Source organism: Durotheca rogersii (genome assembly GCF_024521655.1).
Source record: "Durotheca rogersii strain YMJ 92031201 chromosome Unknown GGS23scaffold_66, whole genome shotgun sequence".
NCBI classification, from domain to species: Eukaryota; Fungi; Ascomycota; class Sordariomycetes; order Xylariales; family Xylariaceae; genus Durotheca; species Durotheca rogersii.
This window is the reverse complement of record NW_026251297.1, coordinates 50,649-113,523: the sequence shown is the minus strand read 5'-3', so window position 1 is coordinate 113,523 and position 62,875 is coordinate 50,649. Positions and strand designations below refer to the sequence as shown.

General features: G+C 43.2%; 10 protein-coding genes across 10 annotated transcripts; 4 read left to right on the top strand and 6 right to left on the bottom strand.

Moving 5' to 3' along the window:
- Positions 1–4,106: 4,106 nt before the first annotated feature.
- GGS23DRAFT_590703 (uncharacterized protein) lies at positions 4,107–5,299 on the bottom strand. Its single transcript, XM_051517717.1, has 2 exons — positions 5,128–5,299; positions 4,107–5,022 (listed from the first exon to the last, which is right to left on the bottom strand). Exon 2 carries the CDS (start codon positions 4,988–4,990, stop codon positions 4,328–4,330), a length of 663 nt encoding a protein of 220 aa, XP_051367054.1. The 5' UTR covers positions 4,991–5,022; positions 5,128–5,299; the 3' UTR covers positions 4,107–4,327.
- A 1,993-nt stretch (positions 5,300–7,292) lies between these two features.
- GGS23DRAFT_475234 (ubiquitin carboxyl-terminal hydrolase) lies at positions 7,293–9,925 on the top strand. The gene is made up of 6 exons (XM_051514257.1): positions 7,293–7,752; positions 7,827–8,063; positions 8,125–8,235; positions 8,362–9,164; positions 9,237–9,435; positions 9,497–9,925. The coding sequence occupies exons 1-6, from the start codon at positions 7,668–7,670 to the stop codon at positions 9,538–9,540; spliced, it is 1,479 nt and encodes a 492-aa protein (XP_051367053.1). The 5' UTR covers positions 7,293–7,667; the 3' UTR covers positions 9,541–9,925.
- A 1,910-nt stretch (positions 9,926–11,835) lies between these two features.
- On the bottom strand, positions 11,836–14,366 carry GGS23DRAFT_590680 (aminotransferase class I and II). The gene is made up of 4 exons (XM_051517716.1): positions 13,665–14,366; positions 13,064–13,577; positions 12,464–12,955; positions 11,836–12,399 (listed from the first exon to the last, which is right to left on the bottom strand). The coding sequence occupies exons 1-4, from the start codon at positions 13,994–13,996 to the stop codon at positions 12,184–12,186; spliced, it is 1,554 nt and encodes a 517-aa protein (XP_051367052.1). The 5' UTR covers positions 13,997–14,366; the 3' UTR covers positions 11,836–12,183.
- A 349-nt stretch (positions 14,367–14,715) lies between these two features.
- GGS23DRAFT_590678 (putative actin-binding protein Fragmin) lies at positions 14,716–16,688 on the bottom strand. The gene is made up of 2 exons (XM_051517715.1): positions 15,005–16,688; positions 14,716–14,950 (listed from the first exon to the last, which is right to left on the bottom strand). Exon 1 carries the CDS (start codon positions 16,217–16,219, stop codon positions 15,032–15,034), a length of 1,188 nt encoding a protein of 395 aa, XP_051367051.1. The 5' UTR covers positions 16,220–16,688; the 3' UTR covers positions 14,716–14,950; positions 15,005–15,031.
- A 4,802-nt stretch (positions 16,689–21,490) lies between these two features.
- GGS23DRAFT_590676 (ribosome-assembly protein 3-domain-containing protein) lies at positions 21,491–21,964 on the top strand. The gene has a single exon (XM_051517714.1). The coding sequence runs from the start codon at positions 21,700–21,702 to the stop codon at positions 21,931–21,933; it is 234 nt and encodes a 77-aa protein (XP_051367050.1). The 5' UTR covers positions 21,491–21,699; the 3' UTR covers positions 21,934–21,964.
- Positions 21,965–22,691: 727 nt separating this feature from the next.
- On the bottom strand, positions 22,692–28,626 carry GGS23DRAFT_601619 (glycosyltransferase family 48 protein; the record flags this gene model as incomplete). Its single annotated transcript, XM_051519216.1, has 3 exons — positions 22,692–23,049; positions 23,125–28,383; positions 28,454–28,626. The coding sequence occupies 3 exons, from the start codon at positions 28,624–28,626 to the stop codon at positions 22,692–22,694; spliced, it is 5,790 nt and encodes a 1,929-aa protein (XP_051367049.1).
- A 231-nt stretch (positions 28,627–28,857) lies between these two features.
- On the bottom strand, positions 28,858–29,870 carry GGS23DRAFT_475085 (uncharacterized protein). The gene is made up of 3 exons (XM_051514256.1): positions 29,562–29,870; positions 29,156–29,386; positions 28,858–29,002 (listed from the first exon to the last, which is right to left on the bottom strand). The coding sequence occupies exons 1-2, from the start codon at positions 29,818–29,820 to the stop codon at positions 29,172–29,174; spliced, it is 474 nt and encodes a 157-aa protein (XP_051367048.1). The 5' UTR covers positions 29,821–29,870; the 3' UTR covers positions 28,858–29,002; positions 29,156–29,171.
- A 4,396-nt stretch (positions 29,871–34,266) lies between these two features.
- On the top strand, positions 34,267–36,483 carry GGS23DRAFT_608313 (SprT-like family-domain-containing protein; the record flags this gene model as incomplete). The annotated part of the gene is made up of 2 exons (XM_051520186.1): positions 34,267–35,249; positions 35,358–36,483. 2 exons carry the CDS (start codon positions 34,267–34,269, stop codon positions 36,481–36,483), a joined length of 2,109 nt encoding a protein of 702 aa, XP_051367047.1.
- Positions 36,484–37,392: 909 nt separating this feature from the next.
- Positions 37,393–38,192, bottom strand: GGS23DRAFT_608312 (Mog1p/PsbP-like protein; the record flags this gene model as incomplete). The annotated part of the gene is made up of 3 exons (XM_051520185.1): positions 37,393–37,711; positions 37,806–38,021; positions 38,116–38,192. The coding sequence occupies 3 exons, from the start codon at positions 38,190–38,192 to the stop codon at positions 37,393–37,395; spliced, it is 612 nt and encodes a 203-aa protein (XP_051367046.1).
- A 1,161-nt stretch (positions 38,193–39,353) lies between these two features.
- Positions 39,354–41,203, top strand: GGS23DRAFT_474944 (uncharacterized protein). The gene is made up of 3 exons (XM_051514255.1): positions 39,354–39,872; positions 39,940–40,406; positions 40,470–41,203. Exons 1-3 carry the CDS (start codon positions 39,507–39,509, stop codon positions 41,104–41,106), a joined length of 1,470 nt encoding a protein of 489 aa, XP_051367045.1. The 5' UTR covers positions 39,354–39,506; the 3' UTR covers positions 41,107–41,203.
- Positions 41,204–62,875: the final 21,672 nt, after the last annotated feature.

Sequence of the window (62,875 nt, the reverse complement as noted above, 5' to 3'; positions counted from 1 at the left end):
TCGATATATTCGCCGTTAGGACCTTTAACTCGCTTAATTACGTTAACTTCGACTAAGTCCGTCTTAATAATACCTTTATAATAATAAATACCTTCGTCGTTAATAAAACCCTTGGTTTAATTATAACCTAAGATCTCCGTTTCGTATAATTCGTAGCTATATTTACGTTCGACTATCTAAATAACGTTAATCTCCGATATAGCTCTTAGTATTTCTTTTTACTTTAATACTACCTTCTCGTTCTTAAAGTATCGTAGGTTAAGGGATATAAGCTTTAGCTTTCCGGCTAGGTAATAATATACTATCCTACGTACCTACTCTAGGGATTCTTTACTTTAATATACGTAAAATAAAATATAATAAGCGATCGGTTTTCCTTTATACTTAGCTTAGGTAATAATCGATCCTAGGATTAATATTAACTCCGGCTTATCCGGGTTTCCGTTCTCGAAGTAGTATAGTCGTTTACTACTTCTATAGTAAAACCGATTCTAGGTTATATCCATTAATAGCGAGTAGCGGCTATAGTTATAAAGCCGATCGAAAGTATTATAAAACTAATATTCGAATTCCCTATAGTTATTCGTTTAGGTTAATAAAATCCTACTACGTATGTCTCGGTAGTCTAATATAATACTACGTCTAAAGCCTACTAGGATCCTTTCGTTAATTTATAGGTTATAAAGACTTAGGTTCCGAACCGCGTTTACTAGGAACGGATTTTCTTATTAATATTATTAATCGGCGCCGTACGTATCCCTAAAGCTATAAAAACTATTCTCTTAACGGTAGTTTTACGAAGTTATTTTTATCTCTAGAGCGTTAAGTCGGTCGTAGAAGGCCTATATATTAGCTTCCTAACTAATACTTAGGTAGCCGTAAGAAGGTCTAAGCTACGAGGAAGGCGGTAATAAAGGCATCTATAAGCTAGGAGTCGCTAATCGTTAAATTATTTACATTATAAGCTTCTCGGGTTCTTCGAAAGTTACCGTTTTTTATTATCGTCGTTCTTTAGCTTAAGCTCTATCGGTAATTTATATTACTATACGACGTTCCGCTTACTTATAAAGCTAGGTATAAAGAATCCGGTAATCGACATTTCCGATCCTATTATAGTTATAGTCTCCCGTTTTATAGAACTTTATAATTAGGGATATCCGGAATTTATCGGTTAGGTATCCTACTTTCTAAGGAAGCTTTCCGTTATCGTTTACGAGCTTAAAGAGGCGTTTATAGTTTATAAGATACGTAAAGATCGCCTTAGGATCGTTAATTACGTTACCTCGTTCTAGCTATACGAGTTTACGTTTAACGTTAACTTAACCTAGTCTATCGGTAATCCTAAAACGGTACTTTAGGGCTATAACGATAACTCTTTAGATCGTTTAATCCTTCGTAACGTCGTTAATACGCTTCCTAATAATTTTAATCGTAATTTATTCGCCGATTTCCTTAATCTTATTATCGTCGCTTATACGGTAACGATTAAATAATCGATCTATTCTTTCTAGCTACTAAGTTATATTATATTTATTAAACTTAAATCTAAAGTAATCGGTAGGGTTAGGAAATCTAATAACTAATATTACGATAGTCGGGGTAACTACCGGTATATTCTAACTACTAAAAGCCCCATTATTATTATTCTAAGATAATGCTATAAGGATTAGCGGAATAAGTATAAAGCCGCGGTTAAAGGGTAGCTAAGTAAGAGTTTTATCGTCGTTCTCTTCCTTTTCGGGCGGATATAAAAACGAAGAGCTAGTATCGACTCTTAAGGTCTTTATTAATAGTTTAGTCTTTACTACTTCGGGTCCTAACGGCGATTTACTTCGTTTCCTAGCTACGGATTTCGTTTAGTTTATCGATACGAAGTATAAAGTAAAAAGGGAAATAATAAGGATCTTATTATTTAATATAGGAATAAAGGTATAATAGCTATTATTTATATCCTAATACTTTTCCTTTAATATAGGTATATTATTATTTATTATATTATTCCGATCGATAAGGTCCGGGTATTATACGAGCTTCTTTAATCGGCTAACGCCTAATTAAAGTACGATACGTATTCCCTAGACTAATAGTTTAACTATTATAAATAAATCGACGATAATCCCTCTTATTAAGGTCTAGAACTCTTAACGTATAACCTTCGTTAAAGTAATACGTATAAGGGATAGATCCCGAGTAAAGGATCGTATTAAATACGATATCGGTTATAGCCATAAGCCGGTCTCGATTTAACGGGGGTTATTTAATAATATTAGCGGTATTACCGCTAGGCGTCGTTTTACGCCTATATTAATACTTCTCGCTATACTAGTTATTAGTTAGTAATATAAGGCTAGCTTATATATAGGTATACCTATTAACTCGACTCTAGTTCCGTTTCCCTAATCCTTTATATCTACGTAATTTTATTAATATTAATTCCTAGTTCTCTTTAAAACTATCGGTTATTAGTAGCTATTAATTTATTAATCCTATCTATATTATTAATATAAATATCTATATTATATCGTATATTATATCGTCGAGTCGCTACGCCTAGGTATCCTAAAATACCTCTAGCATAATAAGTTATTAGTATTTATATATTTAATTTATATCGATTAGTAGGTTTAGAGAGAAAAAGAAACTATCGTAAGGTCGGCTAAGGTATAATTACTATTAGCCTTTATTCGTACTTAGTATTAATAAGGAAGTAGCGGGTCGTATAGGTTATCGTAATTTATATTAAGGCGTTCGTACGTCCTTTATATAGTAAGTAGGTAATTATAAGGGGGCTATCTTAATCGTTAAAAGCGTTATTTACTTGCGTAAGATATACTATACTATTAGCGGTTTATAGGAGCGGTTAATATCAAAGGCTAAGTACTATCCCTAGTAGCGGTAGTATTACGACGATAGTTTCCTAGGCTTACGGGTTTTTCCGTATAGGTAGATAAATAACGATACGAGGGATATCTTAATCGGTATAAACGCGGTTTAGTCGTCGTATTATATCGTAGTATCGATAACTTAATAACGTTATAAGTATTAAGGACTAAGCGCTATCCTAGTAGCTATAGTATCGTTACAAAAGTTCCCGGGCTTATACGTACCTCCCTATAATAAATAAATAACCATAAAGCGGGATACTTTATTTAACGTAAAACGCGGGCTACTTCGCGGGTTAAATGGCGGCGCCGACGGCGATCGGTATCCTCTAAATCCTAGTAGCGTAATAGAAACTCCGTAAACTAAAGGTTAAGGAATCGAAAAAAAGTTATAAGGTAGTCGTTACTAAGGAGGAGTAAAGCGTACGCGATACTAAAGACCCGGATATATTTACTCGAAAGTATACTCTATCGAAGACTATAATACGTACGATAATCTAGGATAAATAAAACTAATATCGCTATATTAATCGAAAGGCAAGGAATCTAATATAGTTATCGTATCTTAGCTATGCCCCTTAGTCGTAAAGATATAGTAGTCGCTAGCCCGAAGGTATAAGAGGTAAGGAAAGAAAAGGAATAAAACGCAAAAGTTACTTATTCGGCTATAGCGGTACGACGAAGTAACTTAAGCGCCTATAACTAAAATAAATATACTAATCGGAAAACGACGAATCTAATAGCAAAAAAAACGAATCTTTAATTAAGGCAAAAATAGTAAAGATAGTAATCTAGCTAGGTAATAAACTAGATAATAAGTATAGCATATCCCGTACTTACGGGAGCTATGGTTACTCTATATAGGCATAAGGCCTATCGTAGCGTATTACGTAATATATCAAGAGGGTATGTCTTACCGCACCACTACATTATAGAAAGGGTTACTAACATAGTATCAATAGACCCCCCCCTCCCTATATGGTAGGTATTTACCTAGGTACCTAAGGTTCTACTTGGGAGCTTCCAACCTGTCACGATAGCACGCCCCTACTCTAGTACCCCATGGCAGGCCACGGGATAGCCCTGACGGGAGGTCCCACGGGCGTTAAATACCTACTAGGTATAGGTACTACTACATACCGGCGCGGTATCGCGCGGAGCATGAACGCTTCGACAACAGTCCTCTGTCTGGGGAGTCGGCCACCGTCACTGTCACCCTGAGCCTAAAATCGACGACGGTCACGCACAGCACATCACAGCAGAGTATAGTAGTTACTTGTTCACATCTTCAGAGAATTTCGCAACATCGCCTTTAGGTAGAATATTACAATGTTACGCGGGCATCGAAGGACGGATCGACGTCTCACCCCCTTTTCGCAGAGCTTGATCTCTCAATTCCCAGCCACTAAAGCCATCATTACCAGTGCGACTACGCTCCGCCGTTGTTAGAGCCCACACATGGCAAGGATAACAGCAAACGAGCCCTTCTCAGTGTTCACGTCACCAACATACCTAAGCTTCCCACGTCCAATACTCGCAAGCGCAACCGCTGTCTCTCCCGCGATGTTCGCATTCGTAGGAGCAAAGACCCGAGACTCGACGACGGAGTTTTCATCCGTGTGATACCATGCATCCGTAAACGCTACATTCTTCACAAATACTGCCTTTTGGCTATATTGCGGCGGAAGCTTTGTGGCCAAGTCGTTGGCCACCACCTCTCGGTTGAGCACAAGTGTCGTCCGGTGGTACGAGCCAACCTCCCACTGCAAGCCCGCCTTTGCAAAGAATGGCTTTATCGCCATCGGCTTGACGTAGGAAGCGAAAAGACCCATGATCACGGATGTTCCCCCTTGGCGCACATACTGTAGGACTGCCTCCCAGACGCGGGCGTTCTTGGCGTTGGTTAGTGCCTCGTCAGTTATGAGGGCAGCGTAGGGTTGCGGCTGTTCTGACAGCAGGCGGATGGCTGAGCCTGTCTTCTTTGCGCGTTGGAGGCTCGCCTTCGATCCGAGCTCCGTGAGCAGGGAGCCATACGCTTCATCGAAATATGGTTGCCAGTTGAGAGAGATCAGAACAATTCGGGGCCTCGTCACTTCTTCGGCGGCCATGATTATAGACCTTGATTCTTCATTCGCAGTTGCTAGCCGTCATAAGTATATGATGAGTCTTCTAAAACACCCTTCCAAAGCAACTGGGGAACTGAATAGAGGCTCGCCGACGGGCGTCCTTCGACAGAGGGAACAACCTTTCGAGAGTCCTGGAACCCGGTTATGATAACTTCAATTATCGCAGCGGCAAGGCCAGAATTCGGAGAACTCGAAGAATCAGCGTATTTTGATGTATCGGCGATATTTTTATCGCGGGCGGGCCGAATCGTGTACGGTGCCTTACGAGAAGCCTTTGGGCGACGATTTCCCTCCAAACGAGGAGTTAGGCAAGAGGAGTTAGGCAAGTAAAGGGAGGTCGCAAACCAGCCTAACCAATTAAATCCCTTATACCTTACCGTTGTTACAACCTGCTATTTCTGTTAGTACTCCTAGGAGTAGGTAACTTAGCTAGGTAGGTCTTGGTTTAAAGGTACCTAACAGTGAGAAGGAGAGTCTCTAATCGTGGGACTTCAGAGCCCACACTTCACATACCTACTTCTCTAGTCGCGGGTAGAGGTAGTTTCAAAGAGTAGGTAACCTGTGTATTAGATGAATAACCAAGGAACTGTGATAAGTGTCTAGATATAGGAAACTTTCTTCTCTTTTTATACTCTATTTCTTCTACCATGTTGGTAAACTCTCTCATAAATCGGTACGATTTACTTAGAATCGTTATGATTTGATTTAAGTTGTCACGATTTACTCTTTACTTAAGCAACTCGGTTACGTGCCGTTAAATAAGAATTAGTTTAAGGTAATGTCATTCGGGACGTTACCTCTTACAATAGATGTTTAGTATGTTAGAGAGTATTAGTTTCTAATATAAATATATAAAAATAAGTAAGAAATAAAATACGTCGAAGTACTCTGCTCTTTTTTACGTGTTGGTGCCAAAAACCTAAGACCTCTCTAAAGGCAAGAGGAAAAAGAGTAAGTAAAAATAGACGTTTAATTAAACTAAAATACGTCGAAGCGCAGAGCGCTTCTCTAGGTTTTCATGCCGAAAACCTAGAACCTCTCCGAAGGCTAGGGAAAAAGGGGTAAGTAGGAATCGACGCTTGATTCAACTGCGAAAAGAGATTGATTAGCAATCGACTCTTGATTAAATAGGGAGAAACTGACTTAGATTGAACAGGGAGAAACTGACCTCGATTAAATAGGATTGAAATAGGTAGGAAATAGGATTAAACGCGTAAGTAAATAGATAGACGCGTATGCTGCTGTTTTATTAGATGCATTCCTTTTAAGCGGGTCATACGAACTTTTAACTAATTAAAACGGCGTATACGAACTTTCAGCTAATAAAAACAGAGTTTTCCCTAAATGATACCCCTTTACAAAGGTATTTACAGGGGTATTTAACCCTGTAATTAATCAACATAACAGGAGGTTATGTGTATTATAACTATCCTCCAGATAGGATAAAAAGAGATTAACAATCGACTCTTAATTAAATAGTAAAAAACTAACTTTGATTAATTTATATATAAATATAATTAAAATAAGTAAAATGTTAATACATTAGGATATAAATAGTAATATATAGACCTCATCTCATATACTATAGTTTTATTAAATGTATCCCTTTTAAATAGATCGTACAAATTTTTAACTACTGAAAACATATATATGAACTTTTAGCTAATGAAAATAAAGTTTCTTTTAAATTTATAAAGGTATTTATGAAGTTATTTTTATAAAGCTTTTTACCTTTATAATTAATTAATATAATAAAGAGTTTAACGTATTGTAACTATTCTCTAGATGTGATAATTAAACTATAAATAATATATAAATAACTTAAAAGTAAAAGAAACATAACTAATTAGAATACGTTTTATATATAGTATGATAAAAAGCTTATTTAAAATATAAAAATTATATAGAGAACATAAAAATTAATAAAATACCTTGTATTTAATTTAATAAAAGTTAAATAAAAATGTTCAATAAATAATATATTAATATTTAAAATTTTCTTTTTAAATATATTTCTTACTATTATATAAAAGTATATTAAATTAATTTTTTAATAATAAATATTTACTCTTAAAGTATAAATTAAATAATTATAATAAATATAAATGATAGTAGTAATAGTAGTAATAGTAGTAATAGTAGTAATACAATAGTAGTAGTATAAATAACTCAGTAGTGATAGTAGCTTAAGTAATCAAATGAGCCTTACTTTAATCAGTTAGTAGAGTATCGTTGCTTTAGAAGGAGCTAATAGAATCTTTAGAAAGTCGTAACCCGCTTTGGGGTGAGGTATAGTGGACTAGTCCGTACCTATACTCTGCGCAGGGCTCTGATTGGTGGAACAAGGACTAGCTGGAGCGAGGCTGGCCACTTAGAAGCCGGAAGCCTCGACAGCAACACACCTACCTACCATCTCCCGTCGGCCGCCATCAGCAGAGAGCCTCGCCCGTCCTCTGCTACCCGTCCCTCTTACGTTGGACCGGAGCGCATCCTCGACCGCCGATACACATCCATCAGCGCGCACACACGCACACAGACACACACACCGACTGAGTGAGCCAGCCAGCCTGCCTGCAGAACATCGTTACGTTCTGCAACAGCAACGGCAACAGCAGCGGCAACAACAGCGACGACGACGACGACGGTATTGCTGGGAAGCATGGCTGCACGACCCACCACGCCGGCATCCCCAAAAAATGTCAGGATCAAGCCACCCACTCCTGGCACGCCTCTGTTCGGTTGCGGTCAATCACCCCTCCTCACGGTAGCTCCAAGAGCTTGTCTGTTCCCCTACGGCACGGCACTGACGCTCTCCCAGAACACGTCCAGCTCCTCTTCTCCAACAGCCAAGATGTCATGAACAGCTCCATCCAGTACTATAAGATGCTCCTGCGCGTCATCTTCGACAACACCTCCCTTGTGCCCCAGACCTCCAAAGGTCCAGACGGCCAGATCATCACCTCCTTAACCTCCAACTACCTATGCCTGCAGTGCTCCACCATCGTCCCCGAAGAAGAGCGAAACAAACATGGAAACAAGAAGAGCCATCGGTTCTGTAGGCTGTCCCCACGCGGCGTTGTCCGACACTCCCGGACCCATTAGCTGACGAATTGTAGACGTGGACTCGAGGAGTGGCGCGCTGTTTTGCCAGTTCTGCGAGGACTTTGTATGGGACCCGACTCTAGAGGAGCTCAGAGTAAGGAAGATAGGAACCGGATCGTTCTCGAGTATGTTCCCCGCACCTCTTTGGGCACATATATCTATTCTGCTGGTATCGACGGCAAGAAGAGGGGGAATTGTCGGGCGCCGGCCAAGGCGGTCATCGTGGCGAGGCTGACCGACTTACCTCCTAGGTCGTAAAAGGAAACACGAGGAAATGTTCTCCGACACGGTCAAGGACGCGCTGAAGGACACGCTGAAGGACGATCCTAGGTATATCTCGTCTAACACCACTATCGCCTCGTGCAGAGCCGATGGCCTTCGGGGCATTTACAATGCCGGCGCAACGTGCTACCAGAATGTCGTCCTCCAGAGTTTCCTCCACAATCCCCTCCTTAGAAACTTTTACCTGAGCGATGGGCACCAAAGCAGCGATTGCCAGGTCCCTCACTGTCTCAGCTGCGCCATGGACGATATGTTCCAGGACTTCTACGCCCTCGAGAGTACCACCGGCTATACGGCGGCTAATATCCTGTCCGGATTTTGGATTTCCGAGAAGAAGGCGTTCGAGAACCTGGTGACGACTAAAGAACAAGATGCGCACGAATTCTTTCAGTTCTTGGCCGAGGAGCTGCACGAGAGGAACGGCGATGGCAAAAGGCCGGAGACTGGAAGCGAGCACAGCTGCAATTGTATCATTCACCAGACCTTCTATGGAAAACTCCAAAGCCAGACGACTTGCCAGCACTGCGGCGGCGTCACAAATGCCGTCGAGTCGTTCCTTGACCTCAGTTTAGGACTAGAGAACCTATCCCAGAAGAGGGGCAAGAAGGCCCCGAAGAACGGCCCGACCCTAACGCTGCAAGAGTGCCTCGACGACGAGTACATCAAGTCGGACAAGTGCGAATATCGGTGCAGAAATTGCAATTCATCGCAGCAGGCACGGAGGGATCACAGCATCAAGCTTCTGCCAAACGTACTCTCCATACAGCTGAAGGTGAGTTTCCCGCTGTGTCAGCCAGTTCTCGTAGCCAACCCCCCCCAAATTACTTACGAAGGCGGTCGTCAGAGATTTGAATTCAAGCAAGGGAGCCGTGACCGTGCTGCCTCGAAGATCAGCACCAAGGTGCAGTTCCCGTTGCAGCTGAATATGCTCCCGTACACTACCCGTGGTAGAGTGTCGGACACCAGGGAGAGCCAAGAGCTCGGCCGGTCTTGCACGTACGACTTATTAAGCGTCGTGGAGCACGTCGGAGAGATCGATACGGGTAAATGATATCGCAGCATGCTAGAAAAATATTCTTCGACAACTGACCAGCCAAACTGTAGGGCATTATGTCACTTATTCACGGGTTGGGGATCAAGTGAGATGACCCTTTCAAAAGAAGATTTTGAACAGCACTGATGTGGATCTAGTGGTTTTCGTTCAATGACCATAGAGTCGAGATCGCCAGAAAGTCGGACGTTCTCGGCAGCCAGGCTTATCTACTATTTTACATCATCCGGTCATTGGCGTAAGCAGAAGGGGTTTGTCTCATGTATCGACATTGGGCGGCGAGATCCTAAAGCATTTACATCAGTTTAAGGGGTTAAGAGGTCGGGGGGCATAGTTGACTCCTCGTTGCGTGTTTTAAATGATTGAATAAAGGGGCACTCCATAGAGCGATTCTATGGCCTTTTTTGTGCTATTTCTCGCTTCTTTCTCCTTGGGTTATGTACGGGCACCGTCGACGATAAATTAGCCGCCGCCAAATTATACTCATATATATATAACTTGTGTGCCGTTACTAGTGAGATTGTTGTAATCGCCTCACGGTGGACCCTTTCGGTCATGATCCTCGCGCTTCCTCCTTGTCAGGTTAGCAACGCTATACGGAAAAGAAGAGGGGGTTGAGAGGCTGTGGACGAAACGAGCCGACGATGCCATCCACAATATCTCTCGTACAGCCTCGTCGCCCTCCACGCAACAACGACGGTCAACCATTGTAGTAAACCCCGCTCCTTAGTTACTCCATGTCATAACGGAGATCCTCGAGGGAGATGTCCTAGTCGCAAAACGGTTGGGAAGGATGTGCTTATAGCGTACCGAGGAAGAATATAACGTGGTCCAAAATATTGTCTACGCTGAACATAAAGTCGTCGATGCCACCATCGCCCCTGTTGCCCCCCTTTTCCTCATCCCGGCCCACCGACAAAGGCCCCCGCCGCCGTCGCCCCGTCGAAGAAAGGGTGCACGTTAACCGCGCAGTAGTCAGACCGCGCGCACAGCTCCGGGTGCGCGAGCACGGCGGCGAAGGTGTCGACGACGACGACGGGACCGCCGCCGAGCCGATGTCGAAGATGCCGAGGAACAGCCGGTTGCCGTGCCTCGCGGCCGCCGCGTAGGCCGTCGCCACCTGATCGCAGTCGACGCCGTACAGGCGCACGACGCCGTAGTCCGGCGCGAACAGCGCAAAGTCGGCGTCGACCTCGGCTGCCGACTTGCACGAGCCGTCGCCCTTGTACGGCGAGTAGGTGATGCCGGGCGAGCGGCCGGAGCCCGAGCCGGACGGAAACGGAGAGGGCGGCGAGGCGGCATAGGACGCGGCCGGCGAGGAGTCCTCGGCCGATACGGGGTCTTTTACCAGCTCCGGCTCCTCAACTGGCGCGGGTTCCTTCGCGCGCGGGAGGCTTGCTGCCGGCGCAGCTGGTGAAGGGGGCGGGACGATCTCGACCGTGGTCGTTTCTGACGTCTTCGGGCTCTTTGCCGAGACAGGAGAGCGAGAGAGACTAGAGGCGGCCACATGATACTATGCGCGTTGACGTGATAACGTATAAGCGCAAAATCTAGGGGGCCCCGAGGCCGTGGTAAACAGATCAGAGTTTCATGAGCCTATATTGTCATGGAGGAGACTAGTCACCTTGACGGACCCACGGGCGAACGAACGAGGGGACAATAAAAGTGACGTGCAACGAGGCGAGAAACAAAAGAGGACATGAATCCGGTAGGTGGCACGTAATGGCCTTGAAGGGCTGTCCATCAGATCGAAACGTTTGCAAGGGGAGCAAAATACAAGAAGCGGACAAAGGAATGGCGCGGGGGCTTAGATCGTCAAGGAAGGGGCATATACGTGTACATTAGGAGGACCGGGTTGCGAGGTCGAGATTTGATCAGGGCTTGGGTGGCTTAAGAAAGCAAGGTCGACGTTATACGCCTCTCCCTCCCTTTCTAGTGGTGGCGGGAGTTGTCCCCGAAGCAACAGGGAAAGGCAGGGAGGTAGGGGAGGGGGGCAAGAAGAGACGAAATGGAATGCCTGCCCCACAAGAGCGTGAGAGCGAGGGCATACTGAAAGAAAGGGTGCACCTCAGGGGGGAAGGGGGGTGGGCATTGAGTCCGTGTCTCAGCAAAGGGGAACGCGCTTCCGACGTATATTAGAGGCTCGGCAGGGGATGAGAGGGCGAGTCCTACGTAGGTCTACTACTGCTCCATGAATTTAAGGCAATGTGCTTGAGGCACCCGGGGCAGATAAGCTGGGCGGTCTCGGAAGATACTTAATCGCGCACCCGTCGATACCACGCCTGGAGAGGGTCATGGGGAGAGGGTACGAATTGGTCGTCCTGGAATGGGCGAGGTGGGCAAGGCATTATTTAGAGATGACATTACAGACCTCTCAGACTGGCCAAGTAGATTTGTTTCCCCCGAGCACGAGCGACGGAGAGCAAATTTGGGATGAATTAGCAATTAGTAGTGTCGTTTGTATGTCTATATAAACCATCTCCAGTTTTCATTGTCACGTATCGCCGGTCTTTTCTCCCATCTCTCCCACCGCATAGATCATGAGGACCTTGATAGGCACGAGCCCTGATGTACAATATCGGTATACCCCGAGTTACCGCTGGTTGTCGTTCCAATACGACCGTCGCACAATACAAATATCTCCCCACTCGAGTCATACGTCTTGTATCGTATATCAAACTCATCGTGATATGACGTTAAGCAGGTAACGTGCGTGCGCAGACGGAGCGGTGGAAGCCCCCTAAGCGGCCATTGTCGATTGTCTAGTAGGCTTTCGGGTCATGATCTTGGTGATAGCATGACGGATCGTGACTCCGGCCTTCTCGATTTCCTTTTTGGACAACCCCGACGTGATGCACACCTTGAGCGCCGGCCGGATGTTGATTTCCTTGGTGCCGATACTACCCAACAAGGGCACGCTCTTCAGCCGAGTAACGAGCACTCCGTTGGCGAGCGCCTATATCCTCTATTAGCATTCAGATACTCTCAACAGTCCCGGAACTTTCGCTGAGAACACCGACCTCGTCCGCGATATCCAGCAAGAGTCGCTCCTGCTCGTCACTGCTCAGCCGCCTCGATTGCACCACCTCGGGCTTAAAGGCCAGTAGCATGACGGGGTTCTCCGGGTCGCTTGTGCACTGGACCCAGTCGCTCCGTGGGTCGAGTTGCGCCCTCATCGCTCGGATGTTCTCACGGCATTGGAGCAGAATATCGGGGTTACATTGCAGGACATTCAACGTCTCGCTAGCCGTAACAGCAGCCATAGCTGGTAGGGCGGCCGAATAGGTGTACGATGCCGCATTGATACGTTGATGCCGCACGACATCCTTCGAGCCGGCACAGAAGCCACCAGCAGCACAGAGAGGCCCGGCCAGAGACCCGATAATCATGTCCACCGCCTCCGAGTCGACGTTCTGCGCCTCGGTGAGCCCTCGGCCGTTGCGGCCGAGCACGCCAAAGGACCATGTCTCGTCAAGGGCGATGCGGAACTTGTATTTCTCCTTCAACTCAACCTAGAGATTTCCACTTCGATCAGTCATGTGGCGTAACAGATGCGGTTTTCTTCCCCCGAGGGGAAGGGGAAGAGGAGGAAGGAAGCCTTGGTTGGTTGGCTTACTTACAAGCTTAGGGAGGTCGGAGCAGTCGCCAACCATTTCGAACAGGCCTTCCGTCACGATGAACCGCCTAGTTAGAATCTTCTTCTTCGCCTGCTCCTCGGCTACCTTCTTCATGACACGTTCCAGATCCTCCATGTCGTTGTGTTCGTACCAGCGGATGTTGCTTCGAGAAGCCTCTAGTCCCTTTCGGATTGAGTAGTTGACCATCCTGTCGGCGACGATAACGTCGCCTCTCTTGCAGAAGGTAGGAATAACGCTGGAAATAGTAGAGAAGGCGTGGGAGTAGACGATGCTGCTCTGGGTACCTAGGAAAGTAGCGATGTCGTGTTCCGTCTTCATATGGACGTCCTGGGTGCCGTAAAACTGCGGCGGGCCGCAGGGGCCGACTCCGTAGGTGCGCAGGGTCTGAATGGCCTTGTCCTTGATCGATTCGCTGGCGTTCAAGTTGTAGAAATTGTACGAGGCTAAGTTTATAACCGTCTTGCCATTGGAGAGCTTCACCTTCGGACCAGTCGGTCTATGCGGAAACAAAACAAAGCTCGACGTCAGCACAATCATCGCCCTTCCTAGCTTTCCAGTGAAGGGAGTACGTAGAGTTACTTACCCGACAATAACAGGCTGCCTCTCGGCTTCGGCTTCCTCGAGGGCGGTCTGAGGAGGGACCAGGGGCTCGGGCTCCCATTCCCTAACGAGTTCGTCGATCTCGTCTTCGCGGAGCTTCACGTAGTTGGGGCCGTGGGTGGGATAAGATGGCGACAGCAGGTAGCGGACGAAGAAGATGACGAGGATAAGCTCTATAGCAGATCGGATGGGGTCATTCTGGTAGCTCGACTGTATATAGCGTATCAAGACGGCACTTCCGGGGACCTTCTGAAAGGTGTGGAATATTTCATGTAACGAAGCCTGCAGATAGACTTGGGCCTCGTGGAGGTCCATCTCGAGCCAAACGATTAAGCGATCAATGAGGGAAGCTCGCAGAAGCCGTCAGATGCGAAGACATCGGATTTCCGGGGCGGATTCTCGGGGTCAGGTCAACCTGGAGCGGTGGAGGCGTTGGAGGGCACGGATGCAAAGGATCTTATCGGGTTCTCAGAAATAAGGGGGGAGAAGAGGAAAAGACGGGAGAGGGTAGCAGATGCGGGAGAGAGGAGCGGGAAAAGGAAGAGAAAAGACGGATTAAGGAGCAGGTAAACCCGACGAAACAATTGCCCTTCATTTCGACGTGTCTGTCATCAGGGGCAGGGACCGCTTCAGAACGCGGTTTAGACCCTGCCTACAACCAATTACAGACTCACCTATATTAAGCGAACAGCAACAGTAAACTAGATGAATGCTTAACTACTTAATGTACTACATTGTCTTTAAAGCTTTCTTTAATTACTTAGAATATTATTTCATATTATCTAATATATTTTATACTATATATTATTTTAATATTTTAATATAGAAATATTAATATATATATATATAGTTATATAATAATAAGTAATAAAATGATAGAAATTATTTTTATTTATTTATTTACTTAAATTTCACCTCTTTCCTTTAATAAACTACCTTATTTTATCTTATTTAATTTTGCTTTATATAGACAGAAAGTACTTACGAATGCTGTTTATACTAGAAAGTAACCTTTTATTTTTTATATAAAAAACCTCATTACTATTACTTTATTATTTCGCTAACGGCGGCTCGACGTTACCTTAGTCTCGTAGGTTATATAGGGTCTGGTTAATGATCACATTTATTCCTCCTCTTATGACTACCAATTACTATGGCGCCCACACATCTCACTATTCAAAAACAGGTACCTATTAATATGGTACCAACTGCATACCAATTTTCAGGTTGGCAAAATTCTACGATATCATCGAAATCCAACACCTGCAGGTGAGCAGACAAACCGCAGAGAACTGCCACTTCCAAAATCACACCCGGTGTTAGGTTCTTCTGTTTTGATTTTGGGCATCGTCATACCTCAAGAGCCTGGGTGAAGGCTCGGCTTTCGTTGCCCTCGACCACTCTAGAGATGGGACTAAGATATGCGCTTCCCTCCTCTTCCGATTCGTCCGCGAGCTGCCGGATGTAGGATTCGGCGACTCGGATCCACGCCGCTCTCTCCACACCGCTAGCCCCCGAGCCCTGCCAGACCCAGATGGCGTCGCCCGTGTCGAGAAGGAAGACATCGTTGCTATCTAGATCCGCGCTGCTCATGCCGGCGCCCTCCTTGACCGTGTAGAATCTTAGCTGGCCAGAGGCATCCGATAGTCGGAATAACTTGCGAGTACGACCGGCCGCGCCCTGGGTCCGAAACGAGAAAATGGGTCGGGGTGCCCGGAAAGGCCCCTCGACGTCCTCACCACCGAGCACGGCGACGATGGCCCGCGACCTCGATTCGTTCTGCGACAGTACCTCGACATTGAGGTGCTTGGCGAGAGTCATATCGTGCACGACCTGGGCGGCCTTGGCCTTCTCCATGGGACTGCAGTTCTTGCCCTGCCAGACCCAGATCTTGTCGTCGCGCTCCAGCACGAAGACGTCATTCTCATCGAGGCTTTGCCAGGCAGGCTCGACTTCGCAGACCATGACCGAGTCAACTCGCGTCGCAGCGGGGTGTTTGAAGATGCGGAGGAGCACGAGAGCTTTGTCCGGCTCCTCCGTTTCGACGTGCGTGAAGCCGGAGCGCACGCCGCCCGACAGGATTCGGATGCGGGGGAATAAGGCGACGAACTCGTCCGAGGGCTCTCTCTGCAGCTCGCGATGCTGCGTGGCCACGCCATGCAAGAACTCGTCAAGCTCGACCGTCTTATAAGCAGCTGTGCCAGCCTCGTCCTGCGTCGTCTGGCTCCCCAGCCAGAAGAAAATTTCGTGGGCTAGCTTGTCCTCGCCATCGCCGCCCCCTGCCTTATAAGAGTACAAGATTATGTAGCTGTCCCCCTCGTAGAAGTCGCCATATTGGTCCTTCGGCCACGGCACAACCTCAAAGTTCTCCACTCGCCAGACGTAGAGACCGGGTGCTAGCCCAACTTCCCGCCAAGCCGGCTCGCTCGCTGCCGAGTTGTACTTGACCTGGTGATCAAATTCCGTCCCGATGTTCTCGACATTGCTGTCCCTCCAGTCGTATTCTTTCAAATGTACCAATCCCTCTCGCGGCGCCATAGTAGCTCTAAGCTATGACTTGGCAGTTTCTCAGCAGTGGGTGCGATGAGGGCAAATGTCTAGATGCCCTATGCAAAGGCAGGGCCGCGAACGGTGCCAGTTATCCAATACTATGGCGAAAGCGGCTGAGAACAATTCCGTTCATAAACGTTTAAGAAAGGCCATGATGCGGCTCCCTCCTCTGACCCCTGAAATAGTGTACATAATGGGATGTGGGACGGGGAGGCGGGGAAGCTGAAGGAGAGGAGGTTAGGTACCTGGTAAAATACGTCGAAGTACTTTGCGCTTCTCCACGTTTTCGTACCAAAAACCTAGGGCCTCTCTAAAGGGTAAGGAAAAAGGGGTAAGCAGGAATCAACGTTTAATTAAACTACGAAAAGGGATTAATTAGTAACTAACTTTCGATTAAATAAAGAGAAACTAACTTTGATAAATTTATATATAAATAAAATTAGATTACGAAAAGGAATTAATTAATAATTAATTTATAATTAAATAAGAAGAAACTAACTTTAATTAATCTATATATAAATAAGATTAAAATAAGTAGGAAATAGAATTAAATACGTTAATGAGTAAATAATAATATATATATCTTATTATATATACTGTAGTGGTGCGGTGGATCTAGGCTACGTAGCCTTTTCGATGTATATTTATATGGGTCGCGTACTTATATTTTCATTAGTTAGACTTAGACATATAGATATTATAGCCTATAGCCATTTATTCGTTTCTTGCTATGCCTTTTTAGCTATCCTCGTTTTTGCCTTTCTAGCCCCCTTTCCTAGCTGCCGTTTTTAGCTAGCCGATTAACCGATTATAGCTATTTATAGCTATAATCTTAGGTTAATCGGCATTAGGCCAGTTATTAGTAGTTAGGTAGCCCTTTTCGTGCCTCCGTTAGCGTACTTACGCTACTCCTGTTTAGTAGCGACCACCTAGTAGCCCGAGCCGTAACCTTATCTTAGGAGTAACCTTTTACGACCGTTTTTATAGTCATTAGGTTCAGGATACGTCGATTAGGAGATCCCCAGAGTTTCGTTTAATTAGGAGCTGTTTTCGTAGCTCCAGAGCCGTTTTTTTCGTAGCTTTCGGATTAAGCCTTTTCAGGTCAGGATTAACGGGAGGGTAGACAACCATAGCGACCATTAATAACCTACGCCCTCCCATTAGCTTTTAATTAGCTTACCTAAAAGCTCGTCCGCCGATTAGTAGGAATCCCTGTTCTCGTTTCTTAGTTATCTCTTTTAAAGGAGTTATGCCTGTTTTACCCGGTTTCGCCTTCGTTTTTTACCAGTACCTAGATAGCAGTTTTTCGCCCTTAGTTAATCTAACTAAGTCACCGCTACTACCCCCTTTTTATAACACGCGCTTAAAGGCAGTTAGTCCTTTCCGATCGGTCTATTTTAATCGCAAGAGGCTTGCCATCTTAATCGCCCTTATTTTATCCCTGCTAGCTAGTTACGGCACCTGGGGAGGTTTCTCCCTAACCGATAAGGTACCACGATGCCCTCAATTGCCACACGAAGATACCGACATACCTTATACCTACGAACCTAATCGGGGAACCTACCGATCAACGCGATAGACCTATAAACGATACCGCGATATACGAATTAAATAGGATATTAAACAAGAAAGCCTAGAAAAAACAATCATAAGTTATAGTCGGAAATAGTCATAGGTTAATGCCCGGAGACCCCTCTTATCGCCTTTACCGATATATAGTTGGTAGGAAGAGCCTAGAGAGCCCCTAGAACCACGTACAGGGGAGGGATCGAGGGTCAAGGGAAGCCCGGTAGATGCTGCCGGACGAATAATAGTTAGATACGAGTTAGAAACGGAAACAGACGGGCATAAACAGGATATATTAGTTAGTTTATAAAATCAGGATCAATTAAAAGGATCGGTAAAAGATAGCCATGGACGAAAAGGACGGAGATTACGTTATATCGTATGGGGATTATTTCTTTCGTTTCTTACGGGAGTTACGCTTGTTTTACCTACCCGTTATAGTTCCTGTTTTCCTAACGGATTCCTATTATTTCTTAATAACCCTAATGGACCTGGCTCGCTCCCAGTTAATTAGGGTTAATTAGGAATAGGTTAATTAGGTTAGTTTATAGGTTATAGCTCCGCCAGCCTAGTTCTTATTATCAGGTCTTTCCTGTTTCCTATTAATCGTTAATTAAACTAGCTTAGCTCCCAGTTAGTAGCGATTAAATAGGTTCGGGATTAATCAGGATTAGGCATAGTTAGGCACGGTTACAGTCACCTACCCCACTACCTACTTATTATTATTATAATTATTCCCAGTTAACCCTGTTTCTTCCTAACTTATCCTATTGGTCTTTAATTAAACTAGCTAGCTCTCAGTTAATTAGGGTTAATCGGGATTAGGTTAATTAGGTTAAATAGGAACGAGAGCCACCGTACCTATTATTAGGAGTTTAATTACTCCTTACGGATTAATTAAACTAGGGAGGCTATAATAGTACGGTGGATCTAGGCCACGTAGCCTTTTCGATATATATTTATATAGGTCGCGTACTTATTTATATTTTCATTAGCTAGACTTAGATATATAGATATTATAGCCTATAGCCATTTACTCGTTTCTTACCATGCCTTTCTAGCTATCCTCGTCTTTGCCTTTCTAGCCCTCTTTCCTAGCTGCCGTTTTTAACTAGCCGATTAACCGATTATAGCTATTTATAGCTATAATCTTAGGTTGATCGGTACTGGGCCAGTTATTGGCAGTTGGGTAGCCCTTTTCGTGCCTCCGTTAGCGTGCCTACGCTGCTCCTGTTCAATACTATAGTTATATTAAATATATTTCTTTTAAGTAAGTTATATTAACTTTTAACTAATTAAAATACGCATATAAACTTTTAGTTAATAAAAATAAAGTTTTTTTTTCAAATTTATCGAGGTATATATTAAGAAGGAGCAGAGCGTACGCGATACTAGAGTCCCGAATAAGCTTACTCGAAAGTATACTCTATCGAAGACTATAATACGTACGATAGTTTAAGATAGATAAAATTAGTATCGCTATATTAATCGAGAAACGAGGAATCTAATATAGTTATCGTATTTTAAGTATGCCCCTTAGTCGTAGAGATGTAGTAGTTGCTAGCCCGAAGGTATAAGAAGTAAGGAGAGAAAAGAGGCTAAATGTAAAAGTTACTTATTCGGCTATAGCAGTACGACGAAGTAACTTAAGCGCTTATAACTAAGATAGATATATTAGTTAGAAAACGATAAATCTAATAATAAAAACGAATCCTTAATTAAAGTAATAATAATAAAGTTAGTAATTTAATTAAGTAATAAACTAAATAATAAATATAGTATAGCCCGTACTTACGGGAGCTATGGTTATTCTATATAGGTATAAAGCCTATCGTAACGTGTTATGTAATACATCAAGAGAGCATGTCTTACCATATCACTATAATATTATAATGGTATAGTAGGATATACCCTTTTGATATATTACGTAATACGCTACGATAGGCCTTATACCTATATAGAGTAACTATAGCTCTCATAAGTGTAGATTATACTATGATTATTTCTTAATAAGATTATCAACTTTATTATTTTTACCTTAATTTAAGATTTGTTTTTATTATTAGATTTATCGTCTTCTAATTAATATATCTGTCTTAGTTATAAACGCTTTAATCGCTTCGTTGTATTGTAATAATTAAATAGATAACTTTTACATTTAGCTACTTTTCCTTTTCTACTTCTTTTACCTTTAGGCTAGCAATTATGATATCTTTATAACCGAGAGGTAAACTTAAGATACGATAACTATATTAGATTTCTTATATCGTAATTAATAAAGTTATATTAATTTTATCTATCTTAGATTACCGATAAAGAATACTTTTAAATAAGCTATATAGTACTCTAGTATCGCGTACGCTCTGCTCCTTCTCAGTATAAGGTTATTTATAAAGCTATTTACCTTTATAATTAATTAGCCATTGTAATGATACAGTGAAACTAGGCTACGTAGCCTTTCGGATATGTATTTATATAGGTATCACACTTATATTTTCATCAATTAAACTTAAACTAGTAGATATTAGAACCTACAGCTATTTACTCGTTTCTTGCTATGCCTTCTTAGTCGTCCACGGCTATCTCTTATTCTCATTTTTCCCAGCTGCCGTTTTCAGCTAGCTGATCAACCAATTAAAGCTGTTTATAGCTATAAGCTAGTTCGATCGGCACTAGGTTAGCTGTTATATCACGTAGAGGTTACGTCTCTTTGTTACTTACCTCAGCAATAGGAGCTCCTATATATACGCTCCCGTTGCTTCTATTCCTTTAGCTCGTTCTTAGATAGATTAAAGACCTTTTCTCTCCTTTCGCTCCTCTTCCCGTTATTTGTAAGATAGCTCTCTACGCGCGCTCTCGCGTACGTAGCTCCAGCTACGTAACATGTTAGTAGTTGGATAGTCATTATACGAGCCTCCAATAGTATACCTACGCTGCTTCTATTAAATACGAGCAGCGTGGGCACGCTGTGATGGAGGTACGAGAAAAGGGCTACCTAACTGCCAACAACTGGCCCAGTGCTGATCACCCTAGATCACAGCTGTAAATAGCTGTAATCAGTTGATCGGCTAGCTGAAAACGGCAGCTGGGAAAGGGACTAGAAAAATAGAATGGCAAGAGGCTAGAAAGGCATAGTAAAAGGAGTAAATAGAGCTGTCAAGTCGTAATGCCTTTTTAGATTAAGTCTAACTGATAAAAATATAAGTGCGAGACCTATATAAATACATATCTAAAAGGCTACGTGGCCTAGTCCTACTGTACTATTATACTATTTACTATTTACTCTTATAATTAATTAGCATAATATAAGGTTAAACGTAATAAAACTATTCTTTAAATAGAATTAAGAGCACTATATATAGTTATATATAGGTAATTAAACTTGAAATATAATTTTTTAAAATTATAGTTATTAATATTAACTTTAATATTATATTAAAAGTATAATTAAAGTAATAATTTAATAATTAATAATTATCATAATATAATAATTTTAGAAATATTATTAATACTATATTATTATTATATTTAAGTTTTACTTTTATTTTTTTATAGTATCTAGAAACTTTAAAAACTTTAAAAATGTAGTAAATATAGATACTACGTACCTATAGGTGCCTGGGGAGGCTAATATAAGGGCTTAATATGAGAACTGGCGATAAGGTACCTACCTAGCAGGGAACTAACCTACCTAGGTAGGTAACTTCATGTCTGTCTTATATAAGAAATAAGAAAATAACAATCTAACCACACATACATCACCAACCCGCCACTGCACGCGCTATCACGCTGAGTGCAACACAAAACACAACACTAGAAGCCAAAAGACTCCCCTCTCTAGGTAGCTAAACAAAAGAGGAACGGAGCGAAGCGAGGCCTCGCATGAGCCTAGGAGGGGAAATATGTCAAACAACGACAGCACGTCCCAGGACTTCACATCCTACTATCTCCAGCAGAGCACCAAGGAGTTTGCCGAGGATCTCGACAAGATCCGGGGCGCCGCCGACTTCAACAGCGACACCTTAGCCATGCTCGTCAAGTCACTCCAGCAGGGCACATCTCTATTCTCCGCTGCCAATCAGAAGCGGTTCCTCGACGCGCAAAAGGCTAAAGGGGCAGCAGGGGAAAAGAGGTGATGGCAATAAGTGGGTGGGGAGGAAAAAGGGGGGGGGGAAAGGACCACGAACAGCAGGCAGGAACACGGACAAGATAGGGAGAAGCGTGAAGAATAAAAGGACAGCAAAGAGTCATTTAGCGACACATTCGTTTTACCCACGAGATACGCTAAATCACGCAATCGGATCCAGGTCTCACCCATTAACCACCCCAACCCCCGTAACATCAGGTATAAAACGGTGGTAACTATTAGATTATTTAAAGGGCGCGTGTCGCTAGTCGTTAAGCCTACTCTTAAGCGTACTATCTACGACTGAGCGGTGACATGTAACGCAAGTATCCAGAGATGATGGCAAAAGCTGCGAGGCCTAGAGAGCTCTATAGCGAAATCAGTACGACACACATACCCATTCACACCTAGAACACTGCTAAAAAAAAAACACGCTTGGGTTTCTACAACCCCATGATGGCTGTCAGTGCACGAGTAAGTGACAAGAGGCATCAGGTAAGTGTAACGGGAATCCTCATCATTATTGAACACCATCTCGTTCCGGTCTGGGACAAGACGGAATGAGAAAACTAGCAAATATTTATGGTCACGATTCTAAGGAGAATGGAAAATACCCTGTGCCATGCCATCCTATTTTGACCACCACGCAGCACTCCTAACAACCTTCAATATCACACCGGCCGCGCTCCCACCAATTTCCAATTGGTCGGGGGTGGGCTTGCAGAGAGCAATTCTAGAGTACACAGGTAGTCGCCGGCCACATGTCTATCAGACGAAACGGAATTTATCGCGAGTGTTGGACGCGGTCGTAGTTGCCGCTGCAGCCGCAGTGTTGGTCATGGATGCCAAGCCGGGACCCGTGTAGTTAGGACGGCCAGTACCCGTCTGCGTCCGGTTCCGCGTGTCGTTATGGTCCTGGTTCGCCGGTTGGGCCAACGGGAAAGGGAGCTGGGCGGATATCGACTTTGATATGTTAGGATCGATGTGCTTGCCCGCTACGGCCGGCCCAACGATGAGACCGAGGAATACCACAAGCAGAACGAAGTACAGGACGGCATAACGGATGACTCGTCTCCTCCTGAGTTTCGACTGCTTCATCGAATAGATGGGCGGGCGAATTTGACGACTAATTGCGCGCGAGTCAGTACGGAAAATGGGGGTGTCAAGACGGTTGAGAAACGGATTAGATCAGACGACATACCTTGGTCGCAGCCAAAAGAGCATCATCGAGTGGAGCTTGTCAACCTGAGGGATGATGATGACAGGAAGCATCATGAATAGGAGGAAATGGCCGAGAATGAAATCGGAGGCGAACATGGTCAACTCGGTAATCTTGCAGAGGAATTCACGCGCCGGCTGGGAAATCGAGTGCCAGCCCATAGAGTACCACTTGCCCGTCCAGAACGCGATGTTAGACTGATCCGTCTTCATCTCACGGGTGAGCGCGAACGTGATGATGATCTTCATGATAAACCGCTGCAGCGCCACGACAGCAATCATACCCAAAAGCGTCTTGGTGAAGTCGAAGCCCTCCAGAAAAAACATGACTTCGAAGAACACGAGAAGTCCGATGACGGCGATGGCGTGAGCAATGGCTGCGAGGACACTACCGAACTTCTTGCAGCACATGCTCAGCAGCGGGCCCATGCAGCAAGCCATGCCAAAGAAGGCGGCGAGTACGCCGGCATTGAGGGCAATGGGAGCGAAAGCAACGATGCCGACGCGAAGAAGCGAAGCGGTGGCTTTGGCAGATGGATCGAGACTCGGGACACCCGTCTGCGCGTTGATAAACAGGTAAGGCAGTAGAGTGCAGGCCACGAAAAGCAGAGGGGCGATGATCTCGCCAAAGAAGAGGTTGGTGATGGCCGCGCGAGGTACGTCAGCGGACAGCTTGCCAGAAGGGTCACCTAGAACCTTGCGCTTGTAGCCCGTGGTCCTCGTCCGCGAGAGACGACAGAAGGAGATCCACGACGACGCGTGACTAAGGGAGTTACCACGCGAGAGCCATCGGAGGTAATCACGATAGTCGATGAAGAAGTCATTCCAGGCAAATTGGTGAGGGTTGTAGAGGAACGGCGAGATGACTAACGCAAGCAGCGAGACCCAGAAATAGACCAGGGCGGCCTGCCAGATGGTCAGTGTAGCGAAAAGCAACATGATCAGGAGACGCGCTCCGAAATAGATCGAGGGACCGGCGAAACGCGAGAAGAGGACGCCGAACGGGATACGCGCAGTGGCAAAACCACGACCGGTTCCGATGTAGCGGGCGCCGCCGAAAGACAAATCCTGAGTCACAGAGTTGGCGTAGATCTGGCAGACGAAGACTTCGAAAAACGGAGAGAGCGAGCAGAACTGCTTGGCCAATCGGGTTGCGGCGCGGAGGAGACCACGTTCCGTGACTTCTTGGACAATCAGAGGGACGAAGGCCAAGAAGAACACGACGAAGATGGAAATGACGCATCGATAAATCCAGTCCATGAGGGCATCGGTGTTCTGGCATCCGGTAGGGAATAGGGGATCCGTGATCGGGACGTTGCGATTGTAATCGCATGCAATCGTCTGGTTTCGGAGGGCACCGACATTGATGAGGACGATCATGAACATCTCGACAGACAACATGATGAAGATGTTGTTCAAGTGGAAACCGGCGTGGGCGTAGTAGAAGGACAAGAAACGATCGAGGGGGAGCTGTGTACCCAGATAGTAGTACTCTCTCGAAAGCATCTGCTCGCCCATACCAGTGCCGATCTTCGTAGTGAAGTTGAGAATTGACCCGAACCCGAGATCACGACCCTTACCACACTGGTAATACTCGCAGTGCTTGATACGACCACCGCGGAGCAAAGCATTCATGCCGGCGTAGATATCTTCGTTCAGGTGAAGACCTTTCTGAGCCTTAGAGACACCGCCCCGCGTGTTCATAAAGATACCGTTGAGGAAATCCGGATGGCCGTAGTGAAGCTTGCCACCGATCTGGGACAATGTTCTGGCGAATAGGGTACCGAAGGTCTGTTCCTTACCGGCGGCGATATCACCGAGGATACCAATGTTCTCCGAGAAGATGTATTCACGAGCACCCAAGATGGCGACGGGTGCGACGGATTCGGTCTTCACACCCGGGGTATAGGGAGAAACGTTGTCGCTCGTCATCTCTTCAAATTCGGCTAGCACGGAGCGGATCTTTAGACACTCCTCGAGATAGTTATCCTGGTTAGCATCGATAAGCTGAATATACTCGCCGCGATAGAAGATGATGGCGTGATTTTGGTTGTCCGATTTGCCGTCACCGAGAACCGGGTTGCCGGAAAGCTGGATGCGGAACTTAGGTCGGCGCATGCCGTTCTCCATGATCTCAGAGTGCCCATCGATAAGGGCAGAGTAGATACGCGGCTCGCTGCCTTCGACCAACGGAGGCTCTTCGTCGAGGTAGGCAATCTGCAGGTCGGGGTATGCTCTGAGGAGAAATTCGGCGTTCTCCATCTCCTCCTTCTTAAATTTGGCATAGCGCTGCATGGATACGACGAGCTTGAACTTGCGACGAGCCATTCTCTCCAATTCGCGTTCTAGCTTGTCAGAGTTACCACCGAACATTTGGACGACTTCCGGGTTCTCAACACGATACAGCAACTTGATGGCGCGACTATAGTTCATGAAGCCCGAGATTGTACGATACAGAGTCTGCGACCGGAGGGATGCCCAGATACGTGTACGAAGCGTATACTCGGGGGCAGAAGACTTAAAACCGATGCAGTAGAAGGGTAGGTCGTCGATCTTGCTTTTCGCCGTGTCCTTCTCAGATTTTTCCTCATCGCCATTGAATTGCGAAGTCTCGTCGGCAAGAATCTTGGTGTCCTTGACGAAGCAGTCCCATTCGTGCGGGTGGAGTTGCTTGAGGTACTCGAGCTGCGTGACCCGGGAGTACGGCTCGTCTTCGCGGATAATCTCACGCAAGGTCAGAAGAATCTTCTCGCCGTAGTGGGGAATCAACACGGTAAACGTCGGCATATTGTCAACCGGCACAGGCTCGGGGATGGGGGTAGACAGAGATTGAGCGAAGAACGAAATGCGCCGCTCTGCTTCACTATGCGTGGGGAAGAACTCGGTCTTGAACGAGTGGTCTTCCTGAGACACAAAAAAGGTAGGGGCGCGTAACGTTCGCTTGCCTTCCTGCTCCGAGGGAACTTGGTGGTAGAGAAGTTTCTGAACGTGGTCAATGGCTAGCAGGTGCTCCCGATACATGGAGATGACGATAGCATTCCAGATTTGCGATATCAGAACTTTGGGCTTATACTTAATCTCCATGTCGGTAGTGGCGAGGACTTTGGAGTAGATTCGCTTGGGCAGCCGAGAGAAAATGTTACGCCACGGCGTCAAGATAGACGAACCGAGGTAAAACGATCTCGCGATCGAGATGACAGCGTTCAGCAGGACATACCACATGTAGGTGTCCAGGAAGAACAAGATCAAATCGGTAATGATCATGAGAATTAGAACGACTGTTGGCTGTTGCTGGCAGAGCATAGGTCCTATGTGGGTGTCTCCGAGGCAAGACGAGACATCCATGATCATGAGGTAGCGGATAGGGTCTCGGATGGACAGGGTTAGGTAAACATACGACTCTCCGAACTTCGCACCGAAGACAGTCGCCCACAGGAAGTATGACAGCGCCCTGTCGTTGCCTTTCAGATGCGGCCAGCTGGCGGTGAATGTCTGGCTAGCCACGTAACGGCGAGAGTTCTTCGTCAGATAGCTACCGAAGAGGCCACCGAGAGGCATGATCGCGAAGAACAGGAAGGTGATCAGGGCGATAAAAAACTGAACGATGCCCAGAATGAGGGCGGGCTGCTCTTCTTGCTTATCGGGGAAGCCGAAGATGTAGGCGCTAGGGCCGATGTTGAGGATAAGCATGAAGATGAGGAAGATGAGACGTTTCGTGAGATGCTGAGCTCCGGACCAGTGGCGAGGGACGTATGCCCACTCTGCGCAGGTCGCGATGATCTGAATTATGCAGGGAATGGCGCCGCCGACACCCACAATGGACCATTGCGCAGAGGCTGGTGGCTGCTGGTTGACTTGCTGCTCGTACGCAGCTCCAACCAGGAGAGTTGGGGCATTGTGGGCGGTGTAGAACCAGAACATGGTCAAATGAATAATCCAAATGCGGTTAAAATTGAGAATCATGTGGAACCACGACCGCGTTTCTCTGTAGGTCTTGAAGAAGCACTTCTTCCAGTTCACATCCTTCAGCTTCATGTAGCGTTCCGCAGGGGGGACATCGACCAGCTTGCTCTTGTCTTCGAGAACGATGCGTTCGATACCTTCGGGATACCAGAATAGCTGGTTGCAATCATCGTACCCGATAATTTGGTTGTGATCACGCTCACGTCGAATATACTTGCCATCCGAGATCTCGTAGCCTTGATCTCTACAGTACTGATAAAGTGGCGTGATCACATTGTTCAGGAACGTACCTTCCTCGACTGGTTCGACTAGGTTCTGGCACGCCGGTGAATTCAAGTAATCGTCGGCGCACTTAAAGATAAAACAGAGGCACTCGGGCATGAATCGGACCTGGTTTGCTTCGCCCCAGCAGAGAAGGAACAGTGCGACCTGGCGCACGCGATCGTGCTGGGACATGCGGTTCATGCGTGTCTTCCAGCGGTACTCGGCAGCTTCGAGGCTGTCATCGCCCTCCAAATCTTCTAGAACCTCGTCTTCGGTCTGATCGCCTTTCTTGCTCTTCGCCTTCTTCTTGGACTTGCGAGATTTCTTCCCCATGTTCGCGAAGCCAACAGCGTCGTCGAGATCAAGATGAGCGGCGAAATACCACTTCCGATAGTTGGCATTGTCGCCGCCAATGTAGTCCGCATGGAGCGACAGTAGGGCTTGGTTGGGAGTCATTCTGGAAGCTCTCGAATCCAACAGGACCATGAGATGGTCGTACATGTTCCGCATACTGTCGCGTTGGAAACCGAACTTGTTTGCGAGGTCCAAGAAGATATCCTCAATCTCTTCCTTCGACAAGGGTATCTGCGCGTCGGAGGTCCACGCCGGGTATGGCTCCCGGGATCTCTGAGTATTGGGCATATTGCCATAATCCATTCCATAGTTAGGCGTCGAAGCACCAGATGACCGGTTCCCGCCGTATGATACCTGCGAAGAAGGTGGTCGAAAGCCTCTAGCACCTTGGCCTTCGTTGTAGCCGCTATACCTCTCGTCGCCGCGACCATAATAGTCCATCTCGGCGGCACGGGCCATGTCGGACCTCATAGTGAAATCACTGAATGTTTCCGAGTCTTCCTCGGAATCGCCCCGTCGCTGACCATTGGTACCTTGCCCATACTGGCCGTAATAGCCAGCCTGGTTCTCGTCGTAATATTCGCCTTGATACTGATCGTGGCCGTCGTAATAACCACCTTCGGCAGCGTAGGGATTATTGGGGTCGGCATTATAATAGCCGCTATACACCTTGTCAGCACCATCCTGTTGCTCGTTTCACCCTCTACGATGTGCAAACTGTAAATACTCACGATTCGTCATAGTAACCGTCGTTAGGATTGGCGTTATTGGGTTGGCCGCGGGCGTCTTGGCCATTCCCGTTGTCATAGTATCGACCGTTTTGATCGTCTTGATAGTACGAGTCGTGGTTTTGCCCGTAGGCATCGTTGTAGTCATTACGACCACCTCCCTGATACCCCGACATCTTGGCGGTTCGGGGCTACGCGCGAAACTTGAACAGGAACTGCAAGGGTAGCATCATTAGACGAGTGCCAAGTGCATGGGCAGAAGGATACGCAAGAGCAGGTCACAGGGCAGGATATTCGTAGCGCGTGTACTCACGAATTAGAGAATCATCAGGTAGACTCAGCTGCGGTGGAGAATGTTTAGGACGGAGGCAGAATTAAGATTATAAGTGTAGTGATGTTCGAGTCGATGTGGCCGGCCACGGGCAGAAGTTGATCCTTGTGACTGGGTGAGGATGTAGTTCGATGATGGCGATACGGACTGTTTGTTTGTCGACTTGGTACGTGTTCTGTGTTTATGTATACGTGCTGTGTGTATACTAGGTCGGAGACGGGACCAGCAGGCGGGAGACGGACGATTCACTAGCAAAGGTCGATTGACTTATTTTGCGGGCTGCCCAGTTGGGTCCGTTGACAGGAGTGATGGAAGCCAACGTAGGGGGGAGGGATTAGCGCCGGCGAGCCCCTGACCAGGTGGGGAGAGAACACGGCAGGCAATTGACGGTCAAAGCAGGGCCGTTCGCTGGCAACGTGCTGATTGGCGAATCTGGAGAATTCCAACTGCAAATACGCCCGTGGCTCCTCTGGTGTCTTCCTCGGCGGATGGCCCGGTCTGTCGATACTTCCTGGTGGGCGATGGCTCAATCGTGCTTGACAACTGACACCCGATTCCCCAAGGTCCGCGGACGACGCCTGTCAGAGAGCCGGATGGAGGGGGATCTGTCTGGTGTTCAAGGTCGGCCTCGGCTGCGGTCCGCAGAACGAAAGTCTGCCACGGTGAAATTCAACGGGCGGAACGACGGAGACAAGACCGTTGGGTGGTGCCTCGCCGTAACGAGAGGACGCGGGACTGGCAGGTTCGCCCGACGTGTCTCGTGGTGTAGGGATGGCGTACGATGTATAGAGAACGATGTACGGGGTTGTCGAATTCTTCCCTCGTTCGCGTTTCCGTACCCTGGGAATCCTCGCGCTCTTCCTGACGGTTTCCACGCAGAGACGAAGCGACAAGACGGCAACAAGAAAGGCAGGAACAGGAAGAGGTTGGGGGGGGAGGGGGGGGAAAGGAGTGTCGAGAGAGAGAGAGAAAAAAGAAGAGCGAGCAGTGGTTGTTGGTGGACAAAAGCGAATGTAAAACAAGTAACGAATTTTGTCATGGGGCGGGGGGAAAGGGGGATGAATGGAAACTCGGAGATCGAGAATCAAGAGAGGAACCGGAAAGGAGAAAAGATCCAGGGGGATCGGACGGGCAGAACTTAGCGCAAGCCCAGTCCGCAGGTTTCGTTCACTAAGCACCTCACGTACCTACGATACCGTGCATATACATAGCAGGTACGTACTACGTAATAGGCATATACCCGCGCGTATCCCTCCCTCCCTTGCTGCGCAGGCGAGCAGGGTCGGGTACAGTGCCTGCCGGTTCATCACACACCGTATACTCAGCCCCTAACTCAGAGGTATTCCGGTACCTTGCCTGTACTAATAAATCCGAAAGCCAGCCATCTAATGTACCTACCTTGGTCCATTACCTCGTATTCCACTGCATTCTTTTGCGATGCAGGTACGCATTTCAGTAGCTTCTTCCGTCTGCCTAAGGTCCGAACCTTGATCGGGCGATATGCCCAGGCTAGCATTTGAATTATATAGGTACATAACCCTTTATGCCGTCAAGGAAACGGGGCTGACTGATCCTACGCCCACTGCTAAACGTACCTACGTGTAGGTGGTGCGCACCTGGCATGCGAGCACCTAAGGTACCTACCGACTTCTGTGTACATGTCCATACTATAGGGAGGCAGGCCTCTTATCCCCCCCTTTTTTTTTTAATCTCCAGTTTGCAAATAGGGACAGCAAAGATTGTCCATACCTCCCTAACCGTGCTTGGGACAGTGCATATATACATAGGTATGACAGAGGGTAAGATCATGATATGAGACAGACCTAACCAGGAGGGCAAAGATGGGACGTGGCTATGTAGGTACTTACTACGTATTGTGGGGCCACTCCCTGAGGCAATGCAACGAAAGGGGTGAATCCGCCTCCTATCGGTACGTACCTGGTCCCAGCCTTTGATTTGCTACCTCCCGGACGTATTCAGCTATCTGCTGTAGGCTCTTCTCTTCACTGCAGCGTGTTAGAGAATGACGTTACGCTAGAAAGGACTGCATATCAAGGTACCTGAGGCAGGTACCCATGTACTCAGCCGTGACAAGTACCCATGGATCCGCATATACGTACCTACCAGGGATCATTAGCATACGTAGTACCTAATATACCCATGTAGATACTTACCTCCTACCTGTCCTTATGTAGCCATGAGGTCTGTAAGGTTAGGTAGGTATCTACCTGATGTACGTGTAGGTTAGTTACTAAAAGAAGCCCTCGAGGATCAAGTTGCAGGAAAGATGTGTCTCTCTATTGGCTGATAAGTTCGTCATGAGCAAGGGCCAGGTATAGGGGCAGACAGGTTATGCTGTTGTCGTAGTAGGATTTCCAGTGCTCACTCATATTGTGAGCAGAGTAACTACCAGATCTACTCGTCATGTATGTCCATCAAGCCATCCGAGGTGCTGCTTATCGACTATGTATCAGCAACTACTAGTTTTAAACGCTTAAGGTGTTCCTATTTAGCAGTATTATATGGCTGCTTCCCGCCTTAGAATGTATGTAGGCTAAGTTACCCATGATAAATATCCTCAACCCAGGTCGACCAGTCCCAAGTTAATCGTCCACTATGATTCCTATTCCTCCTCTCCAGAGAAAAAAAGATGTGGTGCGAACCAACATCGTATTTTCCTCGTATTTTTAGCTTCGCCCGCACCCAACCAAATCGCCTTCTTCCCCAACTTCTCTCTCCCTCTCTCTCTCTCTCTCTCTCTCTCTCTCTCTCTCTCTCTCTCTCTCGCCACCCGTGCCCAGCAGGTGATTCGAGACGGGAAATACGACCTGCGTGGCGCTGCCAATGCAGTTAGGCGTCGCTGCGCGTCCGCGAATATGCACGCGCATGCGTACATGGGTACACGTTCGTGTATGGTGGGGGTGATAATACGTAGCGAGTGACGCAAACCCAGCCCGGCACCTCCAGCTATGGCTACGCCACGCCAACGTACCTACATATACAGGTAGGATCGGAATGCGTACTCTCCGTACGTGCTCGTTAGGTTCAGTGCAACGTCATAGAATCGGACCTAAGTTGGACGCATCGCCGGCCGGTTTGAAAAGGGAGGGCTACACATCCATCCCAACCTCCCAGCCACATCCCATCTCAGCATATCCTATCGATGGAAAAAAGCTCTGTCGGTACCGCATCGCACGCACCAGCACGATGTTGGCAACAAGCGATGGGGTTGTGCGGTGGTGGCGTCCAATGCCATGCTCGGCTGGGAGGGAGACGCGTCCAACGCCTCGAGGGGCTAGTAATATTATAGTTGCATGCAGGTACCGCTGGTTTCCCGTCTCTCGCGCATGCAATACGATAATAACCTACCTTGCCTTTCTCTCGAGTGCCTGAGGCATCCCGCTTTCGATGACGAATTTCCGCACATACCTATCTACCTACCCACCAACCTACCTACCTACATACCTAGGTACCTAGTTATACTGAGTTGTACGCTGAACAAAGGTATCTACCGCACAGGCATACCTAAGGCACATAGCAAGCAGTGACTGTATATGGGTACGCGTATGAGTAAAGCTGCCTCTTACCTCCTACCCCTAGGTACCTAGGTATCTAATCCGCCCCAACAGCTCCGGTCTTTGCGTGACAGCCAGGTGGGCAATCCAACAAACAGCATTGGGTCCTACCAGAACGAGGACCCCGACTCTCACGCTCTTATCAATTGCCTGTAGTATGCTCTTCCGATCCATAGTAACCAACGATGGGATGTGTGTTTTCCCAGCTGGCGAGCAAGTTGGGGACGAACAGACCCTAATCCAGAGACCGCCGCATAGGCATAGGTACCTTTAGGTAGTAAGTGAAGGCAAGTCCTACTAGCACTAGGTACCTCCCACTGTGGGAAGGGAGCGCGAGGATACCCTGAGAAGACGAGAACTTGTAGACTCTACGTAGGGGTTAACATTTAGATAAACCTCATCTTCCTACATAGAGAGGTACCTATTCAGTGGATGCTATGTAGGTACCTCTAACAGCACTTAACCCATGCGGCGCCTCAGCGTTCGTATGTGCGACGGCACAACTAAATAGTAGCAACATAAAGATCCGGTTATCCCATCGGTAGGAGGACGGTGTGAGGTGCCATGTGTAAGCAAGGTATTATCCATCTCGCCTTAAGAAGGTACCTAAGATACCTATGCTACTGCCGGTCTGTCTTCTTTCTATCCTTTGTCTCTCTGGCGCCGACGCACACCAATAATAAACAGGCTTAACCAGAAATACGCAAGGCTCAGGGACACCTATGCAGTAAGGTAGGTAGGCAGCCTCCTTTACTAACACCCAGCCCCAGTACGCTCCTAGGTAAGCAGTCATTTGCAGTTAGTATCGCCATCCTCCTGATTCCACCTCGGAGGCCTTTTTTTTTTCCTTTATTCCACTGATCCATACCTCTATAGACTATACCTATATAAGCATGCGCAGCACAGCACGCACTAATAGATAAGTATACTAGTTTTTATACACCTACCGCGTAGATGCCAGCGTCGCATCGCGTCCGTTGATCGCTAGACGTTCTATTCTTGGATACCAGTTAGCGACGACGTCCTGTGCACCAAACAAGCACATATCCACTCTAACGAGGTACTAGGAATGCCAATACTAGACCTGCATTAGCGAAGGATTCACAGAGGTATTAGGTATGTATTCCTTCTCTCCTTTAGGGGCAGGTATTCTCTATATATGGACATTACGCCCTGCCTGCCTAGGTATGTACCTCCCTCTTAAGGTTGTTAGTTGGACGGTACATACCTTAGGTACCAAAGGTTCAACATGGTACAGGTACCGACGCAAGTACCTACCTGCCTACTGGTATAAGTAAGGGCCATGTCGGGAAGGAAGAGGGTTCGGAAGGCTCGGGTGGCCCTAGCGTCCAGCACTAATTAGGTAAAGGACCTAAGGTACGGTACGTAAATACCTACCTACTCATAGATAAGAGACCTCCGTTTAGCGCCATATGGTACTTAGCTACGTCAACAGGCTCCTTACGCTGTTCCATGTTACATGTAACGGGCAAGTAAACTCGATAAAAGGAACTTCCATCACAAACATGAAGTCAAGAAACAAACTGAACTAGTTACAACAGTTGCATAAGCAGGCCGGGTGGGGTTGTTAACCTGCCCTGAGGTTGTTCGATCGGAATATTCTACGCATAGCACAACCCAAACCCCGTGCTTATGTAACAAAGCCTAATGTGGGCCATATGCGGTCCTCACCGCCAGTCCTTCGTTCGTTGCCTGGCAACGGCCCCGTTCGGAGGCAGAACAACCCTACCAAAAAGTAGAACTCCTCTGAGCTCCCGACTTAGTAGGATATACCTACATACATCTCACGAACATCGTATTGCAGCCATGCCCTATATACACACATAGGTACTTCACGCTTTTCTACTGCGAGGCCGTGTTTATTTCAGGAGGCAGGACGGCGCTTTACAATGCCACCGTATACTACCAGCAGGGGGAAAGGCAATGACAGTGTGCGAGACCGATCGGGCAGCGACGACGACGAGTTCCCAGACGTGGACCTAATCGTTCAACGGTACCAAAAAAGTAGTCAAACCTGGCTGGAGACAAGCAGGAGCACCAGCCTCGACAACGGAACCGCCCAAGCGACAGTTAACGTGCTATCTGGGCGGGATCACGACGTAGAAGAGAAGCGCAACGAATCAGGCGCCGCTGTGAAGGCCACTCCTCTTCGACGTAGGAAGCTAGGCCGGGGACAAACCGTTGATGGGTCTCTCCTGAAGCCCTGGAATGACGCGTCCGACAAAATGGGCAGCCGATTATCAAAACATAGAAGCAACCACAGCCGCACCAAAGGATTAACTACCGACGTTGGGGGCGTCCCTGAAGATGCGCCCGAGCCCGTGCCAGCGACCGTTCGCCAAGGTGGCCCTGGTGCTATTGCACGAAACACGACGCAGGGCCAGCCTTCGGAGAGTGTGAGAGGGCTTGAGGGGAATCTGCGAGGTGGAGATGAGTCGAGGAGTCGAACCGGCCCGAGACGGTCGAGACAACGACAACAACCATCCTCGGGTACGCCAGAAGAGAGGTCTGGGACATTGAAAAATACCGCGCATTCACACATAGATGAGGAGGAGGAGGAAGAGGAAGAAGAAGTCTCAGAGTTTAATTCGGCATCCTCCTCTGAGTCGGATTCATGGGACTCGGCTTCAGAGCTTCCCACAACACCGACCGCACGACGCTCTAGGAGTCCAACTATTCAGAGGTTGATATCCCAGCCATCGCCGTTGAATGATAAGAACAAAGTGGCCGCTCCTAGCAAGGAACTCCAGCGGACTATGGTCGGTCCCACTAAGCGTGCGGTAGAGAAAGCCGTTCTCAAAGGAGCCCTGCAACATTCGTTGAACGCATCCCAACGAGGAAGCCTTGACGATGTTTTTCAAAAACTTCAGATGTGAGGCGCAAAAACATTGACCCCTACCATCATCACCCTCCATTGCCCCCCTACGTGCCAATGGTGATACGACAAGGATAGCACGGGATGTACTAACAACCCGGCCAGCTTCAACGAGGATTCAGAGTCGGACGAGCCTATTGCTAAAGGAGGCAAGAACCCCGTGACGGGGCCCCCGACGCCGAAGAAGACGCTCCTAGCATCACCTTCCAAGCGGCCCAAGATCCCTGCATCGCCGTGGAACCCCCAGCAAGGCGAGTTCTGGGACCCGGAAGCGAACTTCGGCTGGATCGACAAGCACTCGCCTGAAAAGCCCGAGGGCAGCCGTCCTAGCCAGAGTCAGAGCGCACCGGACAACGACGGCAAGGCGCCAGGGCCGAAGCGCAAACACGCGGTGGCGACGGTCGGCGTGGCAAAGCGGGACGCGAGGAAGGCTTTCGACGTGACAAAGGAGGAGCTCGCGCGCAGCTTCCTACAGGAACTCGACGAAAACGTCACGGACGGGCAGCTGACGCGTATGACGGCAGAGACGGGCGGGCTGCGCATCGAGTGGTCCAACACGCTGCTCACGACGGCGGGGCGCGCGCATTGGAAGTGCAAGACCATGTCGACGGCGACGAAGCACGCGGATGGCACGGTTGAAGTGCGCAAGGAGGAGGTGGGGCGAAGACAACACCACGCGCACATCGAGCTCGCGTCCAAGGTGCTCGCGAACGAGACGGACCTCCTCAACACGGTCGCCCACGAGTTCTGCCACCTCGCCGTGTTCATGCTTGACGGGAAGCCGCGGGCGGCACACGGCCCCGAGTTCAAAGCGTGGGGTCGTCGGTGCGGCCGCGCGTTCGCGCACCGCGGCATCGAGGTGACAACCCGCCACAGCTACGAGATCGAGTACAAGTACGTGTGGAGGTGTGCGGGGTGCGCCGCCGAAGTGAAACGGCACTCAAAGAGCGTGAACCCGGAGCGCCAGCGGTGCGGCGCGTGCCGTGGCTACCTGCACCAGATTAAGCCGACCCCTCGGGGCGGCGACCCTGGGCAGGCGGCTCCCGGGGCGGCGGCGGGTAGGGAGGGAAAAGATGTCACCGCAAAGAAGAAGCCGAACGCATGGCAAGAGTTCATGGCCAGAGAGATGAAGGCGCTGAGCCAGACCGGAAAGGGTGTGCCGTTCGGAGAGCGCATGGCCATCGTCTCGGCGAAATGGAACGAGCTCCAGCAACAGCAGAAGAAGAAGTAGCCGCCGGCACGGGAGACGGACGTGGACGGGCTAGACGACGCGGTGGTGTTGCTCAAGATCATCGACGACGATGACGACGACGACGACGACGACGACGACAGGGAGGTGGAGAGCGGACAGCCAGTCCGACCCGCTGCCAGCGAAGACTGCCATGAAGACGGATAACGGTATTCCCTTGTGAATGGCGACTAGGACGACTAGGACTTAACCTTATAGGTCTGTACATAGCGGGTACCCTTAAAAGGCGTAGGTAGCCGAGCATGAATCTTCATGAGCAACCCATGTCGTATGAACGGAATCATGGACAGGCAGGGGATCGCAGCGGCATTGTAACCGGAAGAAACGGCCGATCACGCACAACAGGTTCTCCGGCTATGTAGGCACGTCCGCCTTGACACACAGCCAGTCGTTCACCAACGATGTATCAATCAATGAGAAAGGGTAGGCTAACGAGTTCCAAAGCGAGCAGACTTGAGGGACTTATAACAATCCTTTGGGGTAATAGCCGAACTTTGTTGTATATTTCGGTCCTTGTCTCAAGTTACGTGATGCCCCGCCAGTTGGGCCATACAGATTGGGGGGTTATACGCCGAAACTAAGCAGCGGAATACCGAATATTGTCTACCTGGGTTTACCTGATCTCGGATAGAGAGACGGTGTATGTAACACCTTGGGTAGTCGCTGTGATGTAGAGCTAAACTGGCAGCAGGTATAGGGTAACATTATATTGCCCGAGAGGGGAAGACCAAAAAAATTCCCCAAAATTTCCGCCCAACATACATCCTATGCATATGAAGATGGATGCGTGCCTGTCCGTGCCCCTTCCCACATTTCACGGAGCAGAGACGTGCTACACGCCCACTATACCATGTAGTTTTTCCCCATCTGATATCATCCTCCGCCGGGGTTTTAGACCTCCTTAAACAGGCCCCAGTTCTTGACCTTGAAGGTCTCCCAGATCCTCGAGGCATACTCGACAGCGTCACCGATGAGCTTACCCTGTTTGCCGAGCTGGAGGTCGACATCGTCTTCGTCATACTCGCCGCGTATGTGCGGCACATTGATGGTAATGAGCAGATCCGTCTTCTCGCGCTCGAGGCGTACCATCGTGAGGATGATAGCGGTAAGTTTGTTCTGCACATCTGTCTGCTGTTGCCCAACGCCAGCGGACGAGGGGTCAGGGTGCGGCGTGACCGTTGCTATGAGCGTGTATGCAGGTATATCCTGGCTGCTCGTTAGGCAATCCCGCATGGGGGGCGCCTGTTAGTAATGTGGCGGTGGCGGTGGCATATGAGACCCGGACAGGTGCTTCTTGTACGTACTTGAGACGTGAAAACTGGGTTGGGGTGGTGTTCCAAACATGGAGATTAACGATGTCTTCTGCCACCACCTCTTCTAGATGTGTGGTCAAGGCGCGGCCGTCAATCTCCGGGCCGGTGCCCGGCCCACCCACGCGCTCGTTGATGTCAAAGATGATGCTGGTGAAGCCGTCCTTGTCGATGTACACCTCTTGGTTGTCCGGTACCTGCCTGAGGGCGCTGATTTATGCGTATAGAACCGAGCGGAGAACGTAAGTTGGGTCTCATTGCAAGAGTAGGGGAGATCCAAAGATGGATGCGCAGACATACATACCTCACGTCGACGAAGTTGGCTGGCAGGTCGCAAATGAGTGCCCCTCCAAATAGCGGGGTGCTGTTATAAGTAGCCATGGCAGAAGCAGAAGCAGACAAAAGGCGTAGACGGGGAAATTGGTTTCTCGAGTTGGTTTCTTGAGTTGGTCTCAAACTCCGAGTAGAGAGCGGACGTATTGTGTATGCCTATGAAAGGGGGCGTTATTATATGGTGGTTGAAGGTAACTCGAACGATGCTTTCACAGCATACCGGTTCTGGCAAGCCAGTGGCAAGTATGTCATAGATTAGAGATAGGTACCTAGCTACATAACTACCCTCTTTAGATGGGAGGTAGGTAACTACCTAATATAGTTTCTTGAGCTAATGATATAGCATCCTTAAGTATATAAATTACCTAAGGTATGAAAATACTTAATATATATATATATATATATCTTTTATTACTACTATTTATTTACTATATAATATAATATTTATTATGTCACGTAGAAGTAGCTCTTTAGGTTACTCTTCTTCGTTACTTATCTCAGCAACAGGAGCTCCTATATATTCGCTCCGTTACTTCTACTTCTTTAGCTCGTTCTTAAATAGATCTAAGACCTTTTCTCTTCGCTCCTCCTCCCGTTACTCGTAAGATAGCTCCTCGCGCGTACTCTCGCCTACGTAGCTCTCTAGCTACATAATATATTATAATAAAAAAATTTTTTTTATTAATTATATAATAATAATAAAAATTTTATAAATATATAAATATATTATATTAATTACATACTATATTAAATTTAAATATTAATTAATAACTATATATAGATTATTTCTTATAAAATGATTTTGATATATTATTTTTATAAAATATTAATACTTATTATATATCAAATATTAAAATAATAATTTTAATTAGTTACCGCTTAAGAGGTACTCTCGTATCGGTATAAGTACCTCTGTACCTTATACCCTAATACCTATCGCGTACCTTCCTATTACTCTTTTATATTTATATATAAAGTAATTATATTATTATAATCTATTATAATCTAAGAAATATAAAAATATCGTATTATAAATATAAATAAATAATTAATTTTGTAAAGTTATAAATTATTTTATTAAATAAAATGTTAATTTAAATCTTTAATAATGATATAATAATGTAATAAAACTATTAATAAAAGACTTTTTATATATATATTATATATTACATATAAACGTAATTATATATATATATTTAACTTTTTAAAATTTGCCCTAGTAAATATATATCTTATTTTATCTCAAGACATTTAGCTATCCTGGATAGCATCTATTTCCGTCGGATTCAAGCGCATTATCGACGTACATTAAACCCCTCTCTTTGCCTTTTCAATCAGGCCAATATCGAATTCGCTGTCACCATGGATCCCAACTCAGCATATTCCAGGGGGGGCAGGGATTCCAAAGAGACCAGCATCTCGCCGCCGCCCCCTCAACGAACTGGGTCCGCCTCGAGCCTTCACAAGTTGGGGCATGTCACGAGCCATAGTCATCGCTCGAGTCTCGCCGAGAACCTGAGGGGAGTTGTGCCTCCGTCCCCGAGGAATCAACGCCATCCATCCTTTACCCAGGCTGCCATTCAGGAACTGCTGAACCATCCTCCCGCCCCGAGACACAATCCCCGGTTTGCCGGAAGGGATTGGCGAGACGTCGCTATTGGGGAGCTCGTATCCAAAGATGACGTTACCTGGGTGGAGTTGGGTACCAGTGTTCAGGATGCCACAATGGTGCTGCTACTTACTTCCTACGTGCCTCCGCCGCTTTTCCCGAGTCTAATTCTAACCCTTTTCCCAGGCGCTCCTCAAGAACACCTCGAGCAATGTCGTGATCATCCGAGAGAACGCCGCTAGCTCTGTCCCCGCCTCTACCTTCGACTATAACGATCTCAATGCATACTTACTTGTTGTGGTCGGCTTAGCGCATCCTAGCGAAGACTTGGTCGAGTTATATGATAGTCTGGCAAAGAAGGCCCAGGCCCGGATTAATATACCACTTGGTGACATCCAACCGATATTCAGAAAGGAGTCGCTGGTCACCCTTCAAGGGGATGAAGATCTGACCAAAGCCATTGAGGTCTTCGGCAGTGGTGTACACCGCGTGCTTGTTGCGAATCACAACGGTGAGGTCGTTGGCATTCTGAGCCAGTTGAAACTCCTCGAGTTCTTCTGGAACGAGGGCATAAACTTCCGCGTCATCGATGAGCTCTACCCGAGGGTCTTACGTGATCTTGGCGTAGGTTCTCAGCAGATAATAGCTATCAAGTACGTACTTTGCTACTGGGCCTATTATACGCTCAAGAAATCCCGTTGCTGATAACCACGTAGCGCAGACAGCCCTTTGACAGAGGCCCTCAATCTTATGAGCCAAGAAGGCTTGTCGAGCGTAGCTGTCGTCGACAATGGCCTGAATGTCGTCGGAAATATCTCCACAGCTGATGTTAAGCTCCTCATCAACGCCACGAGTCTCCCGCTATTACACAATTCCTGCATGCACTTCGTCTCGGTAATCTTGACGGAGAAGGGAGTTGAGAAAGGGAAGGATTCATTCCCCGTCTTCTATGTGAACCCTTATTCGACACTCGCCCACACCGTGGCCAAATTAGTAGCAACTCACTCGCACAGGATGTGGGTAGTGGAATCGGCCTCTCCACCCTCTTCGGCGCCCGGGACTCCCTCACTCGGCCCCACAGTTGTCCTTCCAGCTCCTCCATCTTCATCCCAGACGTCCCTTAGCGGAAGTCATTTTCCTTCGGTCCCGGCTTCCTCCCTGCCTGGAACTCATCTATCTGGGCGCCTAATTGGCGTGATTACGTTGACAGATATCCTCAACCTGTTTGCGAGATCGACCGGGCTCAACCCAGCAGACCCAAACGAGCAACGCGCGAGACGACGACGAAGTTCTAGCAGCTCGGTCCGGCCGTCCATTGAGTCGACCCGCGCGAGCCTCGACATTCGACGCTGAAGTTATAGGATGATTATATAACCGCACACTACGAATTTGTTTACATAAAAGCCATCCTGCGCTCTCGGGCTTGTCTCAACCGTTTGAGCGGCATGCCTAATACAGGGTGGTCTTGACCTTCCTATATTCTCGACAGCAGGCGGGGATGGGAGAGATAATTATAATATGAAATACTCGAAATACCTGAGGAGTCAATGGCGCTGCGTTGGGTATTTCCTCGCAAGAACTCGTGGTTGGAGTTCTTGGGGTGGGGCTTCTTCAAGTTCGGATTGATATATATATATATGTATCTACTTGGTCTACTTTGCTCTCGGTTTTCCTTTCCAACGTCGCCCTATGAGTACACAACTGGTGTTCATCTTGTTGTCGGTACACCCCCCCCCCCCCCCAAAAAAACAGCGGAAATATTTAGGGGAAAGAAGCGAAGGGGGGCGGAATCGCCACGGAACGGTTTGAAAACTATAACATATTACGTAAGTGGTACATTGAATAAACCGATCTTTGTCCCGAGGTTCCCTAGATAAGTTTCCTGCGCATCTAAGGGCGGTGATCGGTATATTGGCATGAACCTGTATCTTTAATTTGAGGTTGGTTCACGCAGATTCTGTCACACAATAAGATGCACAAGCCATCAGGTCTCCTTCTGTATCGAGGAGTTGTCTTGTCTGAAGACGAGGTTGCAGACTAGCCTAGCTAATCCCCTGTCCCTTAAACGATAACTAGATAAATTAATGATCAGAAAGACGGTATTAGCTTTTAAATATACGCGTTAATATCTACGAAAAAGGTCTGATAAAAAATAATTAAAAAACGGAAGCATACGTAATTTAGATAGTAATTTCGAGATAAATGCAATAAATGAAACGTTTAGTAATGTATAGAATTGTAAGAGAGCAACAAGAAGGTGCGTGATAAGCACTGGAGTATAAAGTATAGAGGTACTTATACTGGTACGAGAGTACCTTCTAGGCGGTGACTGTTTTAGCTTACCCTTTTCCTAGCTATATAGGCGACCGCCTTTTACTAAGCACTCGCCTTTTTATTCTTTAAAAGGCAAGTGCTTATTTTCGTTACTACGAGAATATACTTATTACCTAGTGTGGTAGTACGGTAGGACTAAGCTATGTAGCCTTTCAGATAAGTGTTTATATAGATTTCGTACCTATATTTTCATAAATTAGACTTAGTTCTATAGATATTACAACCTATAGCTATTAATTTATTTAATTTATTAAATTTTTTTATTATTTATTTATTTTAGTTTTTATTCTTCCTAGCTACTGTTTCTAGTTAGTAAATTAATTAATTATAGTTATTTATAACTTTAATTTTATTTAAATAGTGCTAAGTTTATAATAGGTTATGCCTATTATAGGGCCCTAGCTAGTATTAAGATATAGTACGTAATCAGACTCGTAATACTTATAGAAAATAAGGCTAGCTATTATAAGTACAGCTTATAGGGTATACTTTCCCTCCTTTTTTCTTTCTTTAGCTTTAATTTATTAATATACGGCTTTTACTTAGTGAATAGTCTGTAAAACCGTAATAAAAAGCTAAATTAATTTTCTTTATCGTTTTACGGAATTAATATCAAAGCGAACGGAATTAATAATAAGAACGGCGATATAGTACTTAAGGAAGCGGTAGTTAATAAAGTTAATAGTCGGAAAGGCGGTATTAATCTTTATATATACGCGCCGACGGTACTTACAAAAGAAGACTAATAAAAAAGGTAACGGTTTAATAATATCTTAATGAACGGAATTAATAATAAGAAAGGCGATATTAATATGGTAAAGTTGATAATCAGAAAAATGATATTAACTTTTAAATATACGCGTCAGTAGTAATTACGAACGAGGACCGATAGAAGATAACTGAAGAAACGATTGAGAACCTAAGAAAATATAATTTAAACGAGAATTTCGAAATAAAAGAACGACGAAATCGACGAAATCGGCGGTTAAAAAGGCGGATATTTTTTTTCTAAAGAAAGATAATAAAGCATTCGAATATAACGTTTAATAAAGTTAAACCACGCTTGAAACGTAAAGAAAGAACGCTTAAAGCGTAATATAAAAAGGAACAGCGTTAGAATAGCGACGAAATGATAAATTTAATTAGGATATGTTACGTAGTAATTAAACCAGCCCATATAAGCCTATATACCGCAAAGCGTAAATGTAGGCGTCTACGTTTTACGTGATAGTTATGAGCCCGGTTAGCGCTCCAAGGTGCTTGGCTTAGTGGTTCGGTTCCTTTAATTATACGTATATAGTAAAATGCAGCCCCTTATACGGTAAAGCCCCAGAGCTAGACTAGAACTAGTAGTAAGGCGTCGCGCTAAGAGGTAGGGGGATTAATTCTCCACGAGGGGCCCTAAGAGGCGGTCGGACGTTAGCAGTTGTTAACCCACCTACTAGAGGTGTTTAAAAACTAGAGGGTATATTACGTAGTAATTAAACCAGCCTATATAAGCCTACATACCGCAAAGCGTGAATGTAAGCGTCTACGTTTTACGTGACATATTATTAGGTATTACGATTTTACAAGCTATTCGCTAGGTAAAGGCCGTATATTAATAAACTAAAGCTAAACAAAGAGAAAAAGGAGAAAGTATGCCCTATAGGCCGTACCTATAACTACTGGCCTTATACTTCGTAGGTACTAATTATATACTTAGCCCTAGCACTAGCTAGGGCCTTATAATAGGTATAGCCTATTGCATTATGGCCGTATTTCGTCGAGATATAGCTTTCTTTTTAATTTGCGCGTTCTATAGTATATTCAGTTAATTCTTAATTAACGTAATATTAATAGATATCCTCTTCTTCGTTTCCCGGCCTCTTAGGTTTTCCTATTCCTATCCCCCGTCGCTTAGTATGACGTCTTACGCTTATTTCTCCTATCGACGAAAGTAATAATAATAACGTAAGTAATATCGCCGTCGTAACGGTTTTAATAAAGCTAACCTTTCTTATTTCGTTATTCCTTTGGTTTAATTACGTATTAATCAGTTTTATAACGAGAGAGCGTCCCCCTTAGTTTTAAACCCGCCGCTTAGGAGGTTATCGTTCTCCTTTAGACTCTTATTATCCCGCGTACGACTACTACCCCCGCTCGGCCGTTACCCGTCCAGCGGACGTTCGTACCTTTCCTTACCATCGTTACGTAGACGCTTTACGTATTTATTACGATAAAGAGAGCCGGGGTCCGACGTACACGGAATACGCGATTAACGGATATAATTATTAACCGTTATAAGTATTATATATATCCCGTATAAATAAATATTATTAATATTTCCTAACCCCGTTGTCGCGTTTTCCGTCGCTTATTAATAAATAACTAGCCGTACCTCTATTAACGGTTTCCGTTTACGGGACGTTCTCGTTTTCGCTAACGTTATCAAGCATTTATTAACTTACGGTTTAATCGGTTTGTTAATCTCCTTCCTTTCCTTTTTTTTATTTTTTTACTATATTGTCACGTAGAGAGCTACCTGTACATAGCTCCCTACTTCCTCTCTAGTTGCTCGCTTACTTAACATAGCTTCTAGCTCGCTTATATAATATAGCTTATAGCTTCTTATTATCTATATATAAGTAGCTCGTATCTCCTTTATTTATTTCCTTCCTTCTTAGATAGTTAATTTACCTTCTTCTTTCTACCTTCCGTTACTCTTAAGAAGTAACCTTAGTACCTACGTAGCTCTTCCGATATACGTAATAATTATAAGCCCGGTAGCTCTTTTAAGGAGCTAAGTTAATTAAGGTCTTACTATATAAGCTTTCAAGTAATCTTAATATTTATTTTAATGTCTTTAATCTTTCGATTAATCGTTTTTCTTTTAAATATCGCTTTCATTTATATCGCTTTCGTTTTCCTCTCGAGTAATATATTTATAGCAACTATTAGCACCAGCGGAGATTTCTCTATTAAAAAGTTACCTATTAATATTAACCTTCGTAACTTCGACGAATATTTATAATGGTTTATTACTTTTTAAAACTACGCCAAGTAATTCGATATCTAGAAGAATATGAATCTTAATGCGAACGATTATAAGCTAAGCTCGGCGATACTCTTATTGCTCGAAAAATTTATTACTTAAGAAAAGAAGCGAGCGAGGAAGTAATACCTCGAAGCTTTTTACGAATAAGTTAAGAAAGATCCTAAGACTTATAAGAAGGAGCTAAAGGCTTTAGCCGAAAACCCGCGCTACTTCTTTATCGAAAAGTATAAGTAATTACTCGCATAAAGTCGCTCTTAGGAGTCTTAGGTTACTATCGCCGGTAAAAGTTACCGAGCTTTTTATTATTAGATTATATCCTTAGTCTTTATTAATTATCTCGAGTTCGTTAATATATAGCTTAAAGCTTAAGGACTTAAGCCGAACGTTTAAAATATTGTAAGATTACTTTGCGACTACCTCGCTTCTACCTTTATTATTACGTAAAGGCTTATTCGTTAGAAGTACCGCGAGGTCTTATAAAAGGTAAAGGCGGGGATACTTTACGGCGAGTAATTCTTTACTGCTTAAAATAACGCTTACTACCGAGCTTTCGCTTACGATATTAACGAAATCTAAGGCGTATTCGGAGCGAAGAATTTCCTCGAAGTTATTAAAGCTAAGATCGCTTTAGATTAAGCTACTTACGTAACTATTAAACTAACTACGGCGGACCGGCTTAAACGATAGCCTCTTTCCTTTATAAAGTTAAGTAAAGTATTCGGAGCTCTTATTACCGAGGATAAGAAGATAAATAAATCGGACCTTTATATTTTAGCTACGTATTAAAGAGCTATTTTAGGATATAAAGCTGGAGAGATTAACGCTAGTAACTCTAGTAGCTCTAGTAGCTCGACTAATAATACTAGAGCTTATAAGTATCTATATAATAAACGGTATCGCTAGGTTCCGGAGGTATACGCTAACCTTTAATTCGTTATTACCGGTAAAACGCTACGATAAATCTCGTATTAACCCGACGACGTAAAACTAGCCGTTAAATAACGGTATAACTTAAGCGACTTCGCCTTATTCTAAGCTTTTATTAAAAGCGACGGTTAAAAGGTTACCGCTCCTAATTAAGGCAGCTCTGGAATTAATTCTCTTCGGAATAAGCATAATAAAAATAATAATTAATCCAGTAATATTAACGTAATGATAATCGACCTATATATCGTTTATATAACCTCTAGCGTAGGGGTATTTTTTACTATGGATTTAATACGATACCTCTTTTCCGAGAGTACTATTTTCGATAATTACGAAGCTATTTACCTTATTAATAACCGGGAATTATTAATTAAAGGCTTCTTCGTTCCCGTTAAAGATAGGTAGATTATCGAAGCTAATATTACGAGCTTTCGTATTACTGGTACTAATATTCGCGTTATTAAGAACTACCTTTAGGATAAGTCGGATAAGCTTACGATCGACCTAATACTTAAAGATATTATTCTCGTTAAAGATTTCCATATTAATATTATTTCCGTAGTAAAGCTTCTTGTTATTAATATCTAGTACTATAGTTTTAATTACTTCCTTCGCCGGAGGTCGATTAAGAATAAGTTTATTATAAAAAAGCTCGAACGTCGTTATAACTTAATATTCTTTAAATTTAAATAGTTTTCCGTTTATTCGTAAATTCTTCCTGTAATACTACTCCGTACGCCTTTAATAATACTATATAGCGTAACATCGCTCGTTATTATTCCGATTACTAAAGAAAGAAAAATCTGATAAAAAAAATCAAAAGATTAAATAAAACCGAGAGAAAGCTTCGAGTAACTCTAGTACTTTAGAGCTAGGTACCTTAGCCCGGAGGCGCTTAGAGTACTCGTAAAGCATGTCTAGAATGTCTAGATTAACGATATACTTACGTTTAAATGCGAGTACTATAAGCTTACGATAAATAAGAGAGTAATCTCGCACCGATTATTATTATATCGCTCGTTATATCCTTTTTAGCGTATATATTAGGATTTATTTAACTTTCCGAAAGGATACGATAGCTTTAAATAAATACTCGTTATTAAAAATAAATATAACAGAATGCTTTAGGTAAAAACCCTTAAGAGTAAATAAGGTTACTTAGTTACGAAAACTATTTAACTCTTTAAAAGATAGGTACGACGATAGTTTTGCCTCTCGATTTATAAGTTATAATATAATAATAAGCGAGTAATAATCGGGATTAAAGGCCTAACCGGATACGAGATCTAGGTTTAAGAAGAAGGCATTAATCTCGAGTTATTACCGGCGAATATTAAAGAGTTAATTAATAAGGATAAGAGAACTAGATAATCCGTTATCGTTAAATCGATTAAAATAAGGATAGGAGTAAGGCTCCTAGAGAAGCTATAGCCTAAGTACGTAAAGGCTACGGTATATTTAATAAATATAAACCCGAGTTATATATACGATCTTTACTCGCCTTATAAATTATTTAATACCTAGTTTACTATTTACTTTAGATAGTATATACCTACGCTTATAAGGGAGCTAACGAGTAACCTAAGGCTAGATTAGTACGGAATTTATGCGTACGGGTATCGCGCGTATCCTTTATTAAGAGTATACGTTTAAGATCTCGATAGAAAAGGGTTTAAAGTTAAACTAAGAGCTTACGTTAGTTACTTAGTTAGATATTATATATCTAACCTATACCGTATATAGGTTCCTAAGCTAGGGAAAGTAATACTAACTAAAGACGTCGTTTTCGATAAAGAAACGTTTTACGATAAATCCGAAGAGCTATAGACCGAAGAATTCGCTTAAGAGGAGCTAAACCGGATCGACCTTATAAGTAAAGTTATTAATAATATAATAGAAGCTATTATCGAAGCTCTAGATATCTAAGATTCGTAAGCTTTCTTTATTAAAAAGCTTATTAACGAGCTACCTTAACTCGGGAATAGCGAACTTATTCCGAGCGTTAATCTAGATATAACTTAGTTTATTAACCCGAACTCGGGGGTAGGTAAACCTAAACCGGAGAAAGCTCCGGAAGAACAGAAATTTATTACTTTAATCCAAAAGAAAGTTAGATTTATAAACGATTAACCTTTAGATAATTAACCGTAAACGCCTTTAGACGTTTCGATTTAATCTATAAAAGAATCCCTGGAATTAATCGATTAGGAAAGAGAGATATAAGAGTAACTTAAAGCGGAGTCCTAAGCTCTAAAGCTAACGGAGTAAGGAAGTAAGGAGAAATCGGATTAACCTAATAAGCTTCCGAGTCTTAGGCTAATACTAAAGTCTCTTTTAGGAACGTTAAACGGCTAAAGAACTCCTACGGTAAGCCTTTCGTGACTAAAGCGAGACATCGTAACGGAGAATCGTATAAAAACTAATACTGATCGGGTAGTATATTATCCTAACGAAGCGACGATTAATAAAGAGCTTAGTATCCCTCGGAATCGAAACTTATCTACTTAATTCGAGCTAAGTAAACTATCGAGTCTATCTTTATTATCTAAAAAAGAACAAAGAAAATATAACCGTAAAGTATATTATAGTGGTGCGGTGGATCTAGGCCACGTAGCCTTTTCGATGTCTATTTATATAGGTCGCGTACTTATATTTTCATTACTAAGATTTAAACCTATAGCTATCATAGCTATTACTTATTATAGCTATTTATTTGTTTCTTACTATACCTTTTCTAGCCATCTTCGTTGCCCTTTTCTAGTCTACTCCCTTTCCCAGCTACCGTTTTTAGCTAGCCGATTAACTGATTAGCTGTTTATAGCTGTAATTTTGGTTGATCGGTACTGGGCTAGTTGTTAGTAGTCAGGTAGCCGTTTCGTGCCTCCATTATAACGTACCTACGCTACTCTTATTTAGTGGCGACTACTTCGTAGCTCGTCCTTACCTTATCTTAGGAGCGACCTTTTGCGACCGTTTTTATAGTTATTAGGTTTAGGATTTGTCGATTAAGAGATTCCCTATTTTTTAACTAATCAGGAGCTATTTTCGTAGCTCTAGAGCCGTTTTCGTAGGTTTTAGCCTTAGCTTTTTAGGTTAGACAATAGGATTAATAGGGAGGGTAGATAACTATAGCGACCATCTTAATAAACCACGCCCTCCTATTAGCTTTTCATTAGCTTACTTAAAAGCTCGTTCGCCGGTTAGTGGATCTATCCTATCCTCGTTTCTTAGTTATTTCTTTTAAAGGAGCTATGCCTGTTTTTACCTAGTTTCGCCTTCGTTTTTAATAGTGCCTAAATAATAGTTTTTCGCCCTTAGTTAATCTAACTAAGTTACCGCTACTACCCCTTTTTATAACCTCGTACGCACTTAAAGGTAGTTAGTCCTTTCCGATCGGTTTATTTTAATTATAAAAGGCTTACCGATAGCTCCGATTGCCATTATTTTATTTCTGCTAGCTAGTTACGGTACCTAGAGAGGTCTCTCCTTGCCTCCTTAACTGATAGGTGCCACGATGCCCTTAATTATTATAAGAAGATATCGATATATCTTATACCCAAGAACCTAATCGGGGACGTACCGATTAGCGTAAAAGACCTATAGACGATACCGCGATACGAGATAAATATGATATTAAATAAAACAGCCTAGGAGATTAAGAATAGCTATAGGAATAGTAACGCCCGGAGACCCTTCTTGTCGCCTTTACCGATATATGGTTAGTAGAAAGAGCCAGAGCCCCTTAAACTACGTATATGGGAGGGATCGAGGGTTAAGGGAAGCCCCGTAGATGCTACCGGACGAATAATAGTTGGAAACGAGTCATAGGAAATAGTCGAGTATGAATAGAATATATTGATTAGTTTATAGGATTAAGATTACTTAAAAAGGATCGGTAATAGCTATGAACGAGAAGGACGGAGATTATGTTATATCGTATGAGATTATTTCTTTCGTTTCTTTCGGGAGCTACGCTTATTTTACCTGCCCGTTATAGTTCCTATTTTCCTAACGGATCCTTATTATTTCTTAATGGCCCTAATGAACCTAGCTCGCTCCTAGTTAATTAGGGTTAATTAGGAATAGGTTAATTAGGTTAGATTATAGGTTATAGCTCCGCTAGCCTAATTGTTTTTATTAATTAATCTTTCCTGTTATTTCCTGTAACCGTTAATTAAACTAGCTCAGCTCCTAGTTAGTAGCAATCAAATAGGTTCGGGATTAATTAGGAATTAGGTTTAGGATTAGGCACGGCTGCAGTTAGTCACCTACCCTACCACCCACTTATTACTGTTGTAATCACCTAGTTGACCTATTTTCTAACTTATCCTATTGGCCTTTAATTGAACTGGCTAGCTTTTAGTTAATTAGGGTTAATCGGGATTAGGTTAATTAGGTTTAATAGGAACGAGAGCCACCGCACCTATTATTAGGAGTTTAATTACTTCTTATAGATTAATTCAACTAAGGAGGCTATAGTAATGCGGTAGATCTAGGCTACGTAGCCTTTTCGATATCTATTTATATGAGCCGCGTACTTATATTTTCATTACTAAGACTTAGACCTATAGCTATTATAGCCATTACTTGTTATAGCTATTTACTTGTTTCTTGCCATGCCTTTTCTAGCCATCCTCGTTACCCTTTTCTAGTCTCCTCCCTTTCCCAGCTGCCGTTTTCAGCTGGCCGATCAACTGATCAGCTATTTACAGCTGTGATCTTAGTTGATCGGCACTAAGTCAGTTGTTGGCAGTTGGGTAGCCGTTTCGTGCCTCCATTACAGCGTGCCCACGCTGCTCCTGTTTAATATTCTCTAGCTACGCGTTATAGCCGGAGGAAGCGAGGAGAAAGTCCCAAAGGGAAGGAATTAAATAAAGGATAGGCTAATACCGGCGCCTTTATATCGGATATAGCTTCGAATAAGTTAATCGACCTAACGAGCGACCGTAATTAATTCGAATTTACTTTCATATTGTTACTTAATGAGCTCGACGGAACGTAAGACGACCGACCTTATATTACGCTGTATCTTATCATTATAGCCGCCTTTATATAGGTATACGCCGAGCGATTAAGCGTAGCGCCCGGTAAGATAATAATTTATCGCGATAAACTAACTAAGCTTCTGAAAACGTAGAAAAAGCTCGATAGCTATCCTTTAGGGGATCGTTTTAAGGAAAACGCTAGGTTAGAAATAAATACCTTCCTAAACGCTAGGATTTAGAAAGTCATTAATCGCGACTAAGCTTAAATTAAATTAATACCGTTAAAGTAGGTTTTCGATTATAAATTCGATAAAAATAACTATCTCGATAAATATAAATCGCGCTTAATTACGCGAGGAGATTTATTTCCGAAGAGGTTACTCGAATTAACGTATATAATAACGCTCGTAGTAAAATCTTTCTGAATAATAATAATAGTCGCACTTTATTTTAATCTCAAGGTAGATTAGTTCGATATTAAAAACGCTTTCCTAAACGTAGCTCGACCGGAATACGACCTAATATTAATCGAGCTATTAAACGGATTTAAATAAGAAGGGAAGTACGCGTTCGCTATAAGAGTAGTATACGGGTTTCGAGACTTACCCCTACTTTAGTTTAAGGAACTCGAGAGTACCCTTACTCGTTTAGGACTCTAAAGCTCCCCGGAAGAGCTATATATATTTTATATACTGTAGTAGTGCGGTAAGACATACTCTCTTAATGCATTACGTAACACGCTACGATAGGCCTTATGCTTATATAGAGTAACTATAGCTCCCGTAAGTACGGGAGATGCTATGCCTATTATCTAGTTCATTACATAGCCAGATTACTATCTTTGCTATTTTTACCTTAATTAAAGATTCGTTTTTACCATTAGATTCGTCGTTCTCCGATTAATATATCTATCTTAATTACAGGCGCTTAAGTTACTTTGTCGTACCGCTATAGCCGAATAAGTAACTTTTACGTTTTACCCCTTTTCTTCTCTTACCTCTTATACCTTCGGGCTAGCGACTACTATATCTCTACGACTAAGGGGCATGGCTAAGATATAATAACTACGTTAGATTCCCCGTTTCTCGGTTAATATAGCGGTATTAGTTTTATCTATCTTGGATTATCGTACGAGCTATAGTCTTCGATAAAGTATACTTTTAAGTAAACCTATCCGGGCCTTTAGTATCGCGTACGCTCTGCTCCTTCTTAATACTATAGTAGTGCGGTAGATCTAGGCCACGTAGCCTTTTCGATGTCTATTTATATAGGTCGCGTACTTATATTTTCATTAGTTAGACTTAGACCTATAGCTATTACGACCCATAGGCATTTACTCGTTTCTTGCCGTACCTTTCTAGCTATCCTCGTTACCCGTCTCTCTCCTTCTCTCTCCCCTCCTTTTTCCTTTCCCAGCTACCGTTTCAGCTGGCCGATCAACCGATTATAGCTATTTACAGCTATAATCTAGGGTTAATCGGTACTAGGCCAGTTATTAGTAGTTAAGCAGTCCTTATTTCGTGCCTCCATTATAGCGTGCCTACGCTACTCCTGTTTAGTGGCGACTACCTAGTAGCTCGTCCTTACCTCAGCCTTAGGAGCGACCTTTTAATCGACCGTTTTATAGTTAATAGGTTTAGGATATGACGATTAGGAGATTCCCTGTTTTTCAGTTAATCAAGAGCCGTTTTCGTGGCTTTTGGATTAAGCCTTTTCAGGTTAGGCACTAGGATCAACAGGGAAGGTAGATAACTATAGCGACCATTAATAGCCACGCCCTCCTATTAGCTTTTAATTAGCTTACCTAAAAGCTCGTTCGCCGATCAGCAGGAATCCCTATTCTCGTTTCTTAGTTATCTCTTTTAAAGGAGCTGTGCCCGTTTTACCCGGTTTCGCCTTCGTTTTCAAGTGCCTAGATAGCCGTTTTCTCAGTTGATCTGACTCCGTTACCGCTACCCCCCCTTTTATAATACGCGCTTGAAGGCATCCGTTCTTTACCGATTAGTTTATTTCAATTGCAAGAGGCTTGCCATCCGATCGCCTTTGTTTTATCCCTGCTAGCTAGTTACGGTACCTAGGGAGGTTTCTCCTCTCTAACTGATAGGTACTACGATGCCCTTAATTACCATACGAAGATACCGATAGACCTTATACCTGCGAACCTAATCGGGGGACCTACCGATTAGCGCACGAAGACCTATAAACGATACTAATACGAACGAATTAAGTAGATATTAAGGAGGAGCAGAGCGTACGCGATACTAGAGACCCGGATAGGTTTATTCGAAAGTGCATTCTATCGAAGACTATAATACGTACGATGGTCCAAAATAAATAAAACTAGTATCGCTATACTAATCGAGAAATAAGGAATCTAATATAGTTATCGTATCTCGGTTATGCCCCTTAGTCGTAGAGATATAGTAATCGCTAGCCCGAAGGCATAAGAGGTAAGGAAAGAAAAGGAATAAAACGCAAAAGTTACTTATTCGGCTATAACGGTACGACGAAGTAACTTAAGCGCCTATAATTAAGATAAATATATTAATCGGAAAACGACGAATTTAATAATAAAAACGAATCTTTAATTAAGGTAAAAATAATAAAGATAGTAATCTAATTAAGTAATAAATTAGATAATAAGTATAATATATCCCGTACTTACGGGTACTATAGTTATTTTATATAGGTATAAGGCCTATCGTAACGTATTACGTAATATATTAAGAGGATATATCTTACCGTATTATTATAGCCTCCTTAGTTTAATTATATCGTAAGAAATAATTAAATTAAAAAGGATAATACGGTATATCCCGATTAATATTTCCCTTTAAAAATTACCGCGAAACTTTATTCTACCGGTTATTATTAATTATTACCGTCGTATCTTTAGCTTTTCGTTTAATATTATAAAAAGGTTCCTTTATTACTTTACGATTAACTTAGCTTAATTTACCTTCGCCGATCTAGCCCGATCGGCGTTCTCCTTCTTTATTTCGGCTACCTTCTTCTTAGTTTCGTCCTAGCCCTCCTAATTAAGGGAATAATATAGTAATAGGCGCGTCCCGAGAGTTAATTAGGTATTTTCCCTTTACCTATAGGATATAGAGGTTTCTTTAGACTAAAAAGCTCTAATCCTTATTAGGCTAAAAGAAGGAAGAAGGCGGGTCGTAACCTTAACGAGGTCGTCGTAACGTAGGTCGGTATCTACCGATACGAGGAAATAAGAGGGGTTAGGTATTAAGGCTATAAAGGAACGGCGGACTTCGGCTTACGCGATAAACTAAACGAAAGATTTACGGTTAGGGAGCTCGTCGATCGGCGTATTTTACGCCGAAGCTATAGCGTTAATAAGGTCGATTCGCTTCTAATAATTTACGGCTTACCGGAAACGTTTAACGATATTAACCCCTCCCTTTAAAACCCGAACGCTATAAAATTACTTTACTACCTCGGCGTATTTTCTTATAATATTAAGGGAATTAAGGCCCTTATTTTCTTAGGCTTAGCGCGCGACCTCGATCGGTCGTTTAAAGATAAGATACGGTAAAATGCCGCTTTAAAAACCGTAACTATAGCTATTTGTTACATAGAGAGCCACTTGTATATGGCTCCCTACTCCTTCTCGAGTTGCTCGTTTACCTAACATAGCTCCTAACTCGCTTATATAATATAGCTCGTAGCTCCCTATCGTTTATATATAGGTAGCTCGTATCTTCTTTATTAATCTTCTTCTTTCTTAGAGAGTTAATTAATTTACCTTCTTCTTTCTATCTTTCGTTACTCCTAAGAAGTAACCTTAGTACCTACGTAGCTCTTTCGATCTACGTATTAATTATAAGCCCGGTAGCCCTTCTAAGAAACTAAGTTAATTAAGGTTTTATTATATAAGCTTCCGAATAATCTTATTATTTATCTCTATCTCTTTAATCTTTCGATTAATCGTTTTTCTCTTAAATATCGCTTTCGTTTTCCTCTCGAGTAATATATCTATAGTAACTACTAGTACTAGCGGAAACTTCTCTATTAAAAAGCTACCTATTAATATTAATTTACGTAACTTCGACGAATATCTACGATAGTTTATTACTTTCTAGAACTACGCCGAATAATTCGATATTTAGAAGGATATTAATCCTAATATAAACGACTATAAGCTAAGCTCGGCGATACTTTTATCGCTCGAAGAATTTATTACTTAGGAAAAGGAGCGAACGAGGAAGTAATACCTTTAAGTTTTCTACGAATAGGTTAAGAAAGATCCTAAGACTCGTAAGGAAGAGCCGAAAGCTCTAACCGAAAACCCGCGCTACCTCTTTATCGAAAAGTATAAGTAATTATTCGAATAAAGTCGCTCTTAAGAATCTTAAGTTACTATCGCCGGTAAAAGCTACCGAGCTTTTTATTATTAAATTATATCTTCGGTTTTTATTAATTATCTCGAGCTCGTCGGTATATAACTTAAAGCTTAAGGACTTAAGCCGAACGTTTAGAATACCGTAAGACTATTCCGCGACTACCTCGCCCTTACCTTTATTATTACGTAAACGCTCGTTCGCTAGGAGTACCGCGAGGTTTTATAAAAGGTAAAAGCAGGTACTTTCTACGAAAAGTAATTCTTTATTACTTAAAATAACGCTTACTACCGAGCTCTCGCTTACGATATTAACGAAATCTAAAGCGTACTCGGAACGAAGGACTTCCTCGAAGCTATTAAAGCTAAGATCGCTTTAAATTAAGCTATTCGCGCGATTATTAAACTAACTACCGCGGACCGGCTTAAACGATAGCTACTTTCCCTTATAAAATTAAGTAAAATATTCGGAGCTTTTATTTCCGAGGATAAGAAGATAAATAAATCGGGCTTTTATATCTTAACTACGCATTAAAGAGCTACTTTAAGATATAAAGCTAGAGCGACTAACGTTAATAGCTTTAGTAGCTTTAGTAGTTCGACCGATAACGCTAAAGCTAATAAGTATTTATATAATAAATAATACCGTTAGGCTCCGGAGGTATACGTTAACCTTTAATTCGTTATTACCGGTAAAACGCTACGATAAATCTTATATATATCCGACGACGTAAAACTAACTATTAAATAACGGTATAACTTAAGCGACTTTGCCTTATTCCGAGCCTTTATTAAGAGTAACGGATAAAAGGTTACCGCTCCTAGTTAAGGTAGCTCCTCCGGAACTAACCTACCTCGGAATAAGCGTAATAAAAATAGCAAGTAATCCGGTAATATTAACGTAACGGTAATCGACCTACGTATTATTTATATAACCTTTAGCGTAAGGGTATTTTCTATTATAGATTTAATGCGATACTTCCTCTCCGAAAGTATTATCTTCGATAATTACGGAGCTATCTACCTTATTAATAACCGGGATCTATTAATCGAAGGCTTCTTCGCTTCCGCTAAAGACGGATAGACTATCGAAGCTAATACTACGAGCTTTCCTATTACCGGTACTAATATACGCGTTATTAAGAACTACCTTTAGGATAAGTCGGGTAAGCTTACGATCGACCTTACGCTTAAAGACGTTATTCTCGTTAAAGATTTCCATATTAATATTATTTCCGAAGTAAAGCTTTTTATTATTAATATCTAGTATTATAGTTTTAATTATTTTTTTCGCCGGGAGTCGATTAAGAACGGGTTTATTATAAGAAAGCTCGAACGTCGTTATAACCTAATGTTTTTTAAATTTAAGTAGTTTTTCGTTTATTCGTAAGTTCTTTTTATAATACCGTTATATACGCTTATAATAATATCATATAACGTAATATCGCTCGTTATTATTCCGACGATTAAGGGAAAAAAGACCCAATAAAGAAAATCGAGAGATTAAATAAAACTAAAAAAGGCTCCGAGTAACTCTAGTACCTTAAAGCTAAGTACCTAAGCCCGGAAGCGCTTAAAGTACTCGTAAAGCATGCCTAGAATATCGAGATTAACGATATACCTACGCTTAAATACGAGTATTATAAACTTACGATAGGTAAAAGAGTAATCTTACGCCGATTATTATTATATCGCTCGCTACGCCCTTTTTAGCGTATATATTAGGATCTATTTAATTTTCCGGAAGGATACGACGGCTTTAAATAAATATTCGTTATTAAAGATAAATATAGCGGAATACTTTAGGTAGAAACTCTTAAGAGTAAATAAGGTTACTTAGTTACGAAGACTATACGATTCTTTAAAAGATAAGTACGACGATAATTCCGCCTCTCGATCTATAAGCTTCGATACGATAACGAGCGAGTAATAATCGGAATTAAAGGCCTAACCGGATATAAAATCTAGGCTTAGGAAGAAGGCATTAATCTCGAGCTACTACCGGCGAATATTAAAGAGCTAATTAATAAGGATAAGAAAGTTAGATAGTTTATTATCGTTAAATCGATTAAAATAAGGATAAGAATAAAGCTCCTAAAGAAGCTATAGCCTAAGTACGTAAAGGCTACGGTATACTTAATAAATATAAGCCCGAGCTATATATATTATCTTCGCTCGCCTTATGAATTACTTAATACTTAGTTTACCGTTTACTTAAGATAATATATACCTACGCTTATAAAGGAACTAACGAACGACCTAAGGCTAGACTAGTACGGAATCTATACGTACGGGTATCGCGCGTATCCTTTATTAAAAGAACGCGCTTAAGATCTTAATAGAAGAAGGTTTAAAGTTAAACCGAGAGCTTACGTCGGTTATTTAATTAGATATTATATATCTAACTTATACCGAGTATAGGTTCTTAAACTAAGGAAAGTAATACTAATTAAAGACGTCGTTTTTAATAAAGAAACGTTTTACGATAAGTCCGAAAAGCTATAAATCGAAAAGCTCGCTTAAGAGGAGCTAAACCGAATCGACCTTACGAGTAAAGTTACTAATAATATAACGGAAGCTATTATCGAAGCTTTAGATATTTAGGATTCGTAAGTTTCCTTTATTATAGAGTTTATTAACGAGCTACCTTAATTCGGGAATAACGAGCTTATTCCGAGCGATAGTTTAGATATAACTTAGTTTATTAATCCGAACTCGGGAGTAGGTAAACCTAAACCGGAAAAAGCTCCGGAAGAAGGAGAATCCGTTACTTTAATTTAAAAGAAAGTTAGATTTATAAACGATTAACCTTTAAACGATCGATCGTAAACGCTTCTAGACGCTCCGATTTAATCCATAAAGGAATCCCCGGAATTATTCGATTAGGAAAAAGAGATATAAGAATAACTAGAGGCGGAATCCTAAGCTTTAGAACTAACGGAGCGGAGAAGTAAGGAGAAATCGGATTAACCTAGTAAGTTCTTAAGTCTAAGGCTAATACTTAAGTTTCCTTCGGGACCGTCTAGCGGCTAAAGGGCCCCTACGGGAAGCCTTTCGCGACTAAAGCGAGGCATCGTAACGGAGAATCGCGTAGAAACTAATACCGATCGGGTAGTATATTATCCTAACGGAGTAACGATTAATAAAGAATTTAATATCCCTCGGAATCGAAAGTAATCCGCTTAATTTAAGCTTAACGAGCTATTAAGTCTATTCTTATTATCTAGAAAAGAACGGAAGAAATATAACCGTAAAGTATATTCCTTAGTTACGCGTTATAGCTAGAAGAAGCGAAAAGAAAGTCCCGAAGGAAAGGGATTAAATAAAGGATAGGTTAGTACCGGCGCCTTTATATCGGGTATAGCTTCGAATAGGTTAATTAACCTAACAAGCGACCGTAACTAATACGAATTTACTTCTATATTCTTATTTAATTAATTCGACGGAACGTAAGACGATTAATCTTTTATTACGTTATATTTAATTATTATAACTACCTTTATATAGATATAAACCGAGCGATTAAGCGTAACGCTTAGTAAGATAATAATCTATTACGATAAACTAACTAAGCTTCTAAAAACGTAGAAAGAGCTTAATAATTATCCCTTAAGGAATCGTTTTAAGGAAAACGCTAGGTCGGAGATAGATACCTTCCTAAGCGCTAGGGTTTAAAAAGTTATTAATCGCGACTAAGCTTAGATTAAATTAATACCGTTAAAATAGGTTTTCGATTATAAATTCGATAAAGATAATTATCTCGATAAATATAAATCGCGTTTAATTACGCGAAGAGATCTTCTTCCGAAGGGGCTACTCGAATTAACGTATATAGTAATACTCGTAGTAAAATCTTTCCGAATAATAATAATAATCGTAATTTATTTTAATCTTAAAGTAAATTATTTCGATATTAAGAACGCTTTTTTTAACGTAGCTCGACCGAAAGACGACTTAATATTAATCGAACTACTAAACGGATTTAAATAAAAGAAGAAGTACGCGCTCGTTATAAGAATAGTATACGGATTTCGAGACTTACTTTTACTTTAGTTCAGGGAATTCGAGAGTACCCTTACCCGTTTAAGACTCTAAAGCTTTCCGGAAGAGCTATATATATTCTATATACTAATAAGGGAAGTATTCGTACTAATATACGTCGACGATTTACTACTTATATACGATAAAAGTAACGATTCTATAGCTTAAAAGGTAGCTTAAGGGTTAAAAACTACCTATATAATAAAAAAGCTAGGGCTAATAAGCTAATATTTAGGAATTCGGGTAATACGTAATCGCGAAAACCAAACGATAACCTTAATATACGACGCCTACGTCGAGAAGATCGTAGGTCGCTTTAATTTAGCGGATAATAATTAGTTCCTTGTAATATTACTACCGATTATCGAGCTTATAAAATTTATAGGCGTCGCGTCGAAGCATTAAATCAAGGAATATTAGGAAAAAGTAGGATCGTTACTTTATAGCGTAATTATAATCCGCCTAAACGTAGCTTTTACCGCGTTATAACTCTTCTACTTCCTTACTAATCCGGGACCTTAATATATAAAAGCCGTTAACTAAGCGATTAAATACCTTTATACTACGCGCTACCTTAGCATTAGGTATAAGGGTAAGAGTAATAATATATAAGCGCTATTAATCGCTAGCGACGCTTCTTTCGTAAACGATCTAGAAATTAAAAAATCGTTATAAGGCTATATTATATCGCTTTTTAAAGGCCCGATAATATAGAAGGTAGCTCGCTAAGCTATAGTCTCGACGTCGATAACCGAAGCTAAGCTCTTAGGATTAAAGCATATAGCTAAGGAAACGATAGCTTTTAAACGCTTCTTTAAGGATATTACCTTAAATCTCGAAGAGCTATGAATAATCTATAGCGATAATTAATAAACTATTAAATTAATCGTAAAAAATAAGGAAAGAATTAATATAAGGCTTCGTTATATAGATATATAATACTTATAGCTCCGATAAAAGCGATAAAAGGGCTCCTTCGAGGTACTTTATTTACCTATAAGGTAAATACCGGCGAATAAATTAACCAAAGCTCTTTTTCGTTAATTATTCGAATATTTTAAATCGTTACTTAACCTCTAAGATATAAGAAAAGAAATAACGATATTAAAGCTCTTAAATAATACGAAAGTAACGTAGGATTTTAATTTAACTATAAAAAGAATTAACTTAGAATAATATACTTTACTCGAAGAGCGACGTAAGGGTATTAATCTAAAAAGAATCTACGCGTAATAAGACTTCTTTCCTTAACGAAAGAACTAACTTATATAATAAAGCTAATATAATACTCTTAAAGCTTCCGAAAACCTAACGACCTTTAAAGCTACTAGCTTTAGTACCTTCTCTAGGATTATATTTACTTTTTAAATTATTTAACCTAGCCGGACCTAAGGTATTATTAGTTCTATTATTACTAAACCGTATATAATTATTCGAAGCTTAATCTAATAATATCCGGGTTAGTAATAACGGGGATAAAGCTTTAAGCCGAAGTAGCTCCTCGTTTAATATTAACCTATATACTTTAACGGAAACGAACGAACCGGCGAGGAGTACGGGTAGCTCGTTATCGGCTAACTTTACTACGGACGCGACTACCGCGAATACGAAAGTTACGAAGGAAACGGGTCGGAATTAAGACCTATTTACGTTTAATAGGAGAGCTATCGTCCTAAGCGAGAGTATCCGTAGTCGCTTATCCGTATAACGATTCGGTAGTAAGCGGTAATATAAGCTAACGTTATTACTCGGGATAATACTAACGAAATAGCTCCTTTATTTCTTCGCGGAAAACGATAGTTTAGAATAATATAGTTAAAAAAATAATTTACGATAAAGAAAGCTCGGAATTTACTACCTTAAAATTAAGGTCGGTTATTTAAGCGGCGATAAGCCGTTAAATAAGACGTATAACGCGAGAATAATTATAATTAATTAGCTTTCGACGAAACCTTATATAGCTTTAAGGGATACTTATAAAGCTACGTAAGAATAACTACGTAAATAACGTAAGTAACGATTAATAAAAGCTAAAGATTAGAAATACTTTCCCGGCGAACGATATTATATAGCGTTATTAATATACCGATAATAAGGAATATCGTTACGCGGGCCGTACTTTTCGGTAATAACGGGAAATAACGAGGCTATATTATTATTAGCTCGGGTAACTCGACCGATTTCTCTAGACGTAAGCGATAATTCGGTAGTTCCCTAGGAATTAAATCGTATTAGAAGCTCTCGAGGAACGCGAGTAATAAGGATAAAGCTTAGCTCGGTTAATTAACGGATAATAATAAAAGTAACGATAGAAGCCGTTTCGAATTTAAAAGAGCTACCTTTATTAAAAGCTTACTTTTTAGGCGCGAATATAAAAAAAGGAACCGAGCTAGGAATAAGAATAAAAACGGCGGTAACGCTAACGCGATAACGTTTCCTTAGACTCTATATAATATCGTTAACGATAAATAAGCGATTACTAAGTTATTTATAGCTTAAAAAAAAAAAAAGGCCGCCGGCTTTCGTTAAGCGAATAAGCGTCGGCGCGACGGCGGTAATAATAATAAGGAAATTATCCTCTCCGCCCCGAGCTTCCGTAAAAATACCTAATATATATAACGACGGCTTAATAAGTATTCGGTATTTACCGATAGTCTCCTTAGGAGCTATTAATACGGCGGCGGCTTAGGCTTTCGAAATAAAAGCGATTATTAGCTCTTATTCGGCTATAATAATAAGCGCCTAACGGAATCCCGGGATAGCTTAAATAACTACCTCTAAGTCGCTCCCGAAGTCGCCTTTTATAAAGCTATTTATAATTTCTACGTCCCGAGGTATAAACTCGGAAGTATTATTATTATTATTTAGCTTTATAGCTTCGTATTTATAAATAACGCGACGGACCTCCTCTCGCTTTTAATCTTTACGTACTTATTTCCGTTTAATATAACGGGCTCGTTATTTACGAGCCTTACCTTTAGAACTACTTTCCTTACGAGCCCGCTTACGAGATACGGCCTTAAGCTTTAATATAACGGGAAGGGCTTTAGGAAGCGAAGGAATACGGCGGATTATACGACGCTCGAGGAAGCGTAATTCTATAATATTTTATATTATAACTAAACCTCGGTCGGAAATCTAAAGTAAATAATTAATTAAAGGCTTATAACTTATAATAACTATAATATAAGAACTAACTTATATATCGGTAGATAAATTATTCTGTCTTATCGCGATATATAAAGAGATTATTAATACCGGTATTAAAAGGAAAGCTACCTATAATAATTACCGAGATATATATATTAACCGCGATATCGCGGGTAAAGCTATCTAAGCGATCGATAATAACGTCGAGAAATATATTACGTCGTTCCTTACCGGCGCTAGAAATAATAACTAAAGTAGTCTTAACGGCCGCGGGAATATCTAGGATAGCGG

What these genes read in the sequence shown, in the direction of transcription:
- GGS23DRAFT_590703 (XM_051517717.1), bottom strand. Translation starts at nt 4,990, where the DNA reads ATGGCCGCCGAAGAAGTGACGAGGCCCCGAATTGTTCTGATCTCTCTC.
- GGS23DRAFT_475234 (XM_051514257.1), top strand. Translation starts at nt 7,668, where the DNA reads ATGGCTGCACGACCCACCACGCCGGCATCCCCAAAAAATGTCAGGATC. An exon ending in AGGAACCGGATCGTTCTCGA is followed by an intron (nt 8,236 to 8,361) that starts GTATGTTCCCCG and finishes CTTACCTCCTAG; the next exon opens with GTCGTAAAAGGAAACACGAG. An exon ending in CGTCGGAGAGATCGATACGG is followed by an intron (nt 9,436 to 9,496) that starts GTAAATGATATC and finishes GCCAAACTGTAG; the next exon opens with GGCATTATGTCACTTATTCA.
- GGS23DRAFT_590680 (XM_051517716.1), bottom strand. Translation starts at nt 13,996, where the DNA reads ATGGACCTCCACGAGGCCCAAGTCTATCTGCAGGCTTCGTTACATGAA. An exon ending in AGGCAGCCTGTTATTGTCGG is followed by an intron (nt 13,578 to 13,664) that starts GTAAGTAACTCT and finishes GTTTCCGCATAG; the next exon opens with ACCGACTGGTCCGAAGGTGA. An exon ending in GCTCCGACCTCCCTAAGCTT is followed by an intron (nt 12,956 to 13,063) that starts GTAAGTAAGCCA and finishes GGAAATCTCTAG; the next exon opens with GTTGAGTTGAAGGAGAAATA.
- GGS23DRAFT_590678 (XM_051517715.1), bottom strand. Translation starts at nt 16,219, where the DNA reads ATGGCGCCGCGAGAGGGATTGGTACATTTGAAAGAATACGACTGGAGG.
- GGS23DRAFT_590676 (XM_051517714.1), top strand. Translation starts at nt 21,700, where the DNA reads ATGTCAAACAACGACAGCACGTCCCAGGACTTCACATCCTACTATCTC.
- GGS23DRAFT_475085 (XM_051514256.1), bottom strand. Translation starts at nt 29,820, where the DNA reads ATGACAAAATTCGTTACTTGTTTTACATTCGCTTTTGTCCACCAACAA. An exon ending in TACATCGTTCTCTATACATC is followed by an intron (nt 29,387 to 29,561) that starts GTACGCCATCCC and finishes AACACCAGACAG; the next exon opens with ATCCCCCTCCATCCGGCTCT.
- GGS23DRAFT_474944 (XM_051514255.1), top strand. Translation starts at nt 39,507, where the DNA reads ATGGATCCCAACTCAGCATATTCCAGGGGGGGCAGGGATTCCAAAGAG. An exon ending in GTGTTCAGGATGCCACAATG is followed by an intron (nt 39,873 to 39,939) that starts GTGCTGCTACTT and finishes CCCTTTTCCCAG; the next exon opens with GCGCTCCTCAAGAACACCTC. An exon ending in CAGCAGATAATAGCTATCAA is followed by an intron (nt 40,407 to 40,469) that starts GTACGTACTTTG and finishes ATAACCACGTAG; the next exon opens with CGCAGACAGCCCTTTGACAG.